Source organism: Euwallacea similis, chromosome 19, assembly GCF_039881205.1.
Source record: "Euwallacea similis isolate ESF13 chromosome 19, ESF131.1, whole genome shotgun sequence".
NCBI lineage: Eukaryota > Metazoa > Arthropoda > Insecta > Coleoptera > Curculionidae > Euwallacea > Euwallacea similis.
In genome coordinates, this window is record NC_089627.1 from 3,427,667 (window position 1) to 3,499,755 (window position 72,089).

The window sequence follows — 72,089 nt, forward strand, 5'->3', positions numbered from 1 at the left end:
GATAAAACATGTTTTCGACTTTCAAGAAGGGTTGTTCAAAAAACTAAAGAAAAAATAACCAGAACATAAAATTAAAATTATTTTGGACATACAAATAAGACCACCTAATTTAAACAAACCCTCAACAAGCAAAATTCTAATATCCCCAAAATATGAAAAAATACCAGATTCAGATACAATCATGATACATACGTCAGTCGAAGACCCGATTCTAGGAGCACCCTATGTCAACAAGAACATCAACACTTACAAAAATCAAATCATCTTCAAATGGACCGATAAAAGCCGTTCTCAGGCAAGAACTGAAAAACTGTTCGAATCAAAGAAAAGGGTATCTGTTTTCGTCAATAACAATCCAGTAACGGAAGACATCCAAACACTAATTACAGAATATTTACCCCCTAACCTGTACCGTTTACATTTCCCAAATAAGGAACTGGAACCCCCAATCCTAAGGATCTTTCAGGAAACATTCAAAAATAACACCTACAAACTATTCATCTCCAATGTTCTGTTGGAAAACGTCACTGACCCCGACAATCGAAAAGAAATAATAGAACGATACCACACAACTAAAACATCTCATAGAGGAATAAATGAAAATATAGCAAATATAAAACAGAAATACTATTGGTCGAATCTGGAAAGAGATGTCATCGATTATATCAGCACATGTGAAACCTGTCAGAAGACCAAAATGTAAAAAGCATCCCCATAAAGTCATTTTCAAACCAACACCAACAGGGACTAAACCATTCGAACACCTATACAGGGTATTTCCGAAGTACGGTATATAACTTCGGGAGCGTATTCTACAGCTAAAATAAAGGTAATTTTGTTATGTAAACTATATCCCAAAAATGCTTTGTTGCGAAAATACAGGATGTGAAAGTTTCTTTAAAAAATTACAATTTTTTAAATACAGTAATGTTCGCTTATAACGAACCCCAAGGGACCGTAGTAAATAGTTCGTTATAACCGAAGTTCGCTATAAGCAATAAATGGTGTTATGATTGTTTTTTTAATTAATACATAACTCACTTTATTTACATACATATATATTTTAAAAAAGTCAACAAGTAACATTCTTCAACTAGTAACCAATTTAAATAATACATATTTGTTAAATTTAACAACACTTTTTAGGAATTAGAAAGAAAAAAATCGCTAATTTTGGTTTGTTTTATTGTAGTGAAATGAATTTCATTTATATGTAATTCCACATGGGCTATTCCATCGAGAACATTTTGTGGAGTATTTCGCGATTGAAGAAATTGACGAATACTAGAAACATATCGAAGTGCTTCTGTGGTTGTAGGAACGGATATTATTTCATTATTCTCATATGCTGCATCTTCGTCTTCCTCATCATCATCATAAGTGTCAGATGCAGAAGACACAGACGCAATAATGGCATTATCGTCTAAAAACTCAACGCTCACAAGATTGTCATCCACATGAACAAATTCATGAAAATCGTTGTTGGTTTGAAGAAAATCCTCTTGAATATCGGTTTTATTTTTGCATTGATTTTTTTTAAGCCACTCGACTAATGGTAAGTCATCATCTGAATCAAAATTCTCATTTTCGAGAAAACCGGCATGTCGAAAACAATTTCTAATCGTTTGCTTTGACACCTTTTGCCATGCCATATGAATAAAGCGTATTGCATCCAAAAGAGTAATAATAAATTTTTCCTTACCACTATCCATACAAGATATCATTTCCGAGAGGAGGAGTCGTCGATAATGACTCTTTAGACTATGGATAACACCCTGATCCATGGGTTGTAATTTAGAACTAGTGTTTGGTGGCATAAACACTAACGTAATCCACATCAAATTTTTAACATCGGGATGAGCCGGACAATTATCCCTTCATCCCATTCACGTAATGCATTTATAAAAATCTCTGAATTCATCCATGCCCTTTTATTGGACTTATAAGTTACTGGCAATTGTACAATATTCTTAAAACATCTAGGGTTTTTAGATTTTCCAATTACCAATAACTTTCTTTTTTCGGATCCTGTCAAATTCGCTACAACAAATATAGTGATTTTTTCTTTGGAAAGCTTTCCACCTTCACAGGTTTGCCCTTTAAACTTTAGTGTTCTATCAGGTGTAAGCTTGAAGAATAAACCGGTTTCATCTCCATTGAAGATGTCCTCATCCTTAAAGTTTGACCTAATTATTGGCCATTTGTTTTGCAGCCAGTCATCTACAATGTTCATATCAACTGAAGTCGATTCTCCAGCAATTCTTCCACTCGTAATATTATGCCTTCTTTTGAACCTTTCGATCCAGCTTCTATTAAATTTCGGTTCCTGGTTTCCGGACACCTTACTTGCAAAATCTTCAGCTTTTGATTGTAATATAGCACCGCTAACAATTGCGTTATTATTTCTTTGTTGAGAAAACCATTTTAAGAGTCTTTGGTCAACTTCATAATTATTGGGCTTTTTGATTTTTTTTACATTTGAATGTTGTCCACTTTCGAAGGTTTTTAGGATTGTTTCTTTATTTTTCCAAATTGTTGCAACCTAAAATTACATATGTATAGTCAAATTTTAATTCGTATTAATACTATTTCAAATTACATAATTTATTACAAAGCCGGAAAATTACTGGAATAACAAAAAAAAATATCTGTGAACATTGCATATTTTATTGTTCTTACCGTTGATTTACTTAATCCCATTTCTGAACAAATTTCACTCTGTTTGGCATGTCTCTGCAACCGTTTAACAATGTCATATTTACAATTTAAAGTTAAAGCTTTACGTTTTTTTTTTTAATGATATAACTCATGATTTTTTTAACGAACGAATTCTTTGAACGCTATCAATATACTGGAACAACTGTGTCGTTTGTGTCAGCAATTTGCTTCAAACGATTTTGGACTTTCCCCGAGAATTGTTTACTTTTCTTCTTTGGGATTTCGGTAAAATCCCGCGTTAAGTTCGTTATAACCGTAAAGTTTTTCTATTCTTCTAAAAATTTAAGGTTCGTTATAAGCGAAAGTTCGTTGTAAGCGGGTTCGTTATAAATGACAAAAATAACATACGTTTAAATGTACTTGAGTTCGTACTTCATAGATTAGTTCGTTATAACCGAAAGTTCGTTATAAGCGGGTTCGTTATAAGCGAACATTACTGTATTTCCGAAACTACTTGAAACATTTTAATGAAATTTTGTAGGGTTTGAGAGTTAGCAACGGTGCGTATTTTACGCTAAAAACAGTGGCTGTTGTGTAACCAGTGGCGTGCGGTCAGGATAATTGCTGGATATTTTAAAGGAAAAATGTGGTACGCCACTATTCTTTTCCAATATTTTATTCCTTTTTTTAATTATGTGTTCGATTTGGAAGAAAAAAGGCCTCTTGACTTTTTTTCGTAGGACGCACCGTTTTTGAGTAAATAAATAAAAAACCATAATGTAATAAGTACTATTTGTGAATGCATACAGCACCATTTTAATTTTTTTTGTTATTTAACTACAAATAGTAATCATAAAAATAGTCATTTCTGACACAGAATCAAAGCAAATGTTGAAAATGACCACCTTCTGATAAAATGCACAATTCCATTCGTCTCATCATTGATTGTCTCACTCGTTCAAAAAATCCTGGAGTATTTCTTATGGCATTGCAACTTTGAATTATTCGATTTTTTAAGTCATTTTCATCTAATACAGGTGTCTTATACAAGAGTGACTTGCGGTCACCCCACAAATAAAAGTCTAAAGGATTCATATCGGGACTGCGAACTGGCCAAAGTTGAGGACCTTCGCGTCCAATCCAATGATTAGGAAAAGTGTTGTCGAGGTACTGACAAGCAACACGGCTGAAATGAGCTATCTGCCTGATGTCTGGAGCAATGCTTAATAAATTCATTCCTTTTCTACGTCTTGATATAATAAGACACTTTTTTAATTCTATCAGATCGCATAGTGAAAAATAGAAAATCATTTGTAATTAGTGTGTTTTCTTTTCACCCTCATAACCCAATAGTAAGTATCATAGTATTTTTTATATACACTCTAAATAGTGAATGACCTCAGTAGAGTGATAGAGCCGTTTACTATATCGAGACCCTATTGTATAAATTAATCACTATTGCTGAATGGTGGTGTTAGGACATGCTCTTCCCTGAAACAAACTTAAATAATTAGTACACAATAAACTGCAAAACTCTCACTTATTACCTTTTGAAAACTAACCACTGCTCGTGTACAATTTCTTGTGTTCTAAGATTTGATAATTCGATAATTACAAATCTCCCTTCGGTCAAAGTGAATTGAATGTGCAACCCTTCTGGGGTGTTTCCTAATATTTAATGTAATGGTACACTTACTGTACCATAATTATGCAGGACTTCTATTCGTCGTTCTCTTTGGGTCCCAACGAATGAAAGATTTCCATCTACTCGTATAACAGTTTTGCCGTAGGAATATGAAAACACACACGGATAACTGTTCGCCGTTTTTAATTTGAACTTTTGATACGCTTTCCAAGTATGTAACACGTTCTCGACTTTTTTAATTCGATTCGAATTAAATATTTTACATTTTAAAGTATAAAAACAGGTTAACCGCCTATGAACAATCCATTTTGTTTTTTTCTTTTGCCTGTTTTTCTTTGAGCGAAATAGATAAACATTACAATACGTATTAGGTTAGGGGTGTTCAACGGTTCAGTACAATGTAAAATTTGATACCTGCAGGGCGTGTGGTGCATTATACACTCGAGAGTAGTTCACACCGAGAATCTGCACCGACAAGTGACACTCACAGGAGTGACAGTTGACGAGTAGCAGGGGCGGAAATAGCGAAAGGGTTGGTTAGCTATATAAACCCAAAAAGACCCTTAAAATCTCTCTTATATACTCTTACACACCTAGTCTCTCATACCCTTAAGCTCTTATACTTTTACTCTCAGCTCTCTCGAGGTAACGTACCACGATTATCACCCTCGGTATAGTACATACAGACTGTGATAATAAACGTAGCAATAGTTTTGTGTAAATAAAGATAGTCGAGCCGTATCAGCGCGTATTTTGTATCTACGACTAGTATCTTTGCCGGGTTAGAGTACTGGTCCCTTCAGCGTGTTCAACTTGTAACGGAAGAATAGATCACCCCGTTAGCACCAGCAACACGCCGCGTTACTCCGAGTCCCATCGGTAAACGCAAACACCTATAAACCCGACAGGCGTGTGGCGGAGCCAGCAGCGCGGTGCAGTGTCACCCGTCTAATAATGACAGTGACAGTGCACTGCAAACCAGAGCAACATCTCGGTTCCGTAGAGAATTTAAACAACGATGGGAAAACATTTTCCGTAACGGTTTCTGAAAATACATTTCGGATTCTTCGATCAAAACTCTATAAAACTGTTGATCACACTAATAATTTCTTCTTTCCTCTTTTGGGCTCTGTCTTCTCTACATGCACTCCAACTGGTAACAATCATACCCTGTACACAGTAGATATAAGTTTATTCTAGGTTCAGTAATAAAACATTTAACGTTCCTGTTTTACGAATTCTGTGTGGAAGTCCCATCTCTGACACCCAACGGAAAACGCCTAGCGATTCCATACATCGACGACAGGACAGGTGCATGGCCGAAAATTTCGTTGTTGATCTCGGAAGGAAACTTTAATGCCGAGAAGTTACTGTTGTGCAATAAATGTTTCAGTTGGATTGCGCGATCATGTTAAAAAACATGTCGCGTAACATGTCTTACAAAATATCTGATCAAGTAGGCCGTGGAATTGTTTGAGCATCAATCCGTATATATTTGATAATCTCGAAAATAAATGTGTGGTGCTTTTCTTGAGATACCTATCGCTCCGCAAACCTGCACCGACAAGTGACGCTGTCATGTAGGTCTCACTTGACGGGTGACAGCAGTAGTCGGGCATAAAGGGGTTGTTAGCCTTTAAAAAGTAAACAACCTCCTAAAATTACTCTTTGGTTTTAAATTCTCTCGAGGTAATGTACATCTCTAATATCCTTAATATTAAACATACAAAGTTGTGATAGTATACAACATAGTTCTTAACATAAATAAAGTGGTTCTGTCGCAAGAGGCGCACATCATTCTCAAGGATGAGATTTTTTGCCGGGTTGGAATACTGATCCCGCAGCATGTTCATACTAGAACAGTCTACACCATATGCATGCTGCATCGTTGTTGACGCCGTGTCGTTATACGGAAAATCCTATAAACCCGACAAATGTACCAACCTAACCTCGTTTTAAAATTCAACTCTGTTCACCTTTATTATTAGTTGGATTTTATTAAAAATGGTCTTTTCCAAAGCACCACGAACTTGTGTATTGGCTCGTTTGTAACGTATCCTTAGGCTATGCCTATGTATTTCACTACTTTAGTGATATGCCCGGGATGGCCATATATTGGGAACCCATTATCTTCCAATAAGGGTTACCCTTCATAAAAAACTTTCACTCCTTTTCCTCGTCAAGACAAAAGTCTAAAATATCCACATTTTGCCAAAATCTCACTACAGCTGCAACACCCCCGTAAATAATCATTTCTTACCATTTTCTTGACGTTACGGGTTAAGGATTTAGAAAGTTACCATCTGTGGATTGTCTTGTTAATTGCCTAAAATCGGAGTACGCCTATGGGTACTGACCCCCAGATTTGGTACTTAAGATACCCCGAAGCTTGTAAAAGTACCATTATAACAATCTAACTCGACGTTCCCGGAATTTTGTCACTTCCCTCATTAACTCTTGGCTCTCTCTATTGAAATGTCAGTTTAATCCCGAGATCTTTAGTTTTATAAAGGATTAAAGGTTGTGTGTATCATAACAAGTGGAATAAAAATCTGCGAAAGTGTTTCCGAGTTTTGTTTCGCGAACTCCATTACACGTTACAGTTTTCTGAGTGCTAAAAATGGTGTTTACACTCGAACAAAAAGCCTTTAGGGTTGAGTTTTATTTTTGGAATGGCCAGTTCCTAAACGGAGAATGGGCTTATAAAATTCAACCTTGCCTTCAAGACTTTCGTGAAAAGTTTTCCTACATTGCAGTGCTGGAATTGCAATTTGTAGCTCTTTGGATTATGTTGTAAAATTGTTTTGTGAAATTGAGAGTGTTCAAAACAACTCAGGAAAAGGTAGGCCTACTAAACATATTGAATAAAACAACTCTAATGACAATTAGATTTGAGGTTATTATACTTAAAATAAGTTCTTTGATTACTGCGTTAAAACAACTCAGTTCGGTTATTTATTTCGGCAGATCTAAAGCGGTTGTTGTTTGATTATTTTTCGGTGAAATGATTATTAAGTAAAACGGCATCACAAGCCAGTCCGGCTCCAGCAATCATCCGAATAAGCATAACATAACAGGAACAATCCTTTTTATAATAGTAATAAATTTGTTAATAAAATAATTATCACTGTGTCCATCATTACCTTTTTTTGGCAACAAAACAAACCTCAGAACTTGTTGAAAATGTGAAGCGAGTAGCGGATGACAATCTCAGCACATCTTTAAGAAGACTTTCTCAACAATTGGATGTATTGTATAGCAATTATCACTTAATTGTTAAAAAAATCTGGGATTGTATCCATACAAGGTGAAAGTGTTTCAAGAACTGCAGTTCCTGGATTTTAAAAAAAGATTGAGATAGTGCAATTGGTTTAATCAAACAATGTATGATGACCTGCTGGACTTGACGTTTTTACTGATGAAGCATGGTTTCATTTGTCGGGTTATATAAATTCACAAAATTTGAGAATATGGAGTGCAGAGAATTCCTATGTGTTTATGGAAATACCTTTATATCTCCAAAAAATTGGAATATAGGTTGCTATCTGATGAAGATGCTTAATAAGACCTATTTTTTAAAATAACGTTTTTTCTAATTAAGATAATGAAATGAAAATTGTAGGTTATAATCATACCTTAAATGTCTTTAACTATCTAAAGTTTCATCAAAATTGATTTCCTTCACCCTTTTGCTTTTTTATGTTAATTACATAGTAAAGTATGTCTGTAGGTCTTTTTAGCCTGCAGACTATTTCCATCAGTTGCCTTACATTTTTAATAAGTTCTGGAGTTAATTTAGTTGGTCTACCACTTCCCAATTTTTTTTTAACACTGCCAGTTTCACAAAACAATTTCATAACATAATCCAAAGTACTACGAAATTACAATTCCAGCATTGCAATATAGGAAAACTTTTTACAAAACTCTTGAAGGTAAGGTTGAATTTTATAAGCCCATTCTCCGTTTAGGAACTGGCCATTCCAAAAATAAGACTCAATTATAAAAGTGTTTTGATCGAGTTTAAAGACCATTTTTTGTACTTAGAAAATTTTAACCAACCAACACATAAGTCCGTGGAGCCTTGGAAAATACTGTTTTTAATAAAATCCAACTAATAATAAAAGTCAACAAAGTTGTATTTTGAAACGAAGTTAGGCTGGTTTGTTTATGTTCGAGATTACGCAGAACACATCAGACATACGGATGCGCGCTGAAATAATTCCATGGCCTACTTGATCAGAAATTTTTTAAGACACCCGGTGGAAAGAAATCAAACTTAAGTTGCTTTCAATCAATATACACTTAATTACATATACTATGTGAGCTTTCATAAAAAAGTGATACGGGGTTGGTTATTAATTCATTTAACGCAAGAGCAATAAACATGTTATCTTACAAGGATGGTCCTATGTCTTATCTTTGGGCATATGCGGTATGTCACAGACACCTATGAGTGTCTCATTGGAAATTGACTAAATTTGTACTAGTTAAAGTAGATCGTTGCCTTAAAAGATAAAGAGGGTCTGTTTATCATATGGAGGTGTGAAGAGAATGACTAAGGGATGTAAGTGTTGGAAGAATGTGGAAGGTTTAGCGTATATCATTTTGAAGATAAACAGACACACGGTGGATGACTCCGACATCTTGTAGGGGAGGGCATTCTATTCTCAATCTTTGGCGAATAAAGAGGTCTTCCGCAAACTTGTGTTTTTTTTACTTTTCCTAAAAAGGAAATATTTTTCTTACATATATTAGGATAAGATATAAGATAGATCAATACAAAATGTAAAATCTCGGAAAATCCCTAATGAATGTGTTTACTTATTATTTTCGCTAATTGGCGCCCAACTCGTTAGTTAACTTTTGAAATGCATTGTAGGAGTCAATTTGACCCCACATCAGGTTAATTAATCATTGTTATACCTAGCTCTCATAATTATATATATGTCGGAGATTTATTAGTTTTTAAGTTCTGTAAATGTAATATTAGAAGAGACAATAAGATGAAGGGCAGGCTTACAGCTTTCTTAAGAAAAAGCATTGTCGAGCGAGGTCACTAATACCACGACGCTCTTAAGTGGCCATATGTGCTAATTATTTGGGTGACACTAAACTATTGGTTCCTTTGTAATAGTGACTAGCAGGTACTTTTCTTACGGTTCTGAAGAACTCACCAGAACTGGGAAAGTTAAGACAACAGGGACAAAGAACTGGCAGCTAATAGATTGACGAGCAGAAGAGCGGTCGTGGGGTAGTAAATTCGCTAGTCTGTCTTTTCATTCATTGACTATTAAAAAGATCCCTTTCCTCGAAAATGGAAAACGCATCAAACGCTATTCCGACGTATACCGGGTGATTCATGGTCGATGGTAGGTTAGACGTTTCTGGAAGACTGATATCACGATTTTTCTGAAAATTTGCATAAGTAGATAAATGAACTTGCTCTATCGACGTAAAATGTTTTCAGTCACGCAGCGTTGCCGGTTCTATCAGAAAGTACTAGCATCTCCGATATTTGAAATGGAACACCCTGTATATTTTTTAATTTTTGGGTTCTATATTTCATACCAATAACTTCTGCATTTAACTTCCTACACTTATCTCTAGCAGTTTTCGGAATATTATTTAATTTTCTTATTTTTTGTTCAAAGTGAGGCCTTTAATAAAACCTCTGCTATAACGTGATTTGAATTCACAAAGGGACAAAATTTTGAATATAATTTGTGAAAGGTCCATCTGTTTAATCCGTCTCGAAGGACCAAAACTGTTTATTCGTGAATCGTGGTACCAAGATGTTGATTAGACGTGGCCTAATTCTTGATACGTCTAGTTAGCAATGGACTGGACGCTTGCGAAGGACCACCCTGAGTTCGCGGTCTCAGAGACACCGTGTTCGTGTAAATGAAAAAAACAAAAACCCTTTTTTAACGGTAACGAAGGTTTATTGTTCACCAACAATTTCGAGTAATTTAACAAAGAAATAACAACTTTTCGTGACAAGTTAACTAGTGTACTAATTAACCGTGTATAGGAACCGTGAGTAACGTAATCGCGTACGAGTAACGTGCAAAGTACGGAGTTAAGAGTCGACGGAGACGCACAAGAAGAGAGCGATTTTTCTTCTTGCAAAATCTTAAATACTAAAGTTAATGGTAAGCGTACATAGGCGTACCAGAAACTAAGAGGTCATCATCGGCACTTCTTCTATATTTGTCCTTGTGACTTGCCTAACTTCAACAATATAATTGCGTTTTATTGGAGGGCGTTTATGACCAGCATCGAGAACGTGTCTAAATTCTAGTACGCACAAAAGGTCGGCGAGGAGTTTTATTACATGGCTAGTCTAAGATCAAACCAAATGCGAATCAACATCTGGTCATACGGGCAAAGTGGCAAGAGAAACGAGTAATGTCCATAGACGTAGCACACGGGTTCGTTACATACTAGTCACAGATTTAATACTAGGCTTATGAAGAATACAACATATCGAACTAATAGATTAAATTAATTATCGGATATTCTCTCCTCTACACAAGCCCTAACACCATCAATTTATCGCATGTAAATAAGAATGTTCTGTCTTGTACAGGGTGGCTCAAAATTAATTAAACTAAAAATTGGAGAATCCATTTTTATTTATTTTTAGCGTTATTTGACAAAGAAGGTTAAATCCATAATGACATTTTCATTGGCATTTTTTCTCAGCTACATGGTGACATATTCAGATTTGCCATCCGACGTTTCGTTTTTCAGCTACTATTATCAATTTTAGTTTTTCTTATGGGTGTCATACTGAATTTTTCAACAGAAAAATAGTGCGTATCATTCTAATTTCATTGATATAAAACTTCTTATAATTTACTTTTTTAAAAATCGAAATATTTAAATAAAAAGATATATTACATAGTTGGCCTTGACTTTATCGAAAGTCTTTCTTTTGTTCGTGATATATGACAGAACTTCTCCAACGAGATTAGATCGTGTGCAGATTTCCAATGAAAATGAGTTTCCGAAGTGAAGAAAAGCGAGATATGTTAAGACTTTATTACAAATTTGACAGGAACAGTATGAAAACAGCTCAAATATATTTTGAGTTATATCCGGAAAGACAACAGCCGCATAAAACATTATTTAAAATTTTGGATCAACATTTAGCTGAGTTTTGTACCTTTGAAAATCTTTTTCCATTCTGCTTCCATACTTCATCTTAGGTTTTTCAAAAGCACCAAACTCAGCTAAATGTTCGTCCAAAGTTTTAAATAATGTTCTATGCGGCTGTTGTCTTTCCGGATATAACTCAAAATACATTTGAACTGTTTTCGTACTGTTTGTTAGGGCTTGTGTAGAGGACAGAATATTAGATAATTGATTTAATCTATTAGTTCGATAAGTTGTATTCTTCATAAGCCTAGTGTTATATGCTTTAAATTAGTTTACGATCTAGTGAGCTCTGTTTCGGCAAGGTTTTATTGATAGCGATTGAGATTCCCACGATGTCGTAGAATGTTCAAGACCATGAATAGCACGTCCAATTTCATGCCGTCATACAGTTTTTGAAGGCACCTATTGTTGTCTTATTCACGCGATTGTTGCGAAGATGGACTGAGGACAGATGTGCGTCTAATTACAAGATGTTCGCCTTATTTGCTTTACAACCAAAATTTCCAACGTCGAGTCCAATAAACCTCCCTTCCGAACTTCTCATCGACGGGGTTAAAAAAGATGAGACAAGTCTCGGTCTCTTTCTCCACGAACATTCGGACGGTACACATCGCGATCGGTCACTCACAACACCTTAATTTACACTCACTAATGCTCTAGATATATTACATTATAGTTATTCGAACATATCGTATTTTAGATTTATTGTTATTAATTAATAAATAGTGTTAACCAACATTGTGAATTGATTGAACAATTAATATCATCTCGTTTACAACCATACGGGAAAAACATTGGTCCTTCGAGCCGGATTTGAGACACATATCGGTACGAGTGAAGTGAATTTAAGGTGCATCGACAATTCATCAAGGACGCAAGACACACCAAGTGCTTGAGGTGCCAGCTATCAACGACGTCGATATCATTGTGAAGTGCCGGATTGATCATCACAACAACCAGTGCAGTTAGAAGTCAACAGAACGTAAGCTATATCCTTTCATTTATCCTCAATCTAGTATATTCAGCAAGTATCGATTACAATTGTATTACGACGAACACAGATCGCATACATATATAAGCATGGCTGGTGACGATTTAAAGACCAAACGCGGAATAATCAAAGCGAAAATCACCCGTTTTAGAAAATTCTTAGAAGATCCCGCGAATAAAGACAAGCATTATCAAATACGCTCACGGTTAACAGGTCATGAGTTACTCTGGTCAGAATATGGACACATACAAGATCAAATAGAAGTATCAATTCAGGCGGGAGATAGAGATGCTATAGCAAAGGAATCGGACGAACGCGACAGTTTCGAATCCGATTATTATGAACTGGTTGGACTAGCGGAAGAGCTAATAGCAAATACAAATAATGGCAATAAATCGGGACAAGGAATCAACGTAGCCGCGCAGCCAAATACACAATCCAACAACGTGTCTATGTTAAAGCAACCACCACAAATATCACTGCCCAAATTCAATGGGGACTTATCGAAATGGATAAATTTCCGTGATTCATTTGATTAATTAGTCAATTCTCAGACATCATTGTCAAAAATTGATAAATTCAATTACCTCAATAATGCACTTGAAGGTGAAGTTGCGCGTGCAATTCAGTCGTTTGGCATTTCAGAGACAAATTATGATCATGCGTGGAAGAAGCTTCGGGATAGGTACGAAAATTCCGAAGAATTAATTCAGCATCACACGAGCCCTATTTCGACTTGCTCCCATGGCAAAAAACTCATATACGGATTTACGCCGTCTTATTGATGATGCACATAATCATCTAATCGCCTTAAGAAGTATGGGGCAAGCAATAGGCACATGGGATTCGTTGCTCATCCACTTAATTTACAAGAAAGTAGACGATGAAGCCCGAAAGAGTTGGAGTAAACGTACATTGACTACCTTAGGCAAACGCACATTCGACGATTTTACTTCCACCCTAGAAACCCAGTGCAAATATCTACAAACAGATTACATCGAGAAGAGATCGATCGCACTGAATCAACGAGAGCAAGCCAGTCATAGAGGTGGAAAGGGGACAATCGAACGCGCTGTATTATTAACCACAACCATGAACTCATGCCCAGAATTTAAGGGAAACCACCCCATCTACATGTGTAAAAAATTCAGAGAGAGAGAAGTACAAGAACGAATTGAGCGCATTAAGGAGTTGAAGTTATGTTTCAACTGCCTGAGATCGGATCATCAAAGCAAAACATGCCTAGCGGGTACGTGTAAGAAATGCAGTCGCCGACACAATACCTTATTACACGTCAATAAGCCCAACAGTGAACTAAAGGACACATCCAATGAGCCTACCATGACATCTGAGAGACCTAATAACTCCACTGTATTAACCGTTCAGTCATCGGACAACTCTTCAACACATGTGATTCTTGGTACTGCTATTGTACAAGTACATGATCACGAGGGAGTGATTCATGAATGCCGAGCATTATTGGACTCAGGATCACAGATCCATTTCATCACGCAAGAGCTATGCAACAAGTTAAGGTTGTTCAAAACAAGTACGGATACGACGATTTCCGGAATACATCAAGCGACAATCAATTTGAACTATAAGGCATTATTAAAACTACAATCACGTACTACAAGTTTTAAAGCAACAATTACTTGCCTAATCACCCCGAAAATAACAGACAGCTTGCCTAATAGTGAGATAAACAGGAGAAGCATAAAGATACCATCTGGAATTGAGTTAGCTGATCCCTTATTTGACGACAGTCGACCCATTGACCTTCTCATAGGTGCTGGATTGTTTTGGGATTTGCTATGTGTTGGTCAAATAAAAACTGGCAGGGACCAACTCCTGTTACAAAAGACGAAACTAGGTTGGATTGTCACAGGAAGCATTCCACAGCAATCACAATCGTTACGTGACAGGGCGGCATGTCATATGACAACAAACGCACAATTACACCAACAGGTAGAGAGATTCTGGGCAGTTGAGGAGTGTACGCAACGCAGTGGAGCCTCACCATTAAACCCTTCTGATCCATGCGAGCAGTTGTTCAGATCTTCAACATCTCAAGATTCAAATGGCAGATTTATTGTTAATTTTCCATTCAACGACAAAAAGGATCAATTAGGCAAATCATATCATATGGCAGTAAAACGCTTGAAATCAATGGAAAGGAAATTCAAGTCTAATGCTACTCTACGTATTGAATATGTCAAGTTCATGAAAGAATACGAAGAGCTTGGGCATATGTCGAGGTTATCGCAAACACGAGTGGAAGAGGTGAGCCATGCATTCTATCTTCCACATCATGCAGTCATCAAGGAACAAAGTACGACTACCAAACTTCGAGTCGTATTTGACGGTTCGGCAATGAGCACTTCCGGTCTGTCATTAAACGATGTCCAACATACCGGATATGAGGTACAAGATGAACTATTTTCGATATTATTGCGATTCAGGAAGCATAAATACATTGTTGCAGCCGATGCAAAACAAATGTACCGACAAATATGGGTGGAAAAGCAAGACAGAGCTTATCAACGAATTTTATGGCGCCCCAATGACACACTACCTATAGAAGTATTTGAGTTGAATACAGTTACTTACGGCACGAGGCCTGGGGCATACTTGGCAAAACGATGTCTCAGACAAATTGGTGAAGAAAACAAGGAAGTATATCTCGATGCATGTAAGGTCATCATCAATGACTTTTCTGTAGATGACTTACTTACTGGCGCAAACAGCGTCGACGCTGCTAAGGAATTAAGCCAAGGATTAACGCAATTATTAAGAACAAGAGGATTTGAATTACGCAAATGGGCGTCCAATGATGCACGGATATTAAAGGATATATCAACAGATGAACGAGTGATAGAACCCAACAAGGATTCTAAAACTTTAGGATTGAAATGGAAAACGAGCACTGACGAATTATTGATCACAATAAGCCCGCAAGAAGAGAGAAAAATAACCAAAAGGTCAATATTATCACAAATCGCTCAGATATTTGACCCATTGGGGCTTATTGCCCCCATCATCGTTCAAGGGAAGATTATTCTACAACGCATATGGCAATTGCAACTCGAGTGGGATGAATCCTTGCCCCAAGATCTATACATGATTTGGAAGGAGTTTCAGCAAGGACTTATACATCTATACAGCATTCAAATACCTCGCCGAGTGCTGGGCGACCAAACCATACGAGTAGAACTCCACGGTTTCAGCGATGCATCTGAAAGGGCATTTGGAGCATGTATCTACTTAAGATCGACGGATAAAGAACAGAAGCACACAGTCCGACTGCTTTGTGCGAAATCAAGAGTTGCGCCACTAAAGAAGATGTCCATACCTAGGTTGGAACTATCGGCGGCCTTATTACTAGCTCAATTGGTCAGTAAAACAACGCAAGCTTTAAAAACAAAGATCGATGATCAATATTTTTGGAGTGATTCGATGATTGCGTTAGCATGGATTAAGGGCCAATCAAATAGATGGAAGAACTTTGTAGCTAATCGTATTGGAGAAATACAACGATTAACTAACAACAATTGGGCACACGTCACTTCCGAAAACAATCCAGCCGATTTGGTCTCACGTGGTGCGGATCCGATACAGTTGTCCAATTCAGCATTGTGGTGGCATGGTCCTTGGTGGTTATCTCAAGATAATACATCATGGCCATGCAAGGATATACAAGTAGAAGACGACGCAAATCAGGAAAGGCATGTGGTACCTATGATCGCTCTCACCAATGTGATTCATCCCTTCAATTCGTTTAACAAATTCTCATCATGGCCACGATTAGTTCGTGTGCTAGCATACTGTTTAAGGTTTATACACACAACGCGTAATAAGGACAAGGATATAAAATCATCAGCATTGAGCACCTATGAAATACAACGGGCGCAAAGGTGTATCATTAAAATTGCTCAACAGGAGTGGTTCAGTGAAGAGTTGAAACGTTTGAAGGCAGTTCAACCAGTGGCAAAATCCAGCCGACTATCATCGTTGAATTCCTTTATTGATACCAACGGTATACTCAGGGTTGGTGGCCGTCTTCAAAAGGCGCCCATCGAATTCGATCATAAGCATCCTATTATATTACCGCCAAATCATAGGTTGACATGGCTAATAATAGAATATGAGCACAAAAGGCTGTTGCATGCTGGTTATCAAGCAGTGATATCATCATTGCGCACAAGATATTGGCCATTGTCAGCTAAGATGATGGTACGTAAAATTGTGAAAAAATGCGTCACGTGCATTCGATTACAAGGCACCACTACCCAATATATCATGGGCCATTTGCCGTCATCGCGCATTACCCCCACTCGTCCGTTTCTTATTAGCGGTGTAGATTATGCTGGACCCCTGTACTTAAAGGAAAGGGGTCGCAGTCGTGTCACTATCAAGGCATACATGTGCATTTTTATATGCTTCACTACCAAAGCTGTGCACATCGAGTTAGCACATGATCTTACGACAGACGCGTTCCTGAATTGCTTACGACGATTCATTTCACGTCGTGGTCGTTGTCAAAAGTTATATTCAGATAACGGGTTAAACTTTGTAGGAGCTCGTAATCAGTTGAACGAATTAGGAGCCTTGTTACAGAGCAAGGGGTTTCGCGATAAGGTAGGGGAATATACAACAAATGAACAGATCGTTTGGCGCTTAAATCCGTCATATTCACTTCATTTTGGCGGATTGTGGGAAAGCGCAGTCAGGTCCACTAAATTTCATTTGAAACGCGTGGTTAGTGAAACTAGGTTAACTTATGAAGAAACATACACCATACTAACACAAATCGAGGCTTGCTTGAATTCCCGTCCATTATCACCCCTATCTGATGATCCAAATGATTTAACTCCTCTAACTCCCGCACACTTTCTCATTGGAGAATCCCTAACGGCCTTACCTGAAGCTAACGTTAGTGAAATACCGATCAATCGCTTGGACAGATATCAACACTTGCAATACATGGTTCAACATTTTTGGCGACGATGGCAGCAGGAATATCTTCATCAACTACAACAACGCAACAAATGGACTCATGGCTCACCGTGCCAATTGAAACCAGGATCCATGGTCATTATTAAGGACGATAATTCACCTCCTACGCGATGGCGTTTGGGGAGAATAACTCAGCTGCATATGGGCACTGACAACATAGCGCGAGTTGTGTCGCTAAGGACTTCGGATGGCATAATAACTAGACCGGTGGTAAAACTTATACCGCTACTCATCGACCCTGAAGACTCTTCCTCTAAGGTAACCCGATCAATAACAGCAGCATCAAGTGAGCAGTAACCTTTTGCAGAAAACCACTGAAGTTAGAACTAACTTAAATTAATTGTTATATTGAGAATTAGTTATGCATACTTGTAATGTAGGTACACATACATACACGTCTTACTTGCATAACATCATACGCTAATCGTTAGAATCACCTATCATCACATTCATTTGAAATGGGTCATTTCAAGGGGGGGGTGTATGTTATATGCTTTAAATTAGTTTACGATCCAGTGAGCTCTGTTTCGGCAAGGTTTTATTGATAGCGATTGAGATTCCCACGATGTCGTAGAATGTTCAAGACCATGAATAGCACGTCCAGTTTCATGCCGTCATACAGTTTTTGAAGGCACCTATTGTTGTCTTATTCACGCGATTGTTGCGAAGATGGACTGAGGACAGATGTGCGTCTAATTACAAGATGTTCGCCTTATTTGATTTACAACCAAAATTTCCAATGTCGAGTCCAATAAACCTCCCTTCCGAACTTCTCATCGACGGGGTTAAAAAAGATGAGACAAGTCTCGGTCTCTTCTCCACGAACATTCGGACGGTACACATCGCGATCGGTCACTCACAACACCTTAATTTACACTCACTAATGCTCTAGATATATTACATTATAGTTATTCGAACATATCGTATTTTAGATTTATTGTTATTAATTAATAAATAGTGTTAACCAACATTGTGAATTGATTGAACAATTAATATCATCTCGTTTACAACCATACGGGAAAAACACCTAGTATAAAATCTGTGACTAGTATGTAAGGAACCCGTGTGCTACGCCTATGAACGTTACTCGTTTTTCTTGCCACTTTGCCCGTATGACCAGATGTTGGTCTGCATTTTGTTTGATCTTAGACTAGCTATGTAATAAAACTTCTCGCTGACCTTCTGTGCGTACTAGAATTTAGACACGTTCTTGATTCTGGTCTTAACCGCCATCCAATAAAACCCAATTGTATTGTTAAAGTTAGGCAAGTTACAAGGACAGATCTAGAAGAAGTGCCGATGATGACCTCCTGGTTTCTGGTACGCCTATGTATGCTTACCATTAACTTTAGTATTTAAGATTTTGCAACAAGAAAAATCGCCCTCTTCTTGTGCGTCTCCGTCGACTCTTAACTCCGTACTTTGCACGTTACTCGTACGCGATTACTTTACTCACGGTTCCTATACACGGTTAATTAGTACACTAGTTAACTTGTAACGAAAAGTTGTTATTTCTTTGCTAAATTACTCAAAATTGTTGGTGAACAATAAACCTTAGTTACCGTTAAAAAGGGTTTTTGTTTTCTTCATTTGCACGAACACGGTGTCTCTGAGACCGCGAACTCAGGGTGGTCCTTCGCAAGCATCCAGTCCATTGCTAACTAGACGTATTAAGAATTAAGCCACGTTTAATCAACATCTTGGTATCATGATTCACGAATAAACACTGTTCCTATCAAATTTGTAATAAAGTCTTAACATATCTCGTTTCTTTTCATTTCTGAAGTTCATTTTCATTGGAAATCTGCGCACGCTCTAATCTCGTTTGAGGAGTTCTGTCATATATCGCGAACAAAAGAAAGTCTTTCGATGAAGTCAAGGCCAACTATGTAATATTTCTTTTTATTTAAATATTTCGGCTTTCAAAAAAGTAAATTATGAGAAGTTCTATATCAATGAATTCAGAATGAAACGCACTATTTTCTTGTCGAAAAATCCAATATGACGCCCATAAGTAAAAATAAAGTTGATGATGGTATCCAAAAACGAAACGTCGGATCGCAAATTTGAATATGTCATTGTGTAGCTGAGTAAAAGTGGCAATGAAAATGTGCTTATGGATTTAACCTTCTTTGTCAAATAACGCTAAAAATAAATAAAAATGGATTCTCCAATTTTTAGTTTTTCTCGGATATTTTCGGAAGTACTCGGAAAATTAAAATTTTGAAAATGGTATTTGATCAAGCGCTAGATTACGCAACTTTGCCCCCATTTAAACTTCTTCGTATCTCCTCTAGTTTCCGAGATCCTAATGGTGAGGGTCGAATTTGAAATACCCGCGCACTTCACCTCCCGTCTCCTATAGCTCGGTTATCATTGACAGTAGGATTTCGATATTTTGTATACTTTAGTTGTGTCTTAGGACGTACTCCAGGAAAATAATTCTAATTATACAGGGTGTCCCAAAAATAGTTCGGTGCGAACAAGCGTCTAGCCTAGACGTACTTCGATACGCTCCGGCGAAAATCACTCTTTTTAAGGGGTAATAGTGGTCGCATTAATTTTATTTTTGCATCCACGTGTAGCGCGAGACGAGTGCTTCAAATATACCTAAGTGCCGTGATAGTGCAAACTAGGGTTTCAGTGATTTGCATGGTGTTATGTGAAAACAATAGCATCCGGGTAAGTCGTTGTACCATAAAATTGTCGTCACGCTCATTTGTACTTGGCCTGTACCATAAATTCGTCCCTTTCGGGGCGCAAGGATCGCATAGGCCGCAACATCTGGCTGCCAAGCTATTTTATTTTTCTTTGTCTGTATCGTTACTTTCGTGGGATTTTTGCTTTTGGCCTCGAAAGTAACTTTCCGTTAGACCTCTCACAATGGATCCCGTTGTGGAGGTAACTAGGCTGCAAATCAGCAGCGACGAAGAGCGGGAAAGCGTGGAAGACAGGTCCCCAAAAAGGCCGCGAAAACGCGCACCCTCCTGCAAGCCCAGCGGACCATCCGCGAGATCCGCAGGACCATTGTCATTCGCGGATGAAGAGTCGCGACGCGAAATCGCGAAAAAAATTCCAAAGGTGGCCCCGAAGACAACGTCCCAAGACGAGGCGATTGAGGAACTCAAGAGCCTGGTAAATTGTATGTTTCTTGAAGGCAGAAGTATGATGTCGCTCGTTAAAGAGAACAAAAGCACAAAAATAGAAATTAAGCAAGGCATCCGTCGGATGAAAAGTTTTACTGATAAGCTTTACGATGGACTGAAATTTTTCCTAAACAAAATAGAGGGCTCGTGCCGCACTTGCCAGCCACGAGAATCGGCCTCTGTTGCGACAATTGCGACTCAAACGCAGGAAAATGAATTCCCAAACCGACGCGAATTTAGGGAAATCGCGATTCAAACGGGTGAGGAATCGGCAATTGAATCGCTTCCGTCGGATTCCACGTTTCAAGCGTGGAAACAAATCGAGGGAAATGCGTGGTCGGGCGCGATGCTCGATAAAATCGTTACCGTAATTGGCAACCCCGTGGAGGACCACCTTCAGGACGAATTAAAAATCGTATTCGTGGAACACGACGATAAAGAAATGACTGAGAGCATTCAGTCGCAATTTAAGAACCGTCATCCCGAACTTGCGGATCTCGAGGACTTCGACGTACTCGAACAAACGGTCAAAATCAAGTCCAAAAAAACGGACAAAGCGATCGGACATAAAATAATGAAGGTGTATGTCCCTTCCGCAGAAAAAGAAGTTTTCGCGAAACTGTCCAAGCTCAAAACGGAGCTGGCACAAGAAAAGCGCGTCGCGATGCACCATTTGAAAGATTTGTCGCTGATCAAGTGCAGGATGAAAACGACCGAGACGAAAAAACCAGCCGTAGGGTCAAAAAAGAGAAACTACGCGACGTACGCGATCATCGTCAACAAACAAAGGGACAACGCGGCCAAAACGATCCGCAAAATTAAAACTTCGCTAGGCGCGAACGAGAGCAAAGATAGGATCAAAACGATCAAGTCAAATAAAGAGGGCGATCTCGTGATCACCCTAGACAAAGACGAATCGGCGCTCGAGGCCATCGGAAGTGACATAGAAAAGTCCCTCGGGAAAGAGAGCGTGCGGCTTCTAAAGGAGAAACAAGAGAAAACCTATATCTTTATAAGAGGCATGGACGCGGCCGCGACAAAACGCGAGGTGCTCGAAGCCCTCCGAAAAGCCTTGCCTGAAATCGAAGAAACGGAAATCGCGATCGGGGAAATGCGCCCGTACGCAAAATCCGAACAAGCCGTCACTGTGCAACTCGCCGAAAAACACGTAACGAAATTATTGGAAGGATCCTTGCGCGTGGGTCTCGTCAGATGCAAATTAGAACGACATTTGAAAATCGAGAAATGCGCAAAATGTTGGTCTTACGAACACGCGACGACGAGTTGCAACGGTCCAGACCGTCGCAAGTGCTGTTTCCGATGCGGGAAACCCGACCATCGGGAAAAGAACTGCTCGAAAAAAGAGGAAGACGGTTTCTGCGTCCTTTGTAAACAAAAAGGGACATCGCCCGGGAAACAATAGGTGCGCGAAATTCCGCGGTGCGCTAAATCGCGCGAGGTCGGCCAGGAGGGCCGATCAGCAGTGCGAGGAAATGCGAAAACAATGCGAATTGTTTGCCGACTCGGACTCAATGATCGTCGAAACTCGCGACCAAAACAGCGAATAAAGCACACCGTTTTAATCGAATTTAATCCGCGTTTCTCTTTCGTCGAATCGTCGATTGTTTTCCTTTTTCTAGTGCTTGACGGAAACTTTTTCACAAAACAAGGAAAAAACTTTATTTTTCTTTCCCAGAAATCAAACCTCCGTTTTGTTTCTCTCATTTTTCGTTTAACTAATGAAAATCCATTTGAGAACGACTTTCCTACAAATCAATGCCGATCGCTCCATAAAAGCGCACGACATGGCCTTCCTTGAAGCAGTTAAGCGAAATGCCGATCTAATAGTGGTTAGCGAGCCTAATAAAAAATTGTTGCAAAGAAATCCAAAATGGCTAAGCGATAATTTACAAAATGTCGCTATTTATGCTCGGACTAATACGGTCAAATTTTCGAAAATTAAACGCGGAGACGGCATAATTGTACTATTCGGAGAAGAATACACAATTATAGCCAGATACATTTCGCCTAACTGTACGAGGAACCAATTCGATCAAAACTTGAACGATTTGTAACAAGCGGCTGCCGGCCGACACGGCGAATTAATTTTAATGGGTGACCTCAATTCAAAATCGCCCGATTGGGGATCGACGACCGAAGACGCCAGAGGCGCGGCGCTATCCCAGATGTATGTGGGACTCGATTTAGTGGCTCTAAACACGGGCGAGCCCACATTCGTCAGAAGAGAGCAGCAAACGTGCATCGACGTCACGTTTGCAAGCGAAAACCTGACCAATCGCGTCACTAATTGGCAGGTGTTGGATAATGAGCCGTGTTCGCCGCACAGACATATTTTATTTGAAATTGGCAGCAAACCGGGACGGAAAACGCGACTGCAAAACGGCTGCATAAAGCCGGAAAAGCAAAAATTCGTCGATACCTTCGGTGAACTTTTGACCCGCCATCCCGAGGTGAATAGCGGGAAAGAGTTATCGAAAATCATGCGAATAGCTTACCGGGCCGCATGCGATGAAAATCGCAACGGTGCAACCGGCAATCAAAATCCGTACTGGTGGACTGAAGAAATCGATAGTATTAGGAAGAATTGTGTAAAGGCTAGGAGATTTGCGCTTCGCGCCCGCGGAAATCGTAAAGTCGCGGATGTCGATGCGGAAACGTCGTGGCAAAAATACAAGGACGAGAAAAAGAAACTTCAAAAAGAGATAAATAGTCGTAAAAAGGCCAACTGGGTCGAATTATGTCGTAAACTCGACGAGGACGTCTGGGGGGACGGTTACAAAATCGTCATGAGGTATCTCAAGCCCGGAAATCCTTTCGAATTGACGACGCTCAGAAAATTGGAAATCGCGGAACACCTCTTTCCGCGAGGCCCCGGCTACGTTCCAGGAAAAATCATTCCAGTCGTTTATACTCAGTTCTCGAAAGAGGAAGTACAAGCGGTCGCGAATAAATTAAAAAACGCAGCTGCCCCCGGCCCCGACGGGATGAGGGCGGAAGTGGTTAAGTTCAGTTTCGAAGCATACTCGGATGTGTGGCTTACACTGTTAAATCAATTGCTGGAAAACCAAGAATTTCCGAATTCCTGGAAGGTAGCCAAGCTAATCCTGCTCCTTAAACCGAACAAGGATAGCGAACAGCTGGGATCGTTCAGGCCCATTTGTTTGGTAGATGCCGCGGCCAAATTGTACGAACGCCTCATCAAGAATCGTCTCGAAGAGGAACTGGAAGCAAAATATCCGCTTTCCGATGTACAATTTGGTTTCAGAAAAAATAGATCCGCAATACACGCCATGACGCGAGTTCTCGATGTCGTCGACGCCGCGAAAAATCGGCGCGGTCGCGAGGAAAGTTGGTACGCGTTAATTACTCTAGACGTGAAAAACGCGTTCAACACTGCATCGTGGACATGCATAGTAAACGAGTTGTCGAGAAGAAACATCTTGAATTATTTAATAAACATAATTAAAGATTATTTTACGAATAGAATAGTCAAAATAGACAAAGAGACCGAATTCAATATGGCGATGGGTATACCGCAAGGGTCGATACTGGGCCCTCTGCTGTGGAACGTAATGTACGATCCCATATTGGCCGCAGCGGCGGGCCAATCAGAGCGCGTCACGCCGATCGGCTATGCGGACGACATTGCTCTCGTCGTCTGCGGCTCCGGTAGGGTCGAGCTCGTCAATGAATCGGAAGCAGTCATAAACCGGTGCGTGCAGTGGTTGACCGATCACTCGTTGGCGATAGCTCCGGAAAAAAATCGAAGCGGTTATTCTTAGCGGAAAGAGGGATAAAAAAGAATGGTTTTTCTTAATCGATGACGTTCGCGTGACGCCTAAAAAATCCTTAAGATATTTAGGCGTCGAATTCGGGGAGAACTTGCATTTTGCCCGGCACGTGAAAGCAATTTGCGATAAAAGTTTAAGGAAATTAGGACAATTGCAAAGGATTATGCTGACGATGGACGGTCCGTCCACGCAAAAAAGGCACCTGCTTTACGGAGTGGTGCAATCGACGCTCCTCTACGCTGCCCCCGTATGGGGAGGGATTAGGAAAATCAAAAAAATCCGCGCACATGATGTTGAGGGTGCAAAGGAAAGCACTAGTAAAAATCGTGTGCGCGTATCGGGCCGTCTCCTACGAAGCGATGCAAGTTCTGGCGGGAATTCCTCCCATCGATTTATTAATCGAAGAGAGAACCCAGCTCAGCGTTCTTCCGCGAGTCACTAGGACCGATAGAAAAGCGGCCCGAACCGCGACCATCCAGAAATGGCAAGATCGCTGGACGAGACTCGAAAACAAGGGACAGTGGACTAAGAAATTAATCCCTGACCTCGAAGTCTGGATTTCGTGCAAACACAGGCGCCTGAATTATTACTTAACTCAGGCGTTTAGCGGTCACGGAAATTTTAGGGCCTTCACGCACCGCATCGGGAAAACGGAACCGGATTGCACGAGCTGCGGGATAGAAGATACCGCGGAACATTGTATTTTCCGGTGCACCCTTTTTGAGACTCAAAGAAACGAATTGCGTACGTGCGTGAACGCGCTAACTCCGAAAGCATTGATCGAGACGATGCTCGTAAGTAAAAAAAGCTAGGACAAATGCAGCAAAATCATTACTGACATGGTCAAGGTAAAAGAAAGATGGAACGTACCACCACGGAAGCATAATCCTAAAATCGATCGAGAGCGTAATTATTTTCGGCATATTGTAGGATTTTCAATATCAAAGCCAAAGTTAAAATTAAAAAATTTAATATTAAATTAGTCACGTAGGTTTTTTTCCTTTTTTCATTTACTACGTAAAAATCTTTTTTGTTAGATCCCTGTCGACAGTATAGTAGGTTTCCCCAAAAACAAAAAAAAAAACAAAAAACACCGGAGCCTCAGCCGATACCGACGTCATATCCCCAGGGACAGTTCCGGGTCGATCGAGGGCACAAATGGAACCGAGGTTTTTAGTGGGCAGGCACCTAGGCATTTGCCCTGGTGAATCCCACATTACCCAGCCGCTAGAACAACAGGCTGGGTGTCTTTTGAAGATTTTTACCTCGTAAAAAAAAAAAAAATGTCTCCGGGATATTGCTGTTGATAATGCAGTCGTTCATTTTGTTCAGTATTACGTCATGGGTTTCTGAGGTTAGACTCTTCAAAAGCTTGCTTTTGATTTTGTCCTTTCCCGGAGCAGTGTTTTTCATGTAGGTGAGTGCGTCGTTGTAATCAGTGTCTGTAATAAGTTCGTATGTGTAGACTAGTGGGTCCTTAAAGTATTTTTCGTACCCTTCGTTCACCAAATTCCAGTTTTGATTATCAAATTGGGGATTTGTTACAGTGTTAAATGCTGTCTGAAAATGTCTGGCAAACGCGTCGGCTTTGTCTTTGTCTGTGAAGTGTTCTGTTCCGTCCTCGTCGATTGTGCCAATGATGCTCTTTTTTTTGTATCGTGAGAGTTTTTTAATTTTTTGCCAGTAATTTTTACCATTGTTATTTTCAATTTCTTGACATGTCTCTAGCCATTTCTCCTGTCTGTATTGATTTATTAATGTCTTCACGTTCCTGTTCAGGCTGTTTAGGGTTCTTTTTAGTTCGTGTTCTTGTGTCCGTGCGTACATTCTTAGAAGTTCTCGTTTATGTTTTATTAGTCTCAATATGAATTTGGGTAAACTGTGTTGGTAAAAAAGGTTTTTCGAGCGCGGTGTGAACGTTTCGATTGCAGATGTGAGTTGTTGCTGTATGTGTTCTATAGAGGTATCGTGTGAATGTGTTTGAATATAGTTATGAATGCGTTGACTCACTCGTTCCGTGTCAGTTTTATTTAAGTCCAATTTTTTGCTTTCTTTTGTCAAGGGTTGTAGGTGTTTTAACACCAGGTCGATGATTATCGCTAGATGATCCGAGCCAAGTTCGTTGGTCAGCTTAACTTTATTTATGCTGTTCTTAAGACTTTTTGTGTAGAGTAAAATGTTAGGTGTTGAGTCTTTGTTTCCGGGCATTAAAAATGTTGGTGGTGTGTATTGTTTTATAAAGTCCGAGTTTTCCAGGAATCTGTTTAACTGTTTGGTTTTGTCCTTATTAAGGTTGAGGTCTCCAATAATTATTGCGTATTTATATAGTGAAGCTTTGATGAGGATGTTTTGCTCAATGGCGGAAAAAGGATGTATGTAAGTTAGGAAGATGTGAATTCTGTCATCAAGGTACGGAATGGTGAAATGCAGGCATTCATTCAAGGTATTATTCAGGGATGGGGGATTTGCCTTCCCCAGCCTCAATTTTGGATGCAGCAGTATTGTCGCACCCCCTCTCGCATTATTAATAGTGTTGCCATGCTTACAAATGCACTGCCAGTCCCTGAATGTCGGTGTTTGTCCTAGCTTCGTCTTAGTTTCTACAAACATGCAGCAGTCTATGTTGTTTCGTTCGACGAAGTTGCATATTGCATGTTTTTTCTGATTTAGTCCGTTGATGTTGGCGTAAAGTATTTTTAGATTGAATTTTCTACGTTTGTAGTTGTTTGTCTTAGTTGGTCTTGATGAGGTTCTGTGTGTGAGCTTCGACTAGGCAAGAGCATATCAATCATCAAAATGTATATATGATTGCCGAAGAAGACAACCGAGGTGTCAATGCTAAAGTCATCTATAAATTGTTTACGGAGCTTGTTCAGCAGTTCTTCTCTGTTGATATTGCTTGTTTTATTTATTTGATGTTTATATTTATTGATGATATGATCATGTGTGGTGATTGGCATGTGAATTCTACTGCTTTCGGTTATGACCTTTGACACCTCGGCAGTTCTCTTGTTCAGACATTTGATTTTTACATTTGGTATTCCGTTGATGGGGGCTGTGAGCCTGTTCGGGCATTTCATGCTCCAGGCAGCATGGTCCTCGGCGTGGCATGAGGTACACTTCATCGGAAGAGTTGACTTGCAGGATGCAGTCAAGTGTGGTCCTTGGCATTTACTGCACTTTGTGGGAGTTCTACAGTCTTCTGTGCAATGGTCGAACTGATTACAACGTCCGCAGGGGGCGGGGATGGGTGCTGGTGGTTTGCTCTCTACTATCCGGAACACTTTCCCCAAGAAGTATATTCTTCGGTCGTTCATTAACTTCTCGTATGTTTTTAGCTCTCCTGTAATTAGCCGCATCATGAGTGTTGGTAGTCCTCGTTGTCTCGAGATGATTCTTTTGCAGAATCTAATTTGAAGATTCATTCCTTTCACCTGGTTTGCAAACATTTCATCTGTTATGTCCATATCGACTCCTGTTGCCACTACTGAGTATGATGCTGATATTCGTCGATCGTGAGCTGATTTTTGTGGTGTTGTAACATTATTGTGTTGCACCTTGAAGGATACCACTGTTTTACTATTGACTAGTAACTGCAATGTCTCGGCGGCTTTCTCTTCATCATCCGTTTTAATTAGGAAATTTTCCCCTTGTTTGATGATTATGTCTTTGTGTTTTTCGTTGATTTCATCCCATTTAACAGCAAATTGTGTTCTGGTGTATGCGGCGATTGTAATGGCAGTGAATGTGTGCTTGTATTTTAAATGTATATTTTGTGTTGTTGTTGGCTTGTTGGACGATGTTGTTTCTTTCTTGTTAGGTGTTAAATTAAGAGCTGGCCGTTTGGATTGGCTTGTCGGGGTTGTTGGTGTAGTGGGTGTGGCGTTAGGCTTCCTGCCTCTTTTTTTTGTTCGCGGTTGGCGAAAGCCGCCATCCTGGGATGCTTGATCCGACTCGGATTCTCGGGAGCTGCCGGGGTACATCCTTCTTTTGGAAGGGCCCCGGTATTAATCTTCTTAGTTCCGCTTTATGTGAGTCGTGTCAGTCCGTGACCATCTAAATAGTTGGAATTGTTCCGTAAAAAAAACAAAACAACAAAAAGAAAAATGTTCTGTACGGCAAAACTATTCAATTGCATTCACACTGAACACGTCTTGTTCGTACCGAGGTTGCTACCGAGTCACTAAATATTATTTTTTCTTAATTTTTTCATTCTTGTAAAATTTTGATTTACCGCATACTTTAGAAGATATTCCAGCATATTGCCTCTCAATACATCGTAACTATTTTTCGTTTAGTATATCGGAAACGTATCTTTAAATACACGATATATTGTCACATACTTATCTTAAATGTTATAAGTAAAACAGACCTTTTCCTAAGTATTTCTTCTAGATTTTATTCAATTTTATGTAAATTGAGAAATTTCAGCAAACGGGCAACGATTTTGGAAAGTTAAAAATAAATAATAATACTACCACTAAATGGATTAAACGAATCTAAATTAAATGTTCAATATAATTGCCCTCTTCTTCAATACACATCCGAGCTCTTTTTATTACTGAGATACGAATATTTTGAAAAATTTGTGGTTTCAACTTAATTTGTTCTGCGCCTTTTATGATTCTTTCTTGTAAATGTTGTTCATTTAGTATCGGAACCATATAAATGAAATCTTTCATAAATCCCCAAAAACAAAAATCTAATGGATTGAGATCGGGAGAACGAGCTGGCCAATGAATAGGTGTTTCTCCTCGGCCAATCCAGCGATTATTAAAAACCATGTTTAGATGGTTCCTAACATTTCGACCGTAATGTGGTGGAACACCATCCAACTGAAACCACATATTTTGACGCACATTTAAGGGCAAATCATCTAATAAATCTCTAAATGAATTTCTTAAAAAAAATAGAAATTGTTCAGCATTTAATCGCGGAGGCATGAAAACCGGACCTAAGAGAAAATTGTCAACTATTCCTGCCCAGACATTTAAACGAAAATTTACTTGATGATTTCTCTCTACAATAGTTTTTGGATTATCTTCGGCCCATACGTGGGTATTGTGCATATTCGTAAATCCATTACGTGTAAATGTGGCTTCATCCGAAAATAAAATAAATTTAAGAAACCTAACATCATGGTTATTCTGCTGGCAAAGCCAATTACAAAAAGTAACTCTTGCTAAAAAGTCTGGTGGTAGAAGCGCATGGACTTTCTGAACATGATATGGGTATAATAAATTTTGTCTTAAAACTTTATAGTTAACGTGTGCATTTTCGTTAATCTCATTTATTTCTGTAGCCATTAGTCTAGTACTTTTGCCAGGGTTTGCTTCCGTTATTTGAAGAATATGTTCTTCTTGATTTGGTTGTAGCTTACGAGGTCGTCCACATTGTCCTGTCCTCTGTTGTTTAAGTTTTCCCGATTTCCTCAAACGATTAACTAAATTGGAGAAGAATTTTCTTTTTGGATGGTACCGATAAGGAAATGTATCTGCATAACATCGAGCCGCTAAACTAGCATTAGAACTGCATTTTCCTATAAATGAAAAATCGATTACCACGATATTAAAAATTATTACTATTGCTAATTTTATTGCGTTGGCTACATACCCATTATTAAGACCATATCAGTCACTCCGAAAATGATAAAAATCCTTCCCGATTAGCCATTTGCCTTTGTAACATTACTATAAATGTAAGAATATAAATTTATTTTCAAGAAAGATTAAAAGTTGCTTTGGATATTGTTTAATAAAAAAAAGCCAATCGTTGCTTTGGTAACCTGACTCATCATCACAGATATTATATTTCTCCGTTCTCTTGAAGACCCAAATTAAGACGACTATGGAATGATCTTGTAACTCTTCGTAACATATCGGGTGTGATGCGTTGAAATGCATTTATAATTCTTCTTGCATATTTTCTGGCGTGGTTGGAGGTTCCTCATAATTCCTCATATGATAAAAACGTAAATAATTTGAAACTTGTTCAAAGCGACCTTCGATTTTTTTATGAATTGCGGAAGGTTACAAGACCTTCCATAGTCGTCTTAATTTGTGTCTTCAAGAGAACGGAGGACATTTCTAACACATACTTTAGATGTGTAATAGTTGTAAGATAATTGTAATTATAAAATAAGTTCTATAAATAATTCGTTTGTCATAGCAATCGTAGTTTTTTAATCAATTTAATTACTATTGGAATGGTTTTCCGCGAACAACTCTCGAAGTGTTAGGAATTGCGACAGACATGTAATTCGAAAAATGTTTGTTTTTGAATTCTGCATAGAACTAAATTAAAATATACGGGGGTCCCAATTTAAAATAAGAAAAATAAAATACTTTGAAGTTTGAAAAATGTGACGCTAAATTTTGGAAACCCTGTACAATATCGATCATCGAAACTTTTTTAATAAAACTATTAACCCATGCTTAATAAGCATCTTCAGTAGTTTCTTTACATAGACATTATCTCTATTTTTTATTATTTTTTCAAACTAGAGGCGCAAATGTAATTTTTTTCGCTGGTATTATTTAAGCTATCTCAACAAAATTTTCGGAATATGTAGACAATCATATAAAGCATTTAAATGTGAAAAAAATAGGGTGTTCTATTAAGAAAAAAAAAGTTCGGTATTGTCACACTTTTTTGGGACACCCTTTTTTTTTTACGAGGCAAAAAATCTTCAAAAGACACCCAGCCTGTTGTTCTAGCGGCTAGGTAGTGTGGGATTCACCAGGACAAATGCCTAAGTGCCTACCCACTAAAAAACCTCGGTTCCATTTGTGCCCTCGACCGACCCGGAACTGTCCTTGGGGTATGACGTCGGTATCGGCTGAGGCTCCGGTGTTTTTTGTTTTTTTTTTTTCGTAATGGTCGCGTTTGGTTCTTTTTTTTTATATTGCTTGGGAGCTAGGCGTGAGCATCAACCACGGGTTTCTTTGTAGGAGTTACGCTGTTTTCAGCAAAGAAAGTAATTTCTTTTTTTGGGGAAACCTACTATATTGTCAACAGGGATCTAACAAAAAAAGATTTTCACGTAATGAATGAAAAAAATAAAAAAAGAAAACAAACCTACGTGACTAATTTAATATTAAATTTTTTAATTTTAACTTTGGCTTTAATATTGAAAATCCTACAATATGCCGAAAATAATTACGCTCCCGATCGATTTTAGGATTATGCTTCCGTGGTGGTACGTTCCATCTTTCTTTTACCTTGACCATATCAGTAATGATTTTGCTGCATTTGTCCTAGCTTTTTTTACTTACGAGCATCGTCTCGATCAATGCTTTCGGAGTTAGCGCGTTCACGCACGTGCGCAATTCGTTTCTTTGAGTTTCAAAAAGGATGCACCGGAAAATACAATGTTCCGCGGTATTTTCGATCCCGCAGCTCTTGCAATCCGGTTCCGTTTTCCCGATGCGGTACGTGAAGGCCCTAAAATTTCCGTGACCGCTGAACGCCTGAGTAAAGTAATAATTCAGGCGCCTGTGTTTTCACGAAACCCAGACTTCGAGATCAGGGATTAATTTCTTAGTCCACTGTCTCTTGTCTTCGAGTCTCGTCCAGCGATCTTGCCATTTCTGGATGGTCGCGGTTCGGGCCGCTTTTCTATCGGTCCTAGTGACTCGCGGAAGAAAGCTGAGTTGGGTTCACTCTTCGATTATTAAATCGATGGGAGGAATTCCCGCCAAAACTTGCACCGCTTCGTAGGAGACGGCCCGATACGCGCACACGATTTTTACTAGTGCTTTCCTTTGCACCCTCAACATCATGTGCGCGGATTTTTTTGATTTTCCTAATCCCTCCCCATACGGGGGCAGCGTAGAGGAGCGTCGATTGCACCACTCCGTAAAGCAGGTACCTTTTTTGCGTGGACGGACCGTCCATCGTCGGCATAATCCTTTGCAATTGTCCTAATTTCCTTAAACTTATTTGATTTTCATAGGAAAATGGGGTGCCAATAAAACACAGCACTAGATATCAATCCGAGCTAGAGCGTTTTTATTTTCATATATATATGAAGCAAGGGCAGCATCCCTCTTTAGACTAACTGACTTACACACCTCATCTATATGGGGCATGTACGTCCTATTTCACATTTTATTTATTTTATCTAGTCATCAATATTCTTAATGGGTCTAGACGTTTGCTTTAATTGATAACTAATATTATTTATTCCTTTTGGATCTAGACTGGCGGGATACATAAATCTAATACTCCCACTCAAAAAGGACATAAATAAAAGAAAAATTGTATAATATAATATAATGTAAATGTAATAGATTATAATGTATAATTTGTAATTTGTAATTTGGGGAATAAAAATAGAAGAATGGTCCAACATTCGTTGCGTGGGTTGGGAAAACCCCAAGAAAACCCAACCAAACCGTAAATTTAATGTTTAATACTAAAACTTTCATCTGCAGAGACTTCCTCCAAGCCTATCTGGGATCAGAGTTGTTCAAATCTTAAGTATGGTAGTGGCTTTGTAAAAATATCTGCTAACTGGTTACCTGTTGAAACATATTCCAGAATCACCTTTTTTTGTTTTATTTGCTCTCTTATAAAATGATATTTAATATCGATATGTTTTGATCGTTTATGAAAAACAGGGTTAGTCGCAATAGCTATACAACTGTTATTATCTTCAAAAATAACAGTAGGTCTTGTTATTTTTATATTTACATCATTTAACAATGATTTAAGGTAAGCGGCTTCGCGAACACCTTCAAACAGTGCCATATACTCCGCTTCGGTAGTTGAAACTGCTACAGAACTTTGTCGTTTAGTATTCCAACAAAGTGTAGAACTTTCAAATAATTTGAAGATATAACCAGTTGTACTTCTTCGGTCTGTCTCATTATTACCCCAATCGGAATCAACAAAACCAATTAGTAAATTGGAAAAATTAGGATTTGTTTTATAAACTAGTTTAAAATGAAGTGAACCTTTGATGTATCGTAAAATGCGTTTTAAGCACTGTCATAATTCTTTATTATTTTTATTCTGATATCTACTTAATAAATTAATAGATGTGCATATATCTGGTCTTGTACACAACATTACAAACATCAAACATCCTATTAAATTCTTGCATGGGGCATCAATAGTTTAATTTGAATCTAATTCTTTATAATTTAGTTTGCTAGGTAATGCTAGGTAACAGCTTTACAATCTGTCATATTGAACTTATTTAAAATTGTTTTTAAGTATAAACTTTGATCTAGAGTGATTTGATCCTTTTGTCTATTTACTCTAATGCCTAGAAAAAGTTTTATTTCCTGCAAGTCTTCCATTTTAAAGTAATCCATTAAACAACCTTTAAAGTTTTTCATAGTATTTTCGTTAGCTGTAGCGATTAGAAGGTTGTCGACGTACAATACTAGGTAAATATTCTGGTTAATATTCCCTTTATCTAAAAAATATAAACACTGGTCGACTAAGGAGTTCTTAAAATTATGCTCCTTTAACAGTCTGTCAAAACGCTCGAACCAACATCGAGCTGACTGTTTTAAACCATATAATGATTTGTTTAGTTTACAAACTTGATCTTTGTTTGCATTTACGCCTTCTGGCACACGCATATAAATTTCCTCTTTTAAAATGCCATTTAAATAAGCCGTTTTTACATCCATATGATGTAACAATAAATTATACTGATTGGCTACCGGAGCAAAAGTTTCATCATAATCTAATAGATATTGTTGACTAAAACCCCGAGCTACCAAACGTGCTTTATACTTGGAGGGGTTTCCATATGCATCGTTTTTGATTGTAAAAATCCACTTACAGTCGACAATATTTTTATTAAGGGGACGACTGACTAATGACCACGTTTCATTGAGTAAGAGGGAGTTTATTTCGCTATTTATTGCTTGCTCCCACTTAATTTTATCTTCCCTATTTTTTATTTCATTATAAGATTGAGGAATTTTACATATGAGTGACAATGCACATGTAAAATAATTATAGTCATCATATTGTTCTTCATTGTATGAAAAAGACGGGAGATTTTTAATTCTTTCACTTCTCCGGCAATCAGTATATTGTTTTTCATATGACGAGAGTGTAATATTATTTTCGTGCTCGTTATCTGTTTTGGTGACAGATTTATCTATTTTAGTAATAGATTCACCTGCTTTTGGCTGTACAGGTTCTTTGGGGTCTTTGACTACTTTTAAGGTAGTTTTAGGCATTTTACTAGATTTCATGGAGTTTTCTAGCTGGAAGCTCTCATTAAGTTTTGGTCTTAATGTTTCAACTCCTTCATCAAGTTTAGGTCTTGATGTTTCAAAATTTATTTCGTCAAAAATGACGTCACGTGCTAAAATAAATTTATTAGTTTGAATATCTAGTATTTTATAACCATTTGGTTGGTAACCAACCATTATGCCTTTATTTGATTTTTGATCAAATTTATCTTTTTTGACTTTGTTATGGATGTATGCAGTAGAACCAAAAATCCTTAAGTTATTTATTTTGGGCTTTTTACTGTGCCACAATTCAAAAAGTGTTTTATCTTGGCTTAGAGCTTTAGTGGGTGTCAGATTTATTAAGTATGTTGCAGTGAGGACAGCTTCGCCCCAAAAGGTTTTATTTAGTTTAGCACCATGTACCATTGATCGGGCCTTTTCTGTAATTGACCTGTTCATACGTTCCGCCACTAAATTTTGTTGCGGTGTATGAGGTACAGTTAAATGGTAGCTAATACCCTTTTGAACACAATAATCTTTAAATTCGTTAGAAAGATATTCTCGCCCATTATCACAATATAAATTAGTTAATTTTAAATTAAAGTGTGCTTCACTCTTTGTACAAAAATCATGAAAACTTTTAAAAACTTCAGATTTATGCATTAATAAATAGGTTACTGTATAATGTGTAAATTGATCAATAAATGTGACAAAATAATTTTTATCGTCCATTGTGGGTGGACTGATAGGGCCACACACGTCGGAGTGGACAATAAATAATGGTCTTTTGATGTGAGTTTTGTCTTTAGTTTTAGCAAATGGTAGGCGTGCTTGTTTTCCATAAATACAAGCTTCACAAATATTATGTGTAGGTTGGATATTATTTAGATATTCATTGTCAGTCAAAAGATCAATGTTTTTTAATTGCAAAAATTTGTCTTTGCCTATGTGACCTAAACGGGCGTGCCAAAGTTTATAATTATTTAACACCCTTTCAGTCACATTTACCTTTTTCCCTAAAGGTTTATTATTTTTTGCTGTCACAGTTATTAGTTTATTTTGAGACTTACCCTTTATTATTGTTTTGTTGCCTTTCTTGATACTCACTGAACCATTTTCTTTAAAAATTACTGCCATGCCTGCTTGTTGAATTCGGTGTACAGAAAGCAAATTGTATGGGATGTCCGCAGCATATAGTACATCCTCCAGGACTCCGGTCATTCCTTGGTCAGTTGATACGCTAATGTTTCCTTTTAATGTTGCTGTTATTGAAACACCAACTTTTGCTACGGAGATGTGAACTGGATGATCCAATTGTCTGTATGATGTGAAGACATTCTTTTGGTTCACCATATGATCCGTTGCACCGGAGTCTAATATAAATGTTAAACATTGTCCTGAAGAAGTAGGTTGCCGTGAAGTTGTTGTTCCCATCATAAAGGCAAAACCCTGGCTATTATTTGATTCTGTACGAACTGTTTGTGTTGAGGTTCCTTCGATAAACGAAAACCACGAAAACAACAATTTGGTTTACGAAAGTGGACTGTATTAAATTTCACTTATATAAATAATGTTAAGGTATTGGTCTAAGTTTGAAGTGGGAGTTTGCTTAGTTGGGAAGATTACGAGTTACGTTTACGATCACATGTTTAGAGCGAGCACTGGTCAAAGAGAGCAAAATTACTGCGATCATCCCTTAAGTACTAAACCCGAGGAACTCCACCCAGGGGCGCACCAATACCAGACGCCATTGCGGGCAATGGTCGCGCCTAAGGTCATAAAATCGCCGCCATCTGGCAAATACTTATACAAGTCGCTTTCATTGAAGTATTGCGATCCGCCGAATTGCGGATCGCGGCAAAGGTCCAATTTAGAAAGCTTCCTTTGACTAGTAGCGTATTTCCCAGCCATAAAGAGCCCTTCGATATGGCCTGATGGGTACGATGGTCTGGCGCCCAGATGGAATCCTTCAAATACGTATCGATGCCCATGGGCGTAACTTAAGGGATAAAAATACAAAACAAATTAACTAAGCAAACTACGCCAAGAAACAATAACCTAAAGTCCTTAACATGCCCCCCGCCTTGAAGCGCTTGGAGCGTCTTCAACGACAGTCTCTACCGGCAAGGGACATATCTTACTAAACGAGCGCTTCACCAGACCACTGGAAGTTCTTATGGTAGCTACACGGTTCACTCCGTCCCGGCCAAGATGTACTGCTACAATTCGTCCCATGCGCCATTTTAAGGGAGGAAAGTTGTCTTCCTTGACGAGTACAAGCACTCCTTCTTGGACGTCTTGCTGCTGCGTTTTCCATTTCACCCTCTGCTGAAGTTCGCTGATGTATTCCTTGCTCCATCGCTTCCAAAAGTGCTGCTTGATTAATTGGATTCTTTGGAATACAGACAGCCGATTTGCAGGAACATGTTGCAGGTCTGGGTCGGGCAGCTCCGTGGTGCTTCTTCCAATCAGGAAGTGAGCGGGTGATAAGGGAGTTAGGTCATTGGGATCTTGAGACATGGGAGAAAGAGGACGGGAATTGAGAATCGCTTCGATTTGTGCTAATAAAGTGATCAATTGTTCAAACGTTAAGTTGGCATTTCCCGCCACTCTCTTTAGGTGGTGTTTTACCGATTTGACACCAGCCTCCCAAAGACCTCCGAAGTGAGGTGATTGGGCGGGTATGAAGTGCCACTGCACACCTTCTCGAGCACATGAATCGACTAAATTGCGAGATTCTTTAATTAAGAAACTGCCGAGCTCTGACAGTTCCCGATTGGCACCAACGAAATTTGTGCCATTATCCGAGTAAACATGACTAGGCCGTCCACGCCGAGCCACAAACCGACGAAAAGCGAGCAAAAACGACTCACTACTGAGATCAGACACTAATTCCAAATGCAGAGCCTTCGTTGCAAAGCATATAAAGACGCTTACGTAGCACTTGGACAACCTCGAGCCGCGACCCTTTTTATCCCTAATATGGAGAGGACCCATGTAGTCCACTCCTACCACCGAAAATACGCTTCCAACCGTTAAGCGCTCTTGTGGAAGGTCACCCATGATAGGCGCTAAACATTGAGGATTGAATCGCGAACAAGCAGTGCAATTTCTAACAGTAGCCCTTATCAGGTTACGAGACGCGACAATCCAAAATTTCTCCCTTATGGACGAGAGCAGTAGTTGAGGGCCGGCGTGCATTAGTCTCTTATGCTCATGCTCGCATAACATCCGCGATAATCGATGTTTGGGAGAGAGAAGCATAGGATGCTTCTTATCAAAATGATAAGGCGAGTTTCGCAGCCTTCCTCCTACTCTCATTACGCCCTCCCTGTCCACGAACGGACTCAAACTCAGCAGTTTACCTTTTAGGCTCAATGCGATCCCCCCGGTGAGACGATCATATTCATCCGGAAAACTGTCCCTTTGAGCAATCCTAACTAAAGTTTTAGTAGCATCATTTAGCTCTAAGCTCGATAATGAGCCACTCACGACGTCCCGTTTCAGCGACTTCGAACGACAGTTTCGAACAAACCGAAGTCTCTGAATGAAGATCTTAGCGACAATTAGCGAAGGAGATAGCAGACCCAAGGGATCAAAGACTTGAGAAATGCTCGATAAGATGGTGCGCTTAGTCACCTTTATTCCTCCTTCAGGCAGACGAATTTTGTATGACAGAATGCCTGATGAACACTGCCATGTCAACCCTAAAATCTTAGCCCTATTGTCACCATTGAAGTCTAGCACCTGGAAGTCCTCGCTTCCTTGACTTACGGAGCCCAAAATTGCAGGTTCGTTGGAAATCCATTTTCTCAACTTGAATCCGGCGCCCAACAATGCGGCCGAAACCCTGCTACGAACGCTAACTCCTTCCTCAATCGAATTTACTGAGTGAAGGAAGTCATCAACATAAAACGACGATTTTATTATAGATGCTACATCAAGTTCGCACTCCTCGGCGATTTGATGAAGACACCTCACGGCCAGGAAACTGGCGCTAGCTTGACCGTATGTTACGGTGTTTAATTCGAAAGCCTCGACAGGGGCTGAGGGCGATTCCGTCCAAAGAATTCTTTGCAACGCTCGTTGCTTAGGCTCAACTAATATTTGCCTATACATCTTGACGATATCCGCCGATACTACAAAACGAAATTCACGAAAACGAATCAAAATGTCGAACAAATCGGACTGGATGACAGAACCAACCATTTGCAACTCATTAAGGGATTTGCCTGTTGAAGAAGGCATGCTACAATCGAATACAACCCTTAATTTAGTAGTGCAGCTTTCCGATTTGATCACAGAATGATGAGGCATGTAGTAGACGACACTATCATCCTCATTAAGCACTCGAGACATGTGCCCCAGGCTCAAATATTCACGAATGAATTTGCAATATTCATCCTTCATCCCTTGATCCTTATTGAGCTTGCGCTCTAACGACAAAAACCTTTGGAGAGCCTTCTCCTTCGAATTACCTAGCTCAGTGACAGGATGCTTGAAGGGGATAGCAACAACGAAACGACCGTCGGACGAACGCTTATGCGTTCTTTGGAAATGCTCCTCACATGAAAGCTCCTCAGCCGACCAGGCCTTGGTCTCAGCAAAGTTCTCTTCAACTTCCCAAAACCTTTTCAAGTCAAATTCGATTTCACGGCCACCATGCCTCGAATTGACGCTCAAGTTACAGACTGTGCTGCAGATGCCAGCCTGCATCATCGCTCCGGAGACGACCCAGCCGAACCTAGTTTTTTGCAGGATGGGGCTATTCGGACCAAGACTAATTTAACCAACACACAACAATCTATAAAACAATTCGCTACCTATTAAAAGGTCTATGGGACCAGGCCTATTGAATTCTGGATCCGCCAATGTAATGTTGGAAGGAATGTTTAATCGACTGACATCCACAACGGCACCAGGAATGAATCCGGTAATCCTGGGCAAGACTAAACATTTCAAAGAAGCTTGGTAACCCCTGCGTCGAGCACACACCTCGACGTTGCAACTGTGTGTTATTTCCGACGCCTTTAAACCCAATCCTCCGACTAGCATTTCAAATTTGTCCATCTTTATCTTTAGCCTTTTACACAACGAAGAACTAATGAAATTCGACTGACTTCCCGAATCCAAAAGCGCGCGTACTTTCAAGCACGCTCCCCCGGCACTACGAACCTCTACCAAAGCTGTAGACAGAAAGACATGGTTTTCCGAACTTAGTGCAGACAACGAAACCCTATGTTCCAAATTCTCCTCCGAATGGGAGATCGCCTCTTGCCCCCTGCTAGGTTCAAAGTGCAGCAATGTGTGGTGCTTAGTCGTACACTTGGCACAATGCTTTGCGCGACAATCCTTTCCGAAATGCCCTAGCTTTAAACAATTCAAACACAATTTGAGTTGTTTGGCTTTGTTAAATCTTTCGCTGAGAGGCATAGCCAGAAACCTTTGACAATTAACTAGTAGGTGATTTGCTTTACACACTACGCACTTCAAATCGCTTCCCACGAAAGTTTTAACACTTGCCCTATTGTGTTTGAATCCCGCATTTTTCTCTGTCTTAGTGCTGCCCCTTTGACGCTCGATTGTGGCTAGCATGTCTGCCCTATTTTTTAGGAACTCTCGCAAGGATTCCCACGAGGGAACCTCTTTCTTGTTGCCCTTCGCCTCTTCCCAATGCCTTTCCGTTATTCGATCCAGCTTGGTACCTACGAGACAGGCTATCAAATCACTCCAGTGCTCAGTTTTTTGACCTAACGCCGATAACGTCCTTAGATTTTTCCCTACGTTATCAATTAGGTCCCTCAGTTTATGAGCCGATTCCCTGTCTACCGATTCTATCTCGAGTAGCGCCTTCATGTGCATATGTACAAGTACTCGCGTGTTATTGTATCGCTCGCTTAAGGTTGTCCATGCGACATCATAGTTATTATCCGTAAATTCCAGAGTTTCTAGAACCTGAGATGCCACGCCTTGCAACGATGCCCGCAAGTAATGGAATTTTTGAATTTGATTTAACGAGTGGTTATTGTGTATCAAGCTTACATAGGTATCCCGAAAACCTAGCCAATCTTTATAATCACCAGAAAAGGTGGGTAACGAAATAACTGGCAACTTGACGCCTGCTAAGGGACTAGGAGGCATCGATTCATTTGCATTGCTGCATTTTGCCGATCTATCGGCCTTACTAAATTTGTTTAATAAACCTTTGCCTGCAGCCTTTAGGTCACAGAAGCGTCTTTCAAATTCATCCCGTTCATTTAATTCTTCATCATAGTCAGTAGCGTGTAGCTCCAACTCACTTTGGGCTGCATCAAACTTATCGAAAATATCGTCTAATCTATTGAGTCTTTCTACTAGGCGATCAGTTTCATTACTATTTAATTCATTATCCAAATCAAAGCTTTCGATGAATCTGTCAAACATAGTAAGTTGGGCCTTGCATGTCCTCCTAGCCACGTTTAACTTTCTAAGTTCCTCTGCGGATGCCATAGTCTCAACAAATTAAATGTATTCAACTATGAATTACTATGAGCACCAATACAAATGACTACGGGTTGCAATTTGTGGCCGATTCAAGACTTTACAAAATATGCAGCTATGATAATGTGATACACAAGATATTATTTGATCGATACGAGTAGCACAAACGAAACAATAAGGATAAAGAAATAAGGATAAAGGACTTACCCACTTCCCAAACAAAGCTCCCTAGCTTCCACGATGATCCAAACACACCAAGCTTTTCTTCTTACTTAGCCACGACGACGAATGATTTTCTTGTTCTGGCACGTGTAGCGACTTCTACCAACGCCTACAGAACGATCTTTTGGTTTTGCACGTGAACGACTTTTATCACGACACAAACGACGAACAATTTTCTTGTTCTGGCACGTGTAGCGATTTCTACCAACGCCTACAGAACAACTTCTAGCACGATATAAACGACGAACGATTTTCCACGAGCCCGAATCCGGCTCGAAGGACCAAAATGTTGAGGTTCCTTCGATAAACGAAAACCACGAAAACAACAATTTGGTTTACGAAAGTGGACTGTATTAAATTTCACTTATATAAATAATGTTAAGGTATTGGTCTAAGTATGAAGTGGGAGTTTGCTTAGTTGGGAAGATTACGAGTTACGTTTACGATCACATCTTTAGAGCGAGCACTGGTCAAAGAGAGCAAAATTACTGCGATCATCCCTTAAGTACTAAACCCGAGGAACTCCACCCAGGGGCGCACCAATACCAGACGCCATTGCGGGCAATGGTCGCGCCTAAGGTCATAAAATCGCCGCCATCTGGCAAATACTTATACAAGTCGCTGTCATTGAAGTATTGCGATTCGCCGAATTGCGGATCGCGGCAAAGGTCCAATTTAGAAAGCTTCCTTTGACTAGTAGCGTATTTCCCAGCCATAAAGAGCCCTTCGATATGGCCTGATGGGTACGATGGTCTGGCGCCCAGATGGAATCCTTCAAATACGTATCGATGCCCATGGGCGTAACTTAAGGGATAAAAATACAAAACAAATTAACTAAGCAAACTACGCCATGAAACAATAACCTAAAGTCCTTAACAGTTTGTAAAGTGCGTTCCCGAGTTTCTTCTCCTTTTCGGTGGTTTTTCTTGTAAAAGTAGCAGTCCTTTATTGTATGATTGTTTCGGCCACAGTGTTTGCACTTCATTTTTGGGTACAGCTGTCCTGATGGTGTTCCTTGTTTGAAAGAATATTTTCTAATGGTTTGTTTTGGAAATTTGGCACCGTGATATTTATTTCTGTTGTAGGGATCTGGTCTTTTGAATCGTTGTGTTTCCACATGTAGTACTTTAGAACTGGTGTCACTATTCTCGTCTTTTAATTTGGTTTCGTAGTCGAGCAATTTAGTTTTTACAAACGCAAAATTCAAATTATCATCTGTTAGCGTTTGAATTGCAGTTACTATCCCGTCATAGGATGATGGCAGGGTGAGAAGTAGATGTGCTGTTTTAGACATTTCTGTTAAGGTTCCACCAGCCGCCAGAAGCTCAATCATTAATTCGTCGAATATAATAAAATACTTTGATAACTGCATGTCACTTTTAAATTTTAAACTCAACAATTTCTTTTGAACAACTAACTGCGTTGCTAGGCTTTTTCTTGCATAAATTGAATCTAATTTTTCAATTAGTTGACGGGCTTTCGCTTCTTCTGTAACGAGACCTATTATTGTATCGCTAAGGCATTCTATAATAATTCCTTTAGCCAATCGCTCAAGCTTTTCCCATTTTCTGTCGGGCTCCACTGGGGGTTCCTCGTCTATCACTTTTAATGCATCTTCTTCTGCTAACAACGCTCTTAATCGAAATTTCCAAATGCTGTATCGTTCACCATCAAATTGTCTTATATTACGTCGAGACTTACTGGCTTCCATAATCACTTAAGTTTATTTATCTTAATGTCACCAACTAAACACTGATCGAACACTAAACGGCACGGTACGCAGCGCAATTATTTTTTTAATTTTATCCTGGGCCCATAACCTATTTGATTTTCATAGGAAAATGGGGTGCCAATAAAACACAGCACTAGATATCAATCCGAGCTAGAGCGTTCTTATTTTCATATATATATGAAGCAAGGGCAGCGTCCCTCTTTAGACTAACTGACTTACACACCTCATCTATATGGGGCATGTACGTCCTATTTCACATTTTATTTATTTTATCTAGTCATCAATATTCTTAATGGGTCTAGACGTTTGCTTTAATTGATAACTAATATTATTTATTCCTTTTGGATCTAGACTGGCGGGATACATAAATCTAATAAAACTTTTATCGCAAATTGCTTTCACGTGCCGGGCAAAATGCAAGTTCTCCCCGAATTCGACGCCTAAATATCTTAAGGATTTTTTAGGCGTCACGCGAACGTCATCGATTAAGAAAAACCATTCTTTTTTATCCCTCTTTCCGCTAAGAATAACCGCTTCGATTTTTTTCCGGAGCTATCGCCAACGAGTGATCGGTCAACCACTGCACGCACCGGTTTATGACTGCTTCCGATTCATTGACGAGCTCGACCCTACCGGAGCCGCAGACGACGAGAGCAATGTCGTCCGCATAGCCGATCGGCGTGACGCGCTCTGATTGGCCCGCCGCTGCGGCCAATATGGGATCGTACATTACGTTCCACAGCAGAGGGCCCAGTATCGACCCTTGCGGTATACCCATCGCCATATTGAATTCGGTCTCTTTGTCTATTTTGACTATTCTATTCGTAAAATAATCTTTAATTATGTTTATTAAATAATTCAAGATGTTTCTTCTCGACAACTCGTTTACTATGCATGTCCACGATGCAGTGTTGAACGCGTTTTTCACGTCTAGAGTAATTAACGCGTACCAACTTTCCTCGCGACCGCGCCGATTTTTCGCGGCGTCGACGACATCGAGAACTCGCGTCATGGCGTGTATTGCGGATCTATTTTTTCTGAAACCAAATTGTACATCGGAAAGCGGATATTTTGCTTCCAGTTCCTCTTCGAGACGATTCTTGATGAGGCGTTCGTACAATTTGGCCGCGGCATCTACCAAACAAATGGGCCTGAACGATCCCAGCTGTTCGCTATCCTTGTTCGGTTTAAGGAGCAGGATTAGCTTGGCTACCTTCCAGGAATTCGGAAATTCTTGGTTTTCCAGCAATTGATTTAACAGTGTAAGCCACACATCCGAGTATGCTTCGAAACTGAACTTAACCACTTCCGCCCTCATCCCGTCGGGGCCGGGGGCAGCTGCGTTTTTTAATTTATTCGCGACCGCTTGTACTTCCTCTTTCGAGAACTGAGTATAAACGACTGGAATGATTTTTCCTGGAACGTAGCCGGGGCCTCGCGGAAAGAGGTGTTCCGCGATTTCCAATTTTCTGAGCGTCGTCAATTCGAAAGGATTTCCGGGCTTGAGATACCTCATGACGATTTTGTAACCGTCCCCCCAGACGTCCTCGTCGAGTTTACGACATAATTCGACCCAGTTGGCCTTTTTACGACTATTTATCTCTTTTTGAAGTTTCTTTTTCTCGTCCTTGTATTTTTGCCACGACGTTTCCGCATCGACATCCGCGACTTTACGATTTCCGCGGGCGCGAAGCGCAAATCTCCTAGCCTTTACACAATTCTTCCTAATACTATCGATTTCTTCAGTCCACCAGTACGGATTTTGATTGCCGGTTGCACCGTTGCGATTTTCATCGCATGCGGCCCGGTAAGCTATTCGCATGATTTTCGATAACTCTTTCCCGCTATTCACCTCGGGATGGCGGGTCAAAAGTTCACCGAAGGTATCGACGAATTTTTGCTTTTCCGGCTTTATGCAGCCGTTTTGCAGTCGCGTTTTCCGTCCCGGTTTGCTGCCAATTTCAAATAAAATATGTCTGTGCGGCGAACACGGCTCATTATCCAACACCTGCCAATTAGTGACGCGATTGGTCAGGTTTTCGCTTGCAAACGTGACGTCGATGCACGTTTGCTGCTCTCTTCTGACGAATGTGGGCTCGCCCGTGTTTAGAGCCACTAAATCGAGTCCCACATACATCTGGGATAGCGCCGCGCCTCTGGCGTCTTCGGTCGTCGATCCCCAATCGGGCGATTTTGAATTGAGGTCACCCATTAAAATTAATTCGCCGTGTCGGCCGGCAGCCGCTTGTTACAAATCGTTCAAGTTTTGATCGAATTGGTTCCTCGTACAGTTAGGCGAAATGTATCTGGCTATAATTGTGTATTCTTCTCCGAATAGTACAATTATGCCGTCTCCGCGTTTAATTTTCGAAAATTTGACCGTATTAGTCCGAGCATAAATAGCGACATTTTGTAAATTATCGCTTAGCCATTTTGGATTTCTTTGCAACAATTTTTTATTAGGCTCGCTAACCACTATTAGATCGGCATTTCGCTTAACTGCTTCAAGGAAGGCCATGTCGTGCGCTTTTATGGAGCGATCGGCATTGATTTGTAGGAAAGTCGTTCTCAAATGGATTTTCATTAGTTAAACGAAAAATGAGAGAAACAAAACGGAGGTTTGATTTCTGGGAAAGAAAAATAAAGTTTTTTCCTTGTTTTGTGAAAAAGTTTCCGTCAAGCACTAGAAAAAGGAAAACAATCGACGATTCGACGAAAGAGAAACGCGGATTAAATTCGATTAAAACGGTGTGCTTTATTCGCTGTTTTGGTCGCGAGTTTCGACGATCATTGAGTCCGAGTCGGCAAACAATTCGCATTGTTTTCGCATTTCCTCGCACTGCTGATCGGCCCTCCTGGCCGACCTCGCGCGATTTAGCGCACCGCGGAATTTCGCGCACCTATTGTTTCCCGGGCGATGTCCCTTTTTGTTTACAAAGGACGCAGAAACCGTCTTCCTCTTTTTTCGAGCAGTTCTTTTCCCGATGGTCGGGTTTCCCGCATCGGAAACAGCACTTGCGACGGTCTGGACCGTTGCAACTCGTCGTCGCGTGTTCGTAAGACCAACATTTTGCGCATTTCTCGATTTTCAAATGTCGTTCTAATTTGCATCTGACGAGACCCACGCGCAAGGATCCTTCCAATAATTTCGTTACGTGTTTTTCGGCGAGTTGCACAGTGACGGCTTGTTCGGATTTTGCGTACGGGCGCATTTCCCCGATCGCGATTTCCGTTTCTTCGATTTCAGGCAAGGCTTTTCGGAGGGCTTCGAGCACCTCGCGTTTTGTCGCGGCCGCGTCCATGCCTCTTATAAAGATATAGGTTTTCTCTTGTTTCTCCTTTAGAAGCCGCACGCTCTCTTTCCCGAGGGACTTTTCTATGTCACTTCCGATGGCCTCGAGCGCCGATTCGTCTTTGTCTAGGGTGATCACGAGATCGCCCTCTTTATTTGACTTGATCGTTTTGATCCTATCTTTGCTCTCGTTCGCGCCTAGCGAAGTTTTAATTTTGCGGATCGTTTTGGCCGCGTTGTCCCTTTGTTTGTTGACGATGATCGCGTACGTCGCGTAGTTTCTCTTTTTTGACCCTACGGCTGGTTTTTTCGTCTCGGTCGTTTTCATCCTGCACTTGATCAGCGACAAATCTTTCAAATGGTGCATCGCGACGCGCTTTTCTTGTGCCAGCTCCGTTTTGAGCTTGGACAGTTTCGCGAAAACTTCTTTTTCTGCGGAAGGGACATACACCTTCATTATTTTATGTCCGATCGCTTTGTCCGTTTTTTTGGACTTGATTTTGACCGTTTGTTCGAGTACGTCGAAGTCCTCGAGATCCGCAAGTTCGGGATGACGGTTCTTAAATTGCGACTGAATGCTCTCAGTCATTTCTTTATCGTCGTGTTCCACGAATACGATTTTTAATTCGTCCTGAAGGTGGTCCTCCACGGGGTTGCCAATTACGGTAACGATTTTATCGAGCATCGCGCCCGACCACGCATTTCCCTCGATTTGTTTCCACGCTTGAAACGTGGAATCCGACGGAAGCGATTCAATTGCCGATTCCTCACCCGTTTGAATCGCGATTTCCCTAAATTCGCGTCGGTTTGGGAATTCATTTTCCTGCGTTTGAGTCGCAATTGTCGCAACAGAGGCCGATTCTCGTGGCTGGCAAGTGCGGCACGAGCCCTCTATTTTGTTTAGGAAAAATTTCAGTCCATCGTAAAGCTTATCAGTAAAACTTTTCATCCGACGGATGCCTTGCTTAATTTCTATTTTTGTGCTTTTGTTCTCTTTAACGAGCGACATCATACTTCTGCCTTCAAGAAACATACAATTTACCAGGCTCTTGAGTTCCTCAATCGCCTCGTCTTGGGACGTTGTCTTCGGGGCCACCTTTGGAATTTTTTTCGCGATTTCGCGTCGCGACTCTTCATCCGCGAATGACAATGGTCCTGCGGATCTCGCGGATGGTCCGCTGGGCTTGCAGGAGGGTGCGCGTTTTCGCGGCCTTTTTGGGGACCTGTCTTCCACGCTTTCCCGCTCTTCGTCGCTGCTGATTTGCAGCCTAGTTACCTCCACAACGGGATCCATTGTGAGAGGTCTAACGGAAAGTTACTTTCGAGGCCAAAAGCAAAAATCCCACGAAAGTAACGATACAGACAAAGAAAAATAAAATAGCTTGGCAGCCAGATGTTGCGGCCTATGCGATCCTTGCGCCCCGAAAGGGACGAATTTATGGTACAGGCCAAGTACAAATGAGCGTGACGACAATTTTATGGTACAACGACTTACCCGGATGCTATTGTTTTCACATAACACCATGCAAATCACTGAAACCCTAGTTTGCACTATCACGGCACTTAGGTATATTTGAAGCACTCGTCTCGCGCTACACGTGAATGCAATAATAAAATTAATACGACCACTATTACCGCTTAAAAAGAGTGATTTTCGCCGGAGCGTATCGAAATACGTCTAGGCTAGACGCTTGTTCGCACCGAACTGATCCCGGAGACATGGAAAAGTGTAATAATACCCATACCGAAAAACACAACAGACCCCACACAAACTAAGAACTACAGACCGATTACATTACTGTTAGAAATCACAATATTAAAGATGGTTTATGGGAACAGTCTCCCATTTTCGGTAATAAATACTTGATATTGATTACCTTTCGTCTAGGGAGACTATTTATGTTTATGTCTGATTCTTTCCTGGCTACGTTGTGTTTTTATTTTTGGGTTCTATGTACTCTTTACTTCTTTGAATATGATATAGTTAGTCGTCGTCTGTAAGAGGTTACGGAGTCACCTCAACCAAGCACTTTATTTCTTGAATAATATACTAATAGTTTATATACTATCAACGTGTATCATTCTGGTCACTCACACCCTGCATGGTTCTTTTTACCAACAATTACTTCCCGTAATGAGCAAAGTTTTTGAACACATTATAAGAAACAGACTCCAACAAAACGTCGGCAAACACATACCACCGTACCAATTTGGATTTAAACCCAAACACTCGACTATTCATCCACTTTTCGTCCTGACAAACAACATACAGACTACACATCTTAATGGCGGGAAATCGGCAAGTCTATTTATGGACGTCAACAAGGCCTTTGACAGTGTCTGGCATCGAGGACTCTTATACAAACTGCACAAACTACAGACACCGAAATATCTATTATACTTGATAAAAAACATACTTGAGTTACATTCTCAGGCAAATGCAGTGTAATCACATTCCACAAATTAATTCCAAGATTTGTCTCAAAGCAGTAGTTCCCATAAAACTGCTACCATGCATTTTCCTGGGAACCCGCATTCATCCTTGATAGAAGTTTAGTTCGTTCAAATTTGTTTAGTAGTAGAGTCAGTTGTAATTTAGCTTTCGCTTGGGAATAGACAATAAATTTTTTTTTAATCGTATTTTCTTAAATCCGATTTATAACTCTTGAAAACCAACAATTGGAAGTAAGAATCGACAACACTCTCTCCTTCCCGTTTTGCCCGGAACAAGGCCTTCCACAGGGATAGCCCCTCTCTCCCCTGCTTTACAATGTGTACTGTCACGACATATACAAGCACAATACAGAAGATAAAAATCGCGTCGACAAAACCGCATACATACTACAATACGCAGACGATACTGCACTTATTGTACAAGACAAAACAACCAAAAAAGCGGTGAAAAGACTTCAAGCATTGACGGACGCCACGATGAAGTGGTTCTACAAATGGAGACTTACTCCAAATCCAAACAAAAATCAACTACTACTATCAAACCATCACATTAAATTAAACTCACCAACGATAACAGCAGACGGACACACAACGCAACCTACAAATGTCGTAAAATATCTGGGCCTAACACTCGACAATAAACTTAAATTTAGCAAACATGTTAGCAAAGCCAGAGTGGAAATCATAAAACGAACCAAACACTTTCGATCACTGACTTACAAAGACAAAGGAATTAGTACAAGGACTGCTGCAAGAATATATTATGTAGGATTTTCTACTTTCTTTAAAAATCTTAATTTTCAAAGAAAACTTGTACATTTAGGTACAGGAAAGTATAATAGTTTTCCATTGATAATATTTCAATTTGATAGTTGGAGTAATAAAATATAGGGTGTTCCATTTAAATTAAACAAGTTAATACCCTTCAAAGTAAGTACATTTTTTAATTTATTTTTTGGACACACTGTATAAAATATCTAAATTTTCATAACTATGGCATGAAATATGCCTCATGTCTGAGGCTTGATATGAATTTCGACTTACTCCAGTTTGAACTTCCTTTAAAGCAAAAGTTTTAAATTTGCACTACATTTTTACAAAATCTCAATTATTTCAAAATCTTTAAGGTTTAGGGTAGGTAAACCTTAGTCAAACTTACATTTATTTTTCTCAAGGAATTTAAAACGGTATTAATATATTGAGTGTTCTATTTAAAAAAACATAACTTTGATATTTTTCACTTATTTACAACCCCCTGTATAAAAGTAAAATAATTTTAGAATGTACCTCTATATGAGTTCTACACATCGCAAAAAGAAAAATTCGAAATATTAAATACGTTAGCCGCAATATTCCGTGTAGCATGATGTGAATAACCCTGTATATTCAATTTTTTCGTATTAGGGACTTAAAAATGTGCTTCCTCTAAACGGTACCTCACCTCGTTATAAACAAACACAAATACATGTTTTTATATGGAACTTTTGAGTGGACTTTATAATTTGGATGTCACAGCCGTGATTCTCCTATTGAGCGAGTTCTACTTGTAGTTATTTTTACTTTACAAGCGCCTATTCAAATGGTTGAAATGAAAATTGAAGGTGTGTCACTGATCTTTAGCTGTGGTTCCGTTTGCTAAATGTAGTTGTTAGAATCCTTATTGATTCTTTTGAATGCAACCTGTGTTTTGCAGTTTATATTGTGTTGTGTAATGAATAATTATATTTTTTACAGTGATGAAACCACGTCAAGGTCGGACTCGCAGTCGTGAACTTCAGAATGCCTGCCACTTGAATACATTATTAAGGGTAGTTTAGAGTTAAACAGAACTTCGACCTTTGGTCGAGGTTAACTACATGTGAATGGAGTTTTCATATCAGACAAGGAGACGGTGTTTTTAAGTAAACAGATACTCTAATCATGTTGAAACATTACCATCAAATTCCCATAAGAAAATAATATAAGAGGAGTAAGTCCATAGGCGTAACCTGGGATATTTTACATAATTGTTTTGAAATTTCGTAATTTGTAATTGTATAAATTTAATTGTAATTAAAGTTTTTACTTGTATAAAATTAGAATCCTAAAAATTTAGATTTTTGAAGGTGAATTTTTTAGCCGAAATCGAATTTTATATTCCTTAAAAACAGGGTAAAATCTTTGAAATATTTTATTATGATATAAATAAATTAGAAATAGAGAATGTCAAGTAGTACTAGAGTTTTATTGTTTAATGTTGCTAATTAACATTATGTTATGATATAAACGAATTGGGAGTAGAAACTACTAAACAGTTATAGCGTATTATCGTTAAAGTCGTTAATTAGTATTATCTATCAGATGTATAAATTAATTCACGGCCTTTTTTTTAACAATTTAAACTTTTATTTATAAAAAAAGAATAACAATTTAATCATCAAAATAATTGCCCTTACTTTCGATGCACTTCTGCCATCTATCAGGTAATTTTCAAATCCCATCTCGGAAGAAAGATGGTGATTTTGATTGGATAAAATCTTCCATTGTTTGGTGGACTTCTTCGAGAGATTGAAAGTGTGTATCGATCAGGTGATGTTGTAATGCTCGAAAAAGGTAATAATCAGAAGGTTCAAGGTCTGGTGAATACCCCACATGAGGGAGAACTTCCCAGCCCAACGCGGAGATAATGTCAATGGTGTCTTTTACCGTATGTGGTCGCGCGTTGTCCTGCAACAAAATGACTTGCCTTGTTCCACTACCATTAAAAGGTCTTTTTTCCTCAATAGCATCCCTCAATTTTATTAATTGGTCTTGATAACGGTTAGCAGTAATAGTTTCTCTTGATTTAAGTGTCTCATAATAAATTACATCTTTGGAATCCCACCAAATACTCAATAACAATTTTTTTCCGTGGATGTTTGGTTTTGCAGTACTTGCTAATGGTTCTCCCGGATAAACCCACGATTTTTTTCTCTTAGGATTGTCATACAATATCCATTTTTCATCTCCAGTAACAGTTTTACTTAAAAAGTCTTTTTTTCTGAATCGCGTCAGTACACACATTACAATTTCGCAGCGCCGATTTTTGTTTTTTGGGCCAAGATTATGGGGTATAATTTTATTATTTTTCTTTGATACTTTCAAAAAAAAAACAATTTATTAAGAAGGATCCAGGTTACAGGTTCCAGCAACTTAAGAGCTAGATGACTTAATGACTGCTTATGTTTGTGCTAAGATTACTTTTATATAAAAATAGAGTTGACTAAACTAAAAAGACTAAGAAGTGCATTCTATCGGATAATTAAACGTGTGTCGCGTGTTATTATTATGATCTACACGTGTAAATGGTCATATAATTGTATCCAGCGACCTTCCTTTTGTATTCTTCCTAATTTTTTCAAACGTATCGAAATAGCCGGTTGAGTCATTCCGAGTGCATCAGCAAGCTCTTTTTGTGTTTGGCAGGGATTTTCATTGAGTAAGTTTTCCAACTCATCGTTAACTTTTTTTGGTTGACCGGGGCGTATTTCATCTTTGAGATCAAAATTTCCATTCCGAAACATTTGAAACCATTTTTTACACGTACTATAAGATACAGCATTCTCTCCCAAGGCTAAACAAATCATGTCTTGCGCTTCTGCAGCATTTTTTTTAAGTTGAAATGTGAAAAGAAGACAGTGCCTTAAGTGCTGCTTGTCAAATAACAATTTATTTTGTAATGTTCTTCGTGGTTAGATTAATCAAATTAAGTGGTTTGATAGCTCACAGATAGCGCTTCAAAACGAACTATATAGTTAGAAAAATTTGTAAATTCAGATAGGTATTTTAACCAATTTTATATAAGGGCTGAGAATTAATTTATACACCTATAAAAAGGGCAGAGAGTCTGTTTTAGTCTGTATTGGTTCATCTTAAGTTAAGTGTGAGAAAATAGAGTGAGTTCTGTGAGCGTAGGAAGAACGATGGAATGTGGCTTCTCAGTCCGTTTTTAAGACAACAGATGCACTCAGGGTGGCTACGACAAGTTGCGTCGGGGGAATTCAATGCATCCAATTCCCGGCCAGGGACAATACGTTGTAAAGACTCACGTTTGTTTCATTCTTGACACAAACCTGAACTACATGTACGGTACCGTCTTGCGTAACACACGGTAAATTTTCATACTCACAGTTAATGCATGGCCATTTTAGATGAAATTGAACTAATTTAAGTACATATTGTTTTAATTCTATACAATTCATAGTCATTGTGTGAAGTCAGATCAGTGGACGTTCAGTTTTAAATTATAGTTGTATTTTACATTTTCTCATGTATGTACGTCAAATGGTTATTATTTTGGAGAAAAAACAAACACAAGTCTAGGCGACACTTCTTTACTTCTCCAAAATCCGGAATCGAATTAATTCCCCATACAGTACGTAGGAGCCATCCCGAGTGCATCTGTTTTTCTTCCAAAGAACAGTGGGGACCGTGGAGTGAACTGGGATGCTGGGTGGGGTAAAATAAATGAAAAATATAGTTGGATAATGAACAAATCATGTGATGAAACTGACCTAACCTAACCCACCAAACCATACTTGCACGAATGACAAGAATAAAAAAATAAAAAAATAATTTTTAATGATCATTCAATATTCAATAATTATTTACACTTATGTCACGTGTGCCTTATGTTAATTGTAGTCTATTTCAACTATAATAACCCTCTTTCAATTATGTTAGTTTAGGATTATTTGGGTAAGATTAGCTTGGTTGGGTTTGGTTACGGTTAAGTTAGCTTAGGTTAGATTAGTTTAATCACATGATTTGTTCATTATCCAACATTGTTTTTGATTTATTTTACCCCACCCAGCACCACAATTGACTCCACGGTCCCGAAAGCTTGCAAATACTGCAGATACTTATATGAAAAATAATAAAACAAAAGAAAGAAAAAATCACATTTTTTTGCAAAGAATCACGCATTTCATTATCAAGGGAATTTTCAATTTGGAAAATTACATTGTTACACTTTTTGCACACCCTGTATATCAACATCAAAGTTTCTCAATGTGAATCGTGTTTATACAACCAGCAAAATGATCTACGAAGAAGAAAAGGAGAAAAGAAGACAATTATAGGAAGACATCAAGGACCAACAACCCAGGAGGACCCCTATCGCTGACTAAAATATCTGCCCTTGCCTTAGAAGTAATTTTCTTCGTGTTGTAGGTACAATTGACAAAGTAAACTTTTAATATCAGATGTTTATAAACTATCGGGTCAATTAGAAACCCTCAGAATAGAAAACCTTTCAACAGACCCACACCCCCAGGTATCATGAATCTTTATTGAACCTATAATAAATCGTTTGACTAATAATAATAATAAAAATCAATTAAGAATAGCTGAGTTTAAAACTGAATACTTAAGGTGTGTCAGAGCCATGTGGGAAACTCGCTTCACCAGATGTCTGGTATCTCACCTCATCAAAAGCCGTCTTGAGGAGGATCTGGCAGAAAAACATCTGCTGAGTTACATTCTCAGGCAATTGCAGCATAATCACACTTCACAAATGAATTCCAAGATTCGTTTTAAAGCAGCAGTTCCCATAAAACTGCTACCTTGCATTTTCCTGGGAACCCGCAATTCATCCTTGATAGAAGTTAAGTTCATTCGAATTGTTTAGTAGTAGAGTTAGCTGTAACTTAGCCTTCGCTTGGGAATAAACAATAAAAAATAAAAAAATATTTTTTTTAAATCGGATTTTCTTAATCCCGATTTTTAACTGCTGCCCGGAGTACAGTTTGGCTTCAGAAAAGGAAAGTCCGCGATACACGCCATGGAACGAGTCATCGAGGTGGCCCGCGACGCCAAAAGTCGGCGTCGTGGAGAACGTTGGTGTGCGTTGATTACGCTAGACGTGAAAAACGCATTCAATAGCCCTTCATGGACGTGCATAATAAACGAATTGGCGAGAAGAAAGATCTCAAATTACTTAATAAACGTAATAAAAGACTACTTCACAAACAGAGTAGTAAAAATAGGCAAAGAGACTAAGTTCAACATGGCGATGGGCATACCGCAAGGGTCGGTACTCGGCTCTCTCCTGTGGAACCTAATGTACGACCCCATCTTGGAAGCGGGCAAATCCGAAAATGCGACGCCCATTGGCTATGCGGACGACATCGCTCTTGTTGTCTGCGGCTCCGATAGGGCGGAACTAATCGACGAAACGAATGGTGCAATAAACCATTGCGTACAATGGCTTACGGACCATTCGCTCAAGATAGCCCCGGAAAAAACCAAAGCGGTCATTCTAAGTGGGAAAAGGTATAGGAGGGATTTATTTTTCCTAGCCAGCGGCGTCCGAATCGAGCCCAAAAAATCCATAAGATATTTGGGCGTCGAATTTGGCGAAAACTATAGGCAATAAGAGTCTAAAGAAATTAGGCCTAATGCAAAGAATTATGTCGACGATGGACGGTCCATCCACTCAAAAAAGACAGCTGCTTTACGGAGTGGTACAGTCTGTTAGAAATCACAATATTAAAGATGGTTTATGGGAACAGTCTCCCATTTTCGGTAATAAATACTTGATATTGATTACCTTTCGTCTAGGGAGATTGTTTATGTTTATGTCTGATTCTTTTCTGGCTACGTTGTGTTTTTATTTTTGGGTTCTATGTACCCTTTACTTCTTTGAATATGATATAGTTAGTCGTCGTCTGTAAGAGGTTACGGAATCACCTCAACCAAGCACTTTATTTCTTGTATAATATACTAATAGTTTATATACTATCAACGTGTATCATTCTGGTCACTCACACTCTGCATGGTTCATTTTACCAACACAGTCGACGCTCCTCTACGCCGCCCCGATTTGGGGATGGATGGGGAGAATCAAAAAGTACGCACACATGATGCTGAGTGTGCAAAGAAAAGCGCTCTTGAGGGTCATCTGTGCGTATCGTACTGTATCCTACGAAGCAGTGCAAGTCCTGGCGGGCATTCCCCCCCTCGACCTTTTACTGGAAGAAGGGACACAACTCAGTGTTCTTCCAAAGGTCACAAGGGAGGATAGGAAAGCCGCCAGAAAAGAAACCATTCGGAAATGGCAGGAACGCTGAACGAACCTGGAAGAAAAGAGTCAGTGGACTAAGAAATTAATTCCTGATCTCGACATCTGGGTCTCGTGTAAACACAGGCGCTTGAATTATTACTTAACTCAGGCACTGAGCGGGCACGAAAGTTTTAGAGCTTTCACACACCGCATTGGAAAAACGGAGCCGGAATGCGATACCTGCAGAGTCGAGGGCACCGCAGAACACTGCATTTTTCGATGTTCCGTTTTCAATACTCTCAGACACGAGTTGCGAACGTGCGTGAACGTATTAACTCTGAAGAATTTAATCGAGGCAATGCTTGAATCAAAAGAAAAATGGGATAAATGCAGCCACGCCATTTCCGAAATGGTCAAAGAAAAAGAGAGGATGGAACACGCCTCCCGTGTAGCTTAGTCCTTTGATAGTACTCGGAAAAAGCATAAATCTAAAGGATAAAGAGGGAAAATATCTTCCGTACTCTTCCAAAAATAAAACAATAGTTTGAAAAATAGACTTAATACAAAAATTTCACAGTAAAAACATATGTATGTCAGAAGTTCCCTAACTCGTAGAGAAACAAAAACACAAGTTTAGGCGGTACTTCTTTATTTCTCTAGAATCGGGAATCGAATGAATCCCTTTTTGATGCGTGAGAGTCACCCCAGGTGCATCTGCTTTTCTTCCAAAAGCCTGTCACCATACTTCCCACATTCTTCCCACACTTACATCCCTTAATCATCTTATTCGCACCTCCGTATGTTTTTAGGCGAGATGATAAACAGACCTTTATCTTTTACCACGAATGATCTATTTTGACTAGTACAAGTTTAGTCCATTTCTAATTTACAATGGGGCACCAGTAGGTGCCTGTGACATTCCGCACATGTCCAAGGATAGGTTACAATATTATGGGACAACATGTTTTTTGCATTTACATTGAATAGGTTGATAAGTAACCCCATATGGCTTTCTTTATGAAAGCTCACATGTACATAAACTGAGCAGATAAAAGGGTTTCATTTGCGAATTCTTTTTGACATTAATTCAGGCATAGTCCGATTGACGCTAACGATAAAAAAAAAATTCTGGCTCAGATAGACGGAAGAACTTGCAAAAATAAGCAGGGAAAAGTAAAATGAAATCGCTTTTTTTTTTCGTTTTTCTCTTCGTCGAACGAAAATACGTTTTTACAAGCTACCGTGTCGGGAAAAAAAAAATCGTAAAACACCGAAACCTCCGTCATCATCGACATTTTTTCCCTCAGGAAAGTTCCGGGCTGGCGTAGGGTATGTGAAAATTTCGAGGTTTTTTAGTGGGTAGGCGCAGTAGGCGAATCCCACACTATCCAGCCGCCGAAACAACAGGCTGGATGTCTTTTGAAGATTTTTCCTCGATAAAAAAAAAGTCGTTTTGGCAAGTTTTCATCAATTTGATGCAATTTAAAGCCAAAATAGACAGATTTGGCCGAAATAAGCCAAATCTGTCGATTTGAGCAAATTTTTTGATGCAACGATCGTTTCTGACCGATTTCGCTCGTTTCTGCCTGTTTTAGTTATTTTGGCACGTTTTCATCAATTTGGTGCAATTTGAATCAAGTTTTACCAGATTTGGCCGAAATAAACCCAAATCGGTCGATTTGAGCAAACTCCTTGATGAAACGATCGTTTCTCACCGATTTCGGTTATTTCTGCCTGTTTTAGTTATTTTCACACATTTTCATCAATTTGGTTTTATTTGAATCAAGTTTTACTAGATTTGACCGAAATACGCCAAATCTGTCTATTTTGGCTCGAAATAGAACCAAATTGATGAAAACGTGCCAAAATGACTAAAACAGGCAGAAACAACCGAAATCGGTCAGAAACGATCGAGTTAAGGAACGACCAGATACAAGGCAGTTACAAAAGACGCTGACCAAACAGAACGTGACAATTAAAGGAGGATGTAGCGGCCGTTGGATAATTATTATTATTGTAACTTTCAAGTAGTAAAGACATTGTAGTTTTTGAATAAATTAAATTTTTTAAAAAGGCCTTTCGCTGATCCCGTAAGTTAAGTGGCGCAGTCGTTCGGATTCTTTTCGGGAGACCCAATACGAATCGATCGTATTGAACCTTTTTCGTTTCATCGATTAACCGAGAAGGAACCTGTATTATAACGTCGGTATATGTGGCTAACAGAGTGAACTTTCCGAAAATCGAAAATTTCCGTCTATCGAAGAGCTGTCAAATTTCCCTGGACCAACGAAACCCCGATTACTGAGACCGCATCGCTAAGCAACGCAAGGAAACGCTTGAGGAAGATATCCGAAGCAGTACCTTATAGAATGATCAGGATTGGCCTGTTAGTTGTGTAAGTGAATTTGATTCCTTTATGTCCGATATTGAAGACGTAGTTGAGCAAATCTCGAATCTTAATTTGAATATTTCGACGCCTTTAGCTGACTCTGTCTCTGTAAATAAATTAAAGACGTCTATTATTGAAGAATCTATAGAAACGATAATTATGTTTCAATTTAAACCCGAATATCTAAATTGCGTTCCGAACTTTGATGGAAATCCTAACGATTTAAATAGATATCTGTCGATATGCCAATCTTCAATAGATAATTTTTACCACCAAACCAACCCTGGGAACTTTCAAAATATCTATTTGATAAATTCGCTTATCAGCAAACTTACCGGTAATGCGAAGCTAGTGATTAACATACAAAACGGAAATAAATGGGAGGACTTGAAAAACGTCCTACAACGTAATTTTGCTGATCAGAGGGATGAATCCTGCTTGAATAGAGATTTAGTTTTAATGAAGCAACAGTTACATGAAAGACCATCTGAATTTTACGACCAAATACTACATATTTTGAACTTGTTGTGCTCGTATGTCGATTCTCATGAAAATTTAGTGCAAGCAAGAACCTTAAAGAGAAATCTATATAATGACCTTGCTTTGAAAACGTTCTTATCCGGACTTAAAGAACCCTTAGGCACCACTATAAGATGTATGAGACCAGTAAATTTAGCACAAGCTCTACAATTTGTCACTCAAGAAAATAACACTCATTATTTTCAAAATCAGTCGAGACCAATGCTTCAACAACCTTATACTAGTAACCCAAAATAAACACATTTTAAACCATTTCCAACCACTCGCGCCTCAAGTAACACACTTCGGCCGATCTTTCCACCACAACCAATGAATACAGGACCAAATTTTAACAGACCACGGCCTAATTACTTCGCCAACTCACAAGTCTTCGGACGACCTAATAATCAGAGTAACGTATTCAAGCTTAACCCGTTTAAACAACTACCACCTCCTACATCTATGTCTGGAATTTCCAATTCAGTACGGAGACCTATGACAAGTAATTCAAACTCTACTCAAAGGTACCAAACCTCCAAATACACTGTCGAAGAACTATATAATACGGAAGCCCAAAATGTGTTTGAATCCAGCCAAAATACGGACAAATACGTATATGAACAATACGCCCAGCCTGAAGAACAGTTTTGGGAACAACCCCATCGCTATCAAAACGGAAATATCGGATCCACAGAATTCGAAGTTCGTAATGAAGCCGACAGTCCGACCTTGACTAGGTATAATGAGTCCGATCAATACTATACCCCGACAAATCAAGAGGAAAATTTTTCCGAAATGCCTCCCAATACGAAAAAGAAATAGAAGGCACAGTAATAGACCTTAACCTTTCAAACTCAAGTAAACTCTGTTACGTAATCTTCCCGGAAACAAAACTAAAAATTCTAATTGACTCGGGTTCTACTCGTTCTTTCATGAACCCCGAGATCGTAAAGAAATTGTATCCCGATCGAATTTCAAATGACCCGTTCGTAGTATCAACCGTGTTTCAAAAATCAACCCACCAATATAGCGCAAAAATTCCTGCGTCTAGGATGTTCAACCTATCCCAAAACATTGACCTTAAATTTTATCTTTTTAAATTCCACAAAGCATTCGATGGACTTTTAGGAGTCGACAATCTAAAAACGCTACAAGCCAACATCGACCTTGCAAATGGTTATCTTCTTACACCATTTGCTCGCATTAAATTACATTTCCACGAGACTCAACCTGAGTTAAACTGTATTACGATATCACCTCGTGTCAAACAAGTAATAAAGATAAAAACATCTGTTAGGAATGGCGATATTATAATACCACATCAGAAAGTGTGCGGTTGCGAAATTCCTGAGAGTTTGTCTACGGCTAAGGATGGTTTTGCTTTCACAACGATTTTGAACAGTACATGTGAACCCGCAACACTAAATCTTTCCCACATCTTTGAAGTAGAAAAATTTGACCCTGGAGGTTTCGAGAAGATAAATTTAAATCACTTGGATGACGGCAACGAAAATACTGAGTTGATCTTCTCCAAATTTCGAACAAACCACCTCAACGAAGAGGAATATTGCCAACTTTCGAAATTAGTTAAGGAATATTCGGATATATTCTATAACGAAAATGACCCTTTGACATTTACCAACAAAATTAAACACCGCATCAAAACCTCGGACGAAATTCCTGTATACTGTAAATCATATCGTTATCCGTTCATACATAGACAAAAAGTGGAAAAACAGATAAAGAAAATGCTCGATCAACAAATTATCAGACCCAGTCACTCACCCTGGAGTGCGCCGATTTGGGTAATTCCCAAAAAGGAAGATGCATCTGGAGTCAAAAAATGGAGAGTGGCTGTCGATCTGAGAGGACTAAACTCCAAGATATTAGATGATAAATACCCATTACCGAACATTACAGATTTACTAGACAAGTTGGGAAAATATCAGTATTTCACGACACTAGACCTCGCGAGTGGTTTCCATCTGTTAAAATGGAATTAGATTAGAAAAATATTTGAGCCTTTATTTATTAAGCTCATATCTAATCGCTATTTGGCGTGATTTATTTTTTTTATTATTCCTCGCTAATTCTGCTTAAAATCAATTTTCTTAGGCGACAAATAATAATCAGCATCGCCGATTGCTCCTTTTTAATGATAAGATATATTAGTGTTAGTTAGTTCATTTTTGCCGCTCGTTATAACCAGAAGTTCAATATATAATAAACTCTTTTTCGTATCTACTGGTGTTTAAATTAACACCATCAAATCCAAATGCACGAGGAGGACATCGAAAAAACCGCTTTCAGTACAGAACATGGGCATTATGAATTCTTGCGTATGCCCTTTGGACTGAAAAATGCCCCGGCAACGTTCCAAAGAGTGATGGACAACGTCCTTCGAGGTTTACAGAACGAAAAATGTCTAGTATATCTGAATGACATAATAGTGTTCTCCACCTCACTACAAGAACACTTGGAACGACTAAACAATATATTTGAAAGACTACGCGAATCTGGTTTCAAAGTACAGCTTGACAAGTCCGAATTTTTGCGAAAGGAAGTGGCTTACCTAAGACACGTCGTCACACGCGAAGTTAAGCCAAATCCCGACAAGATCGATGCAATCAAAAAATTCCCCATTCCCAAAACGACTAAACAAATCAAGGGATTCCTCGGACTTCTTGGTTACTACCGAAGGTTTATAAAGGACTTTGCCCGGATAACCAAGCCACTGACTAAATGTCTTAAGAAAGGCGCTACAATTGAACACGACCAAGAATTTATATCCTGTATTGAATTATGTAAAACCCTTCTAATTAATGAACCCATCCTACAGTATTCCGATTTTTCTCAGCCGTTTAACTTAACAACGGATGCAAGTAACGTAGTACTGGGAGCCATCTTATCACAAGGACACATAGGACGCGATTTACCAATAGCCTATGCGTCGAGAACGTTAAACGACTCAGAAAGAAATTACTCGACAACGGAGAAAGAATTGCTGGCCATCGTATGGGCTACTAAATACTTCCGCCCATATATTTTTGGTAGGAAAATAAATCTCATTACGGACCATAAACCTTTGCAGTGGCTTTTCTCATTAAAAGATGCGAACTCTAAACTTACGAAATGGCGAATTAAATTAGAGGAGTATGATTATAATGTAATATACTATCGGCCACAAAAGTGGTCGACCAGTTTCAAATCAAAATCGCTTGCGGTACTGTGGGTCGGATACCTTTTTTTTGTCACACTTGACCTACATTACTTTTTGTTGGATCCTCCTTTTTGTGTATATACATCAATATTTTGCACAAAAACATGTATTGCTGGCCCAATTCATTGAAACAATTTTATTTTTTGGTATTTTCTCAGTTTATCATTAAGACGCAATGGCTCCGAATCTGAGTAAAGACATTAAAAATAATATAGTACTTTTATATGAACAAGGCCATAATATTTCCGAAATTAGTCGTAAGTTGAATATTACGGTACGTAATCACATTGTCTTTTTTCAATTAAGGTAACTTTATCACTGACTTAAATTTGGGGACGTTTTTTTTTATATTATTACTTCTGGCAAGAATTTCATCTTGAGTTGAGCGAAAAGTCTGTGAGATGTCGGCTGTGTTATACAGAGTGTTTTAAATTCGATGTGCTATTATTGCTATCTCTTAAACGGGAAGAGTTACAGAGTCGGTTAAATTGGAAGAAATGTGCCAAATTTAATACTCTTCTAAGAACCGAAAACAATGTTGTCGAATGATTTTTAGTTTCTGAATTGTGAGTGTGAAAAAACTAAAATTAGGTCGAATTTAATTTTCTAAATGAATCGATAACTAAAGGTTTTTCATCAAAACGTTTGATACAAGAACTTCGTAGTTTTCTTATGTCTACAAACCAGTAAATTTCAAAATTTTAAATGTTCCTTAGCTTTTGAGATAATGAGACAACAACTTGAGTTTTCCAAATACGGACCTGTCCATGTTTTGACGATTTTTAAAAGTTCTTAATAACCCCTTTATAACGATGTATCACAAGATAGAATTTTTTGTCTTAGTTTAAAAGAAGTAATTCTGCTTTTTTCTCTCAATAAGCTAAGCCGGTCTTGGAGTGCCAAGCAAAAAATGCAATTATTATGCCTCAAAAATTTATAATCGTATAGCTTAATTGATAACTAATTTGCCTGCATAACATTTTTGAGTCCCGGCGAACTAGCAAGTTTTGAAACAAGGGCGAATTCTATTGAGTACGTTCGGATGCTCGACAAAGTTACGCTTCCTTCTGTACTTTGTATCCTGAGACAGAAATGCCTGTTATCAATTATGTTGATGACAACTGTAGGATATATCGCGTAAACATTGTGAGGGACTGGTATCACGAGCATCCAGACATAAATAATCTTCCCTGGCCTGCATATTCACCAGACCTAAACCCCATAGAAAATTTATGGGGCCTAATGGTTCAAAGGTGGCACAATAACAATGAACGTACTACCGAAGATTTGGTGGCACATTGCAACCAAATCTGGAATGCGGTTAGAGATTCACCTTTGTGTCAAAACCCTGTGGGTTTAATGGGCCGGAGGCTACAAGATGTCATCGACGCCAATGGGGGAGTAATCCGCTATTAGAATTGTTTATTTTTTATTTTGTCATTTATTTATATAAATTTTAAGTTTATTTTCTCTGGATCGTAGTGTATTTCCGAAAAAAATGTGTCTTGAAATTTTTCCTTTTAACGTACGCATTACAAAAAACGCCGTTTATGTCATCTTTTGTCTAAAGAACTTTTGCGACATAAAAATCATTTGATTGTTAAATGAGAGGTAGGAAACAGTCGGACTAGTTAATTTCTAATTCCCAGCAAAATATTATTGTTAATAAAAGTCTTGAAGTTTAGTAAGTTGTTCTACAATGTTTTATAAATTGTTGGTCTTGTTTATAATTGAATTTAACATGTATTTTTTTAGTTTTTATCTTAAACAATTATATAGCCATATCAACTTTTGCAATTTACAAAATTCAATGTTAATATAGTGATGTTTTCATACAATTACTAACCGAATTGATTTATTTGAAATTAGCAGCCTGAAAATATCCTTGCAAACTTGATATTAGATGTAAAATTCTAAATTTATTCGCTCGACACAACGTTTTTATTGTGGATCATTTTTTGTGAACTGATAAGGCGCCTTCGCTCGGAATACGCATCAAGCGATTTTGAACCTTAGCATGGTCGACCACTTTTGTGGCCGATAGTACAAGAAGGGAAAATTAAATACAAACGCAGATGCTCTTTCAAGAATTGAGTTACATACGAAGAAAACAAATAACGATCTCTCTCTTTGGTCGAATATATGGAAGAATTTAATAAATAGCTGCAAAAGGAAGCCGGAGCGTCGACATCAAGAGATAACGAAAACTTGGATCAAATTTCAACAGCTGCACAGGCAGACGAGAACGAGGCCATGGCCGTTGACCCACCAACGCTCGACCATGAACCAGAGGACGATGGAATGACTATACACACCAACGAAAGTGAAAATCCCATTGTCGGTATTCCGATAACCGATACCGCAGTAAATTACGGAGCGAACCAGGCTATCATTTCTTTAGTATTGCACTCGCCTGCTAAGACAAATATCAAAATTCTTTTCGGAGGGAAAAAACGGTTTCACGTTCAACTTTCAAAAAACAGCTTTGAAGAGGACATTGGGAAATTCATTAAACAGTTTATTGTCCCCTACAAACAACACCATTTGTACTTCGAAAACCCGGAAATATACGAACCCTTTTGCGAAGTAATAAGGAAAACATTTAAATTGCCATGCTTAAAAATGCAACGTTGTCTAAAGAAGCTTCTAGACGTTACCGATAAGGGAGATATTCCCGAGATAATTCAGAAATATCACGAGTCAAAAACAAATCATCGCGGTATTGACGAAACTTGGGATAAAATAAAACAAATCTATTATTGGCCTAATTTAGAAACTTCTATTCAAACTTACATAAATAACTGCCAAATATGTCAAAAAAGTAAATATGAACGCCACCCTATTCACGTAGAAATGAATCTAACCCTGACGCCTTCACGACCTTTTGAAATAATCCATTTGGACACGTTCACACTTGAAAATACAAAATTCTTAACTATAATTGACTCTTTTTCCAAGTACGCACAAGCCTACCCCCTTGCAAATCTCTCAGCAACAGAAATTGTTGACAAACTACTCCTATTCTTTTCCCACCATCAAATTCCTTCTCAAGTGGTAGTAGATAACGGAGTTGAATTCAAAAATGCCACGGTCACCGAACTTTTAACCTTACATAAGATTAAAATCCACTTTTGTTCACCTAACCACCCGCAGTCAAATGGAATGATAAAACGATTACATTCTACATTACAGGAACATGTACGTTTGCTAAATCACTAAGATTTTACGAAGAATACTATTTTGCAGAAAATGATATACGCAATTCTGGCTTATAATAATTCAATTCATTCTGCGACCAAGATGAAACCCGTAGACGTTATAAACGGCCACATATCATCCGATGACCCTTTTGACATCAAACTTGACCAGATACTATTAACGGAATATATTAATGTACACAAAGAAAAGGTTCGGTTACTTTATGCAAATATCAATCAAAAGCTTTCAAACAGTAAAGAAAAGTTAATAGCAAAAATCAATGAAAAACGCAATAGTCCGAAGAAATTCGGGAATCAACAAGAGGTTTATCTAAAGAAACACATTAGGCAAAAATTGGCTGATAAGTTTAGTGGTCCGGAAAAAATTAAAAACGTCAACGAAAGTAAGAAAACAATTGAAACCGAATCGCATCCGAAAATTCACATGGATAATTTAAAACGTCCGTTTCGGAACAAATACAGTTTCGATTAAAACAACATATTGTATTTCAGCCTTGCGACGGGTGTTGCCACAGACGAAGGTCGAATTACTCTCAGACAACTGGACGATAACCCAGGACTTTTGCCTTTCAACTTAAGACAAGCCAAACTGACTACACGTACTCACAAGCTAATACATTATTACGACTTAAATCCTATTATAGAGGAAATTAATAAATTACACTATAAGTCACAAAACGTTTCAAATTCCTTAGCACTACACGAAGAGTATTACGACAATTGCGTTAACTACCTTAAAGTGCTGAACCTGACAAAAGCGAGTAGAAAGAAGAATCAAACAAATTATACTCCTTCCTCAAAGAACTAAAAGAGGTTTAATCAATATAGCGGATTCCGTTTTCAAAGCCATCACGGGAAATTTAGACGCCAGTGACGGACTACGTTACGAGAGACTCATTAACGAATTACAACCAAAATCAAGATAAGTTAGCAATTGACATCCACAAACATAATTCAATCTCTCTAAGCGTAATAGAAAATTTTAACTTGACGATTTATCAAATAGGCAAAAATATGAAAATAATAGAAAATCGAATTAAACAAATTGAGTACATTGCACAAGAGGCAATAAATAGAGAAAATATGTATCTAATCAAAGATATCTTGATCCAAGTTATAAATCTATACGAAGTAATCGATTCAATGTTGCAAGACATTGAAACCTCTATTACATTTGCCAAACTAGGAACTTTCCACCCCAGCATAATAGAAACTACAGATTTGCTTTCTGAATTAAAGAAACTAGAGACAAAGATAACAACCCACAATTTGCCCTTACGGGTAACTTTAGAAAATATTTTCGAATACGAGAAAGTGTTAGAAATCGAGAGTTTCATCTTAAATGGTAGAATTACTTATTTACTGAATGTACCAATAACAAACCCGAATAACTTCGATTACTATCATTTTTATTCGATACCCATCAGACGGCAGAGTCAATTCGAGGCAATCATACCTCGCGGTAAATATTTAATTATGAATCAAAATCACTACACCTATCTGGAGAAGCCTTGCAAGAAGATATCACCTAAACTATTCATCTGTGATCCTGGAAATTTGGAAGAAATCGGAGTGGATGGCCCTTGTGAAACTCAACTACTAAACTCGCTACGTCCCAACACACATTGCCAGCAGATAGACATTACCATTACACGTGCAGTAACTAACCAATTAGACTCATCCGACAAATAGATTTTGGTAATTCCTGTCGACAAAACCATTAAATTGAAATGCAGAGGACAAGAGGAATACAAAAGGATATCAGGGAGTTTTCTCGTGACTATACCCGAAAGATGCCGAGCTGAGGGAGGCGACATACTGATCACCAATGATCATTCGATAACCAATACAGACGAACCAATAATATTTCCGAACCTGAACGATCAACCACCGAACTTTCTGCACCTGAATTTAAGCTTTCACCTGCAAGAAATAAAACTTGACAAGCTGCACCGACTAAGGAACGAAATTCAAGAGAACCAACCCCAATTATTATATAATAAAATCTCAACTTTCCCTAGTTTATGGACAATCATAGTATATATCATAATTACTTTAGTTATAGTATACCTACTTTATAAAAGATTGACCAGAAGCCGAGTACCAATGCAAAGAACCGAAAAGGAACCGGTTAACCCACGCCTCGACCTACCCCTTAGCTAGGGTCGCTCAGTTTTGAGAAGGGAGGAGTTAAGGAACGACAAGATACAAGGCAGTTATAAAAGACGCTGACCAAACAGAACGTGACAATTAAAGGAGGAAGCAGCGGCCGTTAGATAATTATTATTATTGTAACTTTCGAGTAGTAAAGACATTGTAGTTTTTGAATAAATTAAATTTTTTTAAAAAGGCCTTTCACTGATCCGGTAAGTTAAGTCACTTCTCAACGTTCTCATGTGTGTATACAGTCAGCGACATACATCATTTCTACATCGCTGCTGCGACGAGAATCTCCATAGAGTGCGACATTCAACGTGTAAAATATTTTTATTCGTAGGGCGATTTAACTGCTTAAAAAAAGGACACTGCTCAACTTCTTCATGTTTCTATACAGTCAGCTGCATACATCATTTCTACAGCGCTGCCACGACGAAAAACTTCCATCGAGTGCGACAATCAAAGCATAAAATATTTTTATCACTAAGGCGATTTAAGTGCTTAAAAAAAAACAGGACACTTTCAACCTCCTCATGTGTGTATATAGTCAGCGGCATACATCATTTCTACATCGCTGTTGCGACGAGAATCTCCATCGAGTGCGACATTCAACGTGTAAAATATTTTTATTGTTAAGGCGATTTAACTGCTTAAAAAAAGACATTTCTCAACCTCTTCATGTTTTTAGAAAGTCAGCTGTATTCATCATTTCTACAACGCTGCTGCGATGAAAACCTCCATCGAATGCGACATTCAACGTGTGAAACATTTTTATTGCTAAGACTGTTGTGGATATGCCTGCCACAGAAGCTATAAGTCTTGAATAATTGCAATTTTTATAAAAGTTAAAGAAAAATATCCGCTACAGGGTACCGTCTAGTGTTTTTCAGGACTTTAATGTTTCTTCTAAATTTTTGTTAATTTAAGGTAGTTACGCATAGATTAATTTAGAATTAAAAACGTGTAATCTTCGGACCCAGCACCCTTGTGATACGCCTATGAGCGTCACTAGTTCGAGAAGTAACTTCCGCCAAGCACAGGGTTTTTTCACCCATTATCCTTGGATAGTTGACGAGCCAAGTGGTGGAACTTCCAGCGACTTCTTTGTCGGAATTAGTATCAGGGTGCAATTACAATTGCCGAAAGACCCAAAAAAGGCCAAATCGTGCCTCTCGAGCGTTACGCTTTAACGCGGCCAGTAGTTATTGGACCAATAACTACCCCATAGTCTAAGTACGCCTATGGTTGTTCTCGAGTTGATGGGGTATTTAAAAATTTGCAATATGAGAAAAAAGCTCTCTTGCAATCTTGCACCCTCGTGTCTTAGGACCTTGCTTTTGGTTCTCAACTACCGGCTCAAGTGTCCTCTTATTCGTTACGTGCCTCCCGTAAGTGAATCGGTGAAGTGGTTCCCGGAGGGCCGCGCGGAAATCCTGGAAGAAGTATCTAATCCCGATTGGTTAATTTCACGACGAATCCTTCGAAAGTTCATAATCGACACGCTGTAAAACAGTGAGTTCGGGAGTGTTATTGCTATATCCGGCAACAAAGAGACGCACAGGTTAGTTGTAGTTTATCTAGCATAAGAACGGCATTGTACAATTAGTCTTCGGTTGTAGAGTGGCTTAGAGAAATATTTTTCTTCCTTGTAATTCGGTTAATTTCCAAAGTTTCCTAGGTTAAACTGTAAAAGTACCGTAAGGGATCTTTTAGAAAAACTTAGGTGGTACCCCTTGGCAAATACGTTATACGCGATAATTTTTTTCTGTCATTAATAAATTCATACACAGTAAAGAATGGCCTACGATAATTCAAGAAGCAGAGTACAAGTTTTCTTCGATTCATTAAGAGGCAAAGGGGATGACTCTCCAAGTACCATTGAGGAAAGGGTAAGTTTGGCCGACCAGGCAGGAACAAAATTGGCCCGGACGACACCGGTGCCCCATCCGCGACGGTCAAATAGCCCGAAATTCCACAATACTGGCAGGAAAGTGTCGTAGCCCGAGTGTGGCATTGGCAATAGCGCAAAGAGTTGCGACGCTTTTTCTCGTCATACTTTTTAAAACTCTGTTAGAAATTCTATCGCGGCCAGGGACTTTGCGGACCTTGAGATGCCTCAGGATTTCCTTGGTTTCCCTCGGCGTTACCGGGTAAATCAAATCCTGCGGCTCCCTCAGGATCTCATTCCTTAATTGGCACGCGTTTCATTCCACCAAGAGTATATGTCGATCGTCTGCGTCTGGGTGTTTGTTCAGTCTACATTCTCTTTCGAGTGCGAGACTGAACGTCTCCGTTTTGTCTTCATCGCTATAAGCCATACCGTTTGCCCTGTAGAGCGATGGCATTACGATCTTTTTCTTTTTTAAGCTTTTTTGAATTTGGCAGAAGTTATTTGAGCCCGGCTCCAACTCACTAAGCATCTCATCCCAGTGACTCTCACATCCCATGACTGCGATGTCCCCGCAGGGCCGTTTTTAAATGCTGACTACTATCATGTAACAATCTGCGATCGTCTTCTGATAGAACCCTGCGGTATTGTTTTCACTGTCTTCTATTTTGCCGAGTCAGTTCCTTAATGTGAGCTAGCATCACACCACGTTGTCCGCAAGGAGCTTGTACTTCCTGCGAGGTCGTGGCGTGACTTAATATCTGCAGCACATTTAATTCGAACGTCTTCACTGCACTTTCCAATTAGGCCACATCAGCTTTAAATGGGACTGTTAGAAGGTCATCAGGAGGACGTTTTAGAGGGTTTTCCATCTTATATAGAGCTAATCACCTCTTTTGGTCCTCTAGCCCTTGTCACCAGTCAAGTGAGTCAATTAAAAACCTCTCGAGTAGAGCACCACATACCCCATCTGTGTCAATACCTTGAATTGTATCTTAATGTTGCCTGTCAAGTTGGTAATGAAATACAGCAGAACCCCGATTATCCGTTTTACTCGCTAAACCGTGCCTGTCTAGTACATTTCGCTTATTCGTGATTTTCGTAGGAAAACCCTCGATTATTAGATAAGTAGGGACTTTCCCTGTTAACGCAACAGGTGAACGCCATTTAACGGGTGGATATTTAATATTATTGGCTGCCGTCATTCATTTGATGAATCCCCAGCAATGTTTCGGTAAATCCTGATGGCGTAGAATTTAAGGCCCGAGGAAATTATTTTCAGTAATTAATAGTCAGTCATTAAGATGTAATATTTTTCTTATCAATTGGATAGTTAAATTTGTGTTTTAAATAAAGTGCTCTCTGAATCTTTTGTGTCACTTAAGACAAAAACCTCACCAATTTTTCAAAATTTCTGCTAACATTAGTATTTAGTGTATTGTTATCGGTAAGTTTTTACATAATGTGTATCTTTAGTTTATAAAATGCACGTCGTTTTTAGTTACTTGAAATAGATAAAAAAAGAAGGTCGTTTTGTCAATATAGCAAAAATTAAATTTTTTTATGATCATCAATTACATTAATTTATGATCGTGAGAAAGGAGCACATATCAATATCTTAGCAAACACTTATAATATTGGGAAGCAAACAGTTCGTGGCATCCTGTGACAAAAGGACCAATTTTTAAAATATGCTTCTCGATGTTATTCCCAAGAAAGAACAATCTCGCGAAAGACAACAAAAACTTCTTCGTTTGAGGAATTAAACACCGCCGTTTACCAATGGTTTACACAAAAGCGTGTAGAGGGTCAACCAGTATCACGGCCATTAATTTTAAAAAAGGCTAAATGATTTTACAAAGAAATTAATATTGTGAAACCATTTCAAGCATCACAGGGATGATTAAGTAGATTCAAATTACGCCATGGGATAAGACAGTTGGATATCCAAGGAGAAAAGTTAAGTGCTGATAACTACACCTTGTAGAGTTTTAAAGATTAATAGAACGATGTGATCTTAGTCCTGATCAAGCGTATAACGCAGATGAAACCGGCCTATTTTGGAAATCCTTACCATCTTCAACCCTGATGATGCATAATGAAAAGTTTGCACCCGGACATAAATCGAGTAAAAAAAGACTAACGCTAATGCCATGTTTTAATACTAGTGAGACCCATAAATTAAAACTTGTATGCATTGGGAAATCAAAAAAACCTCGATCATTCAAAGGTACAGAAAATCAACATTTTCCCGTTTGTTATTATTTACAGCAGAAAGCGTGAATGAACCAACAAATTTTTAAACGATGGTTTTTTGAAGAGTATGTCCCTTAAGTCCCCATTACCCCATTACCCTTAAGGGAAATGCTATTGCTAAAAAATGCACTTTCACATCCCGAGGCAACTTTATTACAAACTGACGGTGGTTAGATTTTTGTTAAACACCTTTCACCAAATATAACCTCTTTAGTTCAGCCAGTGGATCAAGGGGTAACAGAAGCAATGAAACGACGTTTTCGAAAAACAATGCTGCGGACACTTTTAGAAGCAAATTGTAGCATGAAGGAGTTTTGGAAGATGTGGAGCATTAAATAAATCATTTACGCAACTGCTGAAAGTTGGGAAGGTATCCAAAACGTTACATTAACCAAATCTTGACTTGAACTCTGGTCAGAATTAACAAATGACCTGAATTGTGATAGTGAGCAAAATTTGGTTGACCCTTAGCAACTTTTAAATAAGATTAAAGAAGTGGTCAAATTGGAAAACGTCAAAAAATGGACGATATGATAGAATGGTTAAATTCCGATAAAACGGAATCATGTTTCAAATCTTAAATGATACGGACATTGCTTCACCATCGCAA

The 72,089-nt window shown here is 38.9% G+C and overlaps 3 protein-coding genes across 3 annotated transcripts; 1 reads left to right on the forward strand and 2 right to left on the reverse strand.

The window, feature by feature from the left end:
- Positions 1-13,274: 13,274 nt before the first annotated feature.
- On the forward strand, positions 13,275-17,768 carry LOC136415288 (uncharacterized). The gene has a single exon (XM_066399806.1). The coding sequence runs from the start codon at positions 13,275-13,277 to the stop codon at positions 17,766-17,768; it is 4,494 nt and encodes a 1,497-aa protein (XP_066255903.1).
- An 18,930-nt stretch (positions 17,769-36,698) lies between these two features.
- Positions 36,699-39,350, reverse strand: LOC136415290 (uncharacterized). The gene has a single exon (XM_066399807.1). The coding sequence runs from the start codon at positions 39,348-39,350 to the stop codon at positions 36,699-36,701; it is 2,652 nt and encodes an 883-aa protein (XP_066255904.1).
- A 66-nt stretch (positions 39,351-39,416) lies between these two features.
- LOC136415291 (uncharacterized) lies at positions 39,417-41,120 on the reverse strand. The gene has a single exon (XM_066399809.1). The coding sequence runs from the start codon at positions 41,118-41,120 to the stop codon at positions 39,417-39,419; it is 1,704 nt and encodes a 567-aa protein (XP_066255906.1).
- Positions 41,121-72,089: the final 30,969 nt, after the last annotated feature.

Coding starts and splice junctions, on each gene's coding strand:
- LOC136415288 (XM_066399806.1), top strand. CDS start 13,275: ATGGGGCAAGCAATAGGCACATGGGATTCGTTGCTCATCCACTTAATT.
- LOC136415290 (XM_066399807.1), bottom strand. CDS start 39,350: ATGATGCAGGCTGGCATCTGCAGCACAGTCTGTAACTTGAGCGTCAAT.
- LOC136415291 (XM_066399809.1), bottom strand. CDS start 41,120: ATGGCATCCGCAGAGGAACTTAGAAAGTTAAACGTGGCTAGGAGGACA.